General features: G+C 30.1%; 5 protein-coding genes across 6 annotated transcripts; 2 read left to right on the top strand and 3 right to left on the bottom strand.

The window, feature by feature from the left end:
* Nucleotides 1–11,240: 11,240 nt before the first annotated feature.
* Nucleotides 11,241–13,048, bottom strand: LOC126664754 (protein RGF1 INDUCIBLE TRANSCRIPTION FACTOR 1). Its single transcript, XM_050357296.2, has 4 exons — nucleotides 12,932–13,048; nucleotides 12,654–12,833; nucleotides 12,342–12,569; nucleotides 11,241–11,675 (listed from the first exon to the last, which is right to left on the bottom strand). Exons 1-4 carry the CDS (start codon nucleotides 12,932–12,934, stop codon nucleotides 11,445–11,447), a joined length of 642 nt encoding a protein of 213 aa, XP_050213253.1. The 5' UTR covers nucleotides 12,935–13,048; the 3' UTR covers nucleotides 11,241–11,444.
* Nucleotides 13,049–26,914: 13,866 nt separating this feature from the next.
* Nucleotides 26,915–35,476, top strand: LOC126685161 (serine carboxypeptidase-like 51). The gene is made up of 13 exons (XM_050379539.2): nucleotides 26,915–27,187; nucleotides 27,667–27,761; nucleotides 27,871–27,978; nucleotides 28,231–28,471; nucleotides 28,572–28,615; nucleotides 29,562–29,629; nucleotides 30,402–30,507; nucleotides 30,930–31,126; nucleotides 31,219–31,288; nucleotides 32,486–32,536; nucleotides 32,707–32,759; nucleotides 33,290–33,422; nucleotides 35,236–35,476. The coding sequence occupies exons 1-13, from the start codon at nucleotides 27,049–27,051 to the stop codon at nucleotides 35,326–35,328; spliced, it is 1,398 nt and encodes a 465-aa protein (XP_050235496.1). The 5' UTR covers nucleotides 26,915–27,048; the 3' UTR covers nucleotides 35,329–35,476.
* Nucleotides 35,477–37,048: 1,572 nt separating this feature from the next.
* Nucleotides 37,049–42,792, top strand: LOC126685177 (serine carboxypeptidase-like 51). Its single transcript, XM_050379540.2, has 13 exons — nucleotides 37,049–37,387; nucleotides 37,500–37,594; nucleotides 38,057–38,164; nucleotides 38,261–38,489; nucleotides 38,682–38,725; nucleotides 38,873–38,940; nucleotides 39,488–39,593; nucleotides 40,059–40,291; nucleotides 41,264–41,333; nucleotides 41,414–41,464; nucleotides 41,595–41,647; nucleotides 41,751–41,883; nucleotides 42,539–42,792. The coding sequence occupies exons 1-13, from the start codon at nucleotides 37,258–37,260 to the stop codon at nucleotides 42,614–42,616; spliced, it is 1,398 nt and encodes a 465-aa protein (XP_050235497.1). The 5' UTR covers nucleotides 37,049–37,257; the 3' UTR covers nucleotides 42,617–42,792.
* A 639-nt stretch (nucleotides 42,793–43,431) lies between these two features.
* On the bottom strand, nucleotides 43,432–45,547 carry LOC126685193 (protein transport protein SEC13 homolog B-like). Its single transcript, XM_050379541.2, has 2 exons — nucleotides 45,417–45,547; nucleotides 43,432–44,620 (listed from the first exon to the last, which is right to left on the bottom strand). Exon 2 carries the CDS (start codon nucleotides 44,583–44,585, stop codon nucleotides 43,680–43,682), a length of 906 nt encoding a protein of 301 aa, XP_050235498.1. The 5' UTR covers nucleotides 44,586–44,620; nucleotides 45,417–45,547; the 3' UTR covers nucleotides 43,432–43,679.
* Nucleotides 45,548–49,129: 3,582 nt separating this feature from the next.
* LOC126688282 (uncharacterized) lies at nucleotides 49,130–63,139 on the bottom strand. Of its 2 annotated transcripts, XM_050382923.2 has the most exons (25): nucleotides 62,696–63,139; nucleotides 62,225–62,392; nucleotides 61,277–61,351; nucleotides 60,746–60,824; nucleotides 59,937–60,001; nucleotides 59,656–59,745; nucleotides 59,367–59,456; nucleotides 59,126–59,212; nucleotides 58,796–58,879; nucleotides 57,769–57,888; nucleotides 57,457–57,485; nucleotides 57,232–57,364; nucleotides 56,215–56,775; nucleotides 55,387–55,916; nucleotides 55,231–55,294; nucleotides 55,007–55,109; nucleotides 54,745–54,914; nucleotides 53,600–53,725; nucleotides 52,747–52,817; nucleotides 52,243–52,305; nucleotides 51,527–51,599; nucleotides 50,455–50,574; nucleotides 50,284–50,361; nucleotides 49,573–49,623; nucleotides 49,130–49,477 (listed from the first exon to the last, which is right to left on the bottom strand). In XM_050382923.2, exons 1-25 carry the CDS (start codon nucleotides 62,930–62,932, stop codon nucleotides 49,376–49,378), a joined length of 3,369 nt encoding a protein of 1,122 aa, XP_050238880.1. In that variant the 5' UTR covers nucleotides 62,933–63,139; the 3' UTR covers nucleotides 49,130–49,375. The 2 variants fall into 2 exon arrangements, with proteins under 2 accessions (XP_050238880.1, XP_050238888.1); XM_050382931.2 differs by lacking the exons at nucleotides 61,277–61,351; nucleotides 62,225–62,392; nucleotides 62,696–63,139 and having other exon boundaries at nucleotides 59,937–59,996; nucleotides 60,746–60,826.
* Nucleotides 63,140–72,089: the final 8,950 nt, after the last annotated feature.

The following is a 72,089-nucleotide window of genomic DNA, read 5'->3' as shown; positions in this document are numbered from 1 at the left end:
GGGTACGATATCCGGACTTTACAGTCTATATTACGAGTTGACACTGTACGCTTGCAGTATTTTGCCAACAATATACTTTTTGTTTTACAATAAAAAATAGGTTTTTAATATATATTTGATACATTATTAATACATCTCTGATACAGTATGTAAAAAGTGAAAACTTATTACGTATTTTTTGGAAACTCTTTGGATGTTAAACGTGAACTTTTTTTGAAGTACGTATTCTTGTGTTTTATTTCCGTTTTTTGGATTTCTGTAATTTTCCATTTTTTTCTATTCCAGTCTAACAAATATTTATAACTGAAATTGAAAATTAAAATATTAGTTAAAACTGAAGATTTTTTAAGGTGGACCATAAATAAATAAAAAATGAGATATTTTTATATAATTAAACATATTAAATACTTTAAAATCCATTTTTTCCCTTTTCCCCTAAGTCATCTTTCTCCTCCTTTAGGAAACAATAGCAAAGAATTTTCATTGATGAATTTTTCAATTATACAAGATAAAATATGAAGTAAAAATTATTGAGAGAATTAGTGGAATTTACTTTGTATTGACTGTAATTTATACAACATTAATCTTTTTTTTATTCTATGAGAAGAAAAAAAACTTTGATTCTTTTTGTAGATTTAGTGTTCTTGGGCTTGAATAAATGTCTGCTTGAACCGGGTTCATAGTATGTGGGCCACGTTGGTGGGAGTTGAGAGCGGCCCACCTAATATCCAATTGCCCACTGATATATAATTTTTCATTTTTGAAAAAGCATCTTTAAATAAATATCTATAAAAAATTAAATTATTTTTAAAAATATAACGCCAAATTTTTTTTTAAAAAAAACAATTTGTACTTTTTATTTTTGTAAAAATATTTTTATTTAATATTAAAAATATGATTTCAATTAATCAACGATATACTAACAGGCTACTAACTATATTAAAAAATAAGATTAACCAACGGTATACTAACAGATTACTAACTATACACTAAAAATAATTTATATTTTAAATGTACAATTTTAGTTTACTAAAAAATTATTCACGATATACTACAAAATTAATTAACTATATGTTTATCAACGGTTTACTCAATATTCACTAATGGAGTACTAAAAATAAAATTAATAATTTTTTTAAAAGGCACAATCTGCAAAATACACGATTCAAGTTCACCAACAGTTTACTAACGATTTATTAACGATATACTGAACATAAAATTTATTACAAGTTAACCAACAGTTTGTCCAAGGTTAACCATTGGTTAACCAACACTCAAAACATTACAATACAACAAGAGTACCGCCTCCATATTCTCATAAGCATTTCTTCAAAAACTAAGATTGCATGTCTTCCATCTTCGACCGTTGCTCTTTCAAGACTCACGGCGGCTTGGAAATCTGCGGATCTGGCCCAATATTGAAATTTCAGACTTGCCATTACAATCGCCTCTCTGCAGCAGAGATCTGCACATGGATAGCCGCTGTCATCATCACCGCCGACGCCACCAACTATAACACTCCATCTCAACAAAAATAATAAAACGAACGATAAAAAAACGAACTAACCAAAGAAAAACAATAGCGAGAAATGATGAAGAAGGAAGCCGGCGGTGGGAAACGGTGAAAAATGTTAAAACAGGAAGCCGACGACGGCGAGAAACAATAAAAACATTGAATAGGAGAAAGACAGTGGCTGAAAAAATGGTTGTTGATGATAAGATACCCTAACTAAATATAGAGAAAAAATAATAGGAAGAGATTGTATTTATAAAAAGCAAAAAAATAAAAAATAAAAAAAAATAAAAGTAAGCACTATAAATATGAAAAATGAAATTTAGCATTGTATTTTTTAGAATATTTGGGGTGTTCCCCGTATATGGTCTAATTAACTCTTTGAAAATAGACTTTAATTATTTAAAAAGGTTTCAATTTTTTCATTATTTTTTAACAGTTCAAATTCTAAAATTGTCAAATTTGCCTGTGTTTTAATTTACAATGTAAATTTTAACTATTTTTTCAGTGAAGAAAATCCGAACACATTTTTATATTGTTTCATATTATTCTAATTTTTTTTATTATTAAAAATCTTAAATATAAAGTTCATACTTGAGCTTTTTTCACTCAAATTTAAAAAAATATTTACAATTAAATATGAAAATTATAAAATAAGCTAAAATTGACGACTTTAAAAATTTGATCATAAACTAAAAATATAAAAATAAAATAGTGTATTTTAAATCTTTACAATCATATCTTCTAGTATTAGATTATACCTATGAAAAATTTAAGCATAATTTTTACAGATATGGGAATAATTCTAAAATGTCCTCTCGAATCAAAAAAAAAATATATGGTTTTTATACTTCTGTTTCAAATAAATGTTTTCACATAAATTAATCAAGAATGTCCTTATTTATTTATAAATGAAATATTTTTAGACAAATAAGCATGGTTATATTATTTTTTTTATAATTAACTATTTTTCCATTTTGTCAAAAATGTCCTTATTTATCTGTTTGAATATTATAAATTAAAATTTTATTTACATTACTTGTCATATATTAGTTATATTATAGTTTCAATGATGAATATTTTAGACAAATAATTATAATATACATTAAACTAACTAATTTCCCTCATTCTTATCCATTTAAAATAATTCTATAAATTTATTGTGGAATTAATGTAATCTTTATTCTTGTATTTCAGAATATTAATTGTTTATGTGAATATTATTTATTTATCTTTTTAATTATTTATTATATACTTATGTTGGAACTAAAATTTAAATTTAAATTCTATAATTAACTCAGTTTTTAGTAAAAATAATTATTGTAATTTTTATGTGCTATTATTTAGTCAGTTATAATTAGGGATTATTTTCCAAATATCTGTTTTTGGCAAAATATTTATACCATTTTGACCCATCTTTTCCTCTTATCCAAGGCTACCTAATTCGCCAACTTATTTACCAAAATACCCACTATATAAAGAAGACTTATCTCATTTTAGGTTAAACTTTTACATAGCCACTTTTTTTTCTCTCTTTTCTCTCTTCTCTCTCAAAGTTCTCTCTTCTTTTCTTCTTCTTTTTCATTTGATTTTCAGTTTATCTCCTCCGATTACTTTTCCTTTCGTCTTTTTCGTTCGTCTTTCCGGTCGCGCTTCCGTTCGTCTACTTTCGATGGATTTCTCGTCGTTTCCGTTCGTTTTTCCGTTCGTCTTTTCCGTTCGCGCTAGTCCGTTCGTCTTTTCCGTTCGCGCTATAGATTCCTCGACTTATTTTTAGATTTGTGTAATTTTTTAGGTTTTTTGTAATGATTTAAATATTTTGTAAATAAATTATTGTAGATCTATAATTTTTTGTTTATAAAATTGTTCTATTATTCATATAACTATTTATTTTGTCTTCTCTTAATCCTAGATTTGTTTATAGCTACTGATTTTGTAAAGAAAAAATTATTTTATGGTGCATTTGTAGTACTTTTATAATATCTTTACGTTTTAGTGTATTTTTGGTGTATTATAGTGTATTTCTGCCGTTTTTTAGTATATTTATGGTGCATTTACAGTGTTTATGGTGTATTTGCAGTGTTTATGGTGTATTTGCAGTGTATCCTGGTATAAACCACACAAAACACTACAAAATGCCATAAATACACTACTTATACACTAATCTTACACTATATAAACACCATAAAAACACTATATATACACTACTATTAAACTATAAAAAATTACAGGAAAAAAATCTATAAAAATAAAAATTAACACTCTATATACACTATATAAAAAAACTGCCGGTCCGTTCGGTCAGTTTGGTCGGTTCGGTCGACCGAACCGAAAAAACCGAAAACCGAAAAAGGTATTTTGTGAAATTAAAAAAAAAGGTATTTTTCGTAAATAAAAAAAGTCAGAAAAGAAAAGTCAAAACTTGCAATGTAAAGTTGTAAATAAAATGCCTAAACATGTATTTTGAGAAATTACTACTTATAATTATTTGTAATTTAAATATAAAATATTAATTTTCATTTTCATTAAAAGTTATTAATACTATTGACAAGACATCAAAACTCTTATGAATGAGTATTAATTTAACATTTATATAAATAAATCGGTGAGATACTCTGTGATGGATTGCAGTATCAAAACGGATTTTTTTCCGATAACTGGTATTAAAGCAGATTTTTTTTGTGTTTTCTACAAAACATATAACATTAAAGAGCCGTTTGGTTAAAAATTGGGATTCGGAATCGGAATGGAAATCGGAATGAGAAGGAATAGAAATGAGAATGATTGTTTTCATTTGTTGTTTGGTTCAAAATTAGTGTAAGAATGAGAATGGATAAAGTTTAATAAAAAAAATTATTATTTATTAAAAATATTTTATTTTTTTAAAATACTTTTTATATAAAAAAATATTTTTTTAAAAAGAATAATTACAAAAATTTATTTTTAAAGAAAATATTAATAAAATTATTTCTTAAAAAATATTAATAAAATATGTTTTTATTATTTTAAGTATATTTTTATATATATATATATATATATATATATATATTATTTAGTATTAAAATATTTTGCTAAATCGTGATTTTCATTTCCAAAAGTCCATTCCCATGGAATAGGAAAATGGATTATTCCCTTAAAGGGATAATCACATTTTCATTTTCTAATATAATTTGACAAAATAAATACAAATAATAAGAATCATTCTCATTCATATTTTCATTCCTCCCTTTTTTTGACGAACCAAACAACCTTTAAATCTTTTAAAGTTATTATATATATATATATATATTTATTTATTTATTTTTGTGCGATCTCATGTGCGTTAAGATGTAAGAAATAATTTTGTTTATTGATGAATGAGATTATATATTAGAACCATAAACAGTGGCCAAATACGAAAAACCGATGCAAGATAACTTAGGTGAAAAAGCTTAAGACATAATAATAATAAAAAAAAAAAGTAAGGCTACGCTATTTTTTGAATATAAAAGATTAGGGTGAAAACACTTATAAAAGAAGACCTGTCTTGTGAATAGTGGACAATAAGATGGTTTAAACATCAATTTCTTCAACTTTAGCGCTTTTCAAATATTCCAAGTAATAAACATCCATATTGACAACTAAAGTTTCATGTATCTTTCCTCTTTTTAAAAAAAAAATTAAAATCATTGATGAAGATTAAATTACAACAAAAGAAAGTCATATAACAAAAGTCATATATATATGATCTTTCTAATTTTGAGATAATAAATAATAAACAACAATTCAAATACAAGCTATAAAAATCGAAAAAATAGAAAAAAATCTAAACTTGAGTCCCGAAACTTAAACACAACGATTCGTTGAGCGGATGTTAGATAATTCCTCTTTCCGATTTGCCCGTCGATCCGCTTGATCCGTTGAAGCCTATTATTTCCGATCTCCATCTTCATTTAGATCCTAAAGAGATAGATCCACAACCTCATCATTTTTTTTAGATCTACAAGAATTTGGATCTAAAACTCAAACAAACATTAAATGTTCTTGTAGATCTAAAAAATATAAACAAATGAGGATATAAAAGACATTATTTCTTCAAAGATGAACAAAATAAAGACCCAAACCAAAACTAAAATTTTAACAAGAATTTATTGAAAGCAATAGTAGATCTATTATAATAAGTATTATGGGCGGAGAGGAGATGATTTTCCGGCTAGCCGAAAAGATCATCTTCTCCCACCCTTAAACAAATGAAGAAGTTGAGAATTTTTTTTAGAGAGAAGGGAGAGAATTTTTTTTGAGAGATAAGTCTTTTTTGAGTGTGTTTTTTTCTCGTGCCCTACTTCACTGGGCCCAAGCATTCGTATCTTTCTTTTCGCCAAAGCTCGCTATTGAATAACGAAAAAGAATCTGCATGAACGAAATATATAATTCCATAACGGCTAAGAGTAGGGATGACAATGGAGCGGGATGGAAATGGAAAAGTTATCCCCATTCCCACCCTCGTGTCTATGGCCATCTCCATCCCCATTCCCATGTCTGTGGACAATCCTCATCCCTATTTAACTCATGGGGATAAATCACCGCCCCATCCCTATGAATTTTCCGTCCCTGTGGGAATCTTCATTCCCCGTATAATTTAATGTAAATTTATAAATAATATTGTAATTTTCATATAATATATTTTTAAAATATATAAAGATAATATTAACTTTTATGATATGATATATTTATACTTAAATGTATATTAATAAAAAAATTAAATAAAATTATAATTTAAACTATTAATAACATAATAAAAATTATAATATAACATAAAATACATATAAATATAATTCGGGTCCATATGGGGACGGGAATGGAGATCTCCATGGGATTGGAACTATACTCCCCGTCCTGTCCCCATCCCCTCGAATGGGGAATGATTTTTTTCTCATCCTAGTGCCCATGAGAGTAATTCATAGGGATTTCCCGCCCCATTAAGAGCGGGTCCTCATTGGGGATGGGAAATTCCCACCCCATTGCCATCCTTAGCCAAGAGAAATCACTAACAGAAAATCAAACCGTAACCGAGAACAATTATATTGATGAAGCTTTGATTACAAAACTTAAACTTGAAAATAAAGCCTACAACTATATTTATACACAAAACTGAATAACCGTTTCTACAGCTGTAACTGAGCTGTCGCTGAGCTGTATCTGAGCTGGCTGTTGTTGAGTTGGAGAAGAATTAACATACGAGGAAAAAGCTTGTTGCAGCAGCAATATTGAAACAGTTTGTTGAGCTGCTATACATTTTTCATATGCTGCATTGTGCTTTACATCTGCTTGGTGTATTATCTTTGTTACCCCCCTTCAAGCTGGACATATACCATTTATGTTCAGCTTGAGAATGATTCCATGGTGCTTCAACATTTTAGGCAGCAACCTTCCATTAGCATTTCCAAATGATATTGCAAGTATAATGCCTTGCAGTAGCTTAAGAACAGCAGTAGTAGAGGAACAATCTCAGTAGCAGAATATGCAGTAGTTTTTGCAGCAGTTTGAAGCAACATAAACAGCAGTTTGCATTGGCATGTTGCGGCAGCAAAAGAAGCAATAACAGTAGTTTTCACACCAACCACCACATGATTACTAGCTAAGCTCATTATCAATACAAATCTTTGAACAATAGATGCATACAGATGCAAGCTTAATAAAAGAGCAGTTTCAGCAATTTATTGGCAGCAGCGGTTTGCAGTTCACTATTTCTCAATAAATTTGCATCATAAGAAGCACATCAAGCTGCTTTTGTTCATAATATCCTCCAAAGCTTCTTTCCAATTTAAAGCCAACCCCATGGAGTAGACAAACCTGTTAATCCTCCAAATGAAGTGGTTTGAACCATTTTAACAACTCTGAGTAATTCAGCACCTGTGTACTTTTCAACAATCCGCATATAATGAATTCATTCGCCAAACCATTATTCAGGTTGATTCATTGGCACCTCCATTGAGGAATTTCAGCAAACATTTAGTGAGCAAAACTAAAACCTCATTAATGAAGATTGAAGAATCTGGACCAAAACTTATGGACTTTCTTCAACAAGTGTTCCAATAAAATCAATCTATAATCACTTGATCAAAAGAGGAAATGCCAATACTTGCATTCAACTTGCAGAATTAACTACATTCAACTGATTACCATATTTATCAATTAATGAACAAATTGATGTTATGAACTAAACAACCATTGGAACTGAAATTAATTTGAGATTGAATTACTCAAATGATAACAAACAGAGAAACAATTTACAGAGATATTTTGGAATTAGAAATTGATATTTGTGAGAAAAATGAAGATCAATGACCGATATTGTGAACAAAGGGATAAAAAAATTGAGAAAATCAAATCAGAGATTGATCGAAGAACATCAAGAATTAGAGAATATGAGAATTGATTTTAAACGGCGAGCTGAAATTGCTTAACAAATAAGAACCGAAACTGATACTGGATACTGAAATTGAAAATTGAAATCAACAGCTATGAATTGATAGAAATTGATAAGATAAACTGAGAATTTGAACATGAAATCGAAATTGAAATCGTTGATAGCAACGATTCAACAGAGAGCTTGAATCTTCAGCACCGATAGCGATGAACTGAAACGAAACTTGAAATTGAAACTCGAGACACTGATAGCAATGCTCGTAAACTGAAATTCAAACCGGATCGCTGGGACTGGACATCCAGATCGATACAACGGACAATATACTGAAATCGAAATCACGGAACTGGTGGGACTGGACATCCAGATCAGTTAACCGGAGAAGAAACGATAAAACTAAAACGCGGCGGCAACGCCTGATCCCGGGCTCGGACCCGCTCTGATACCATATCAGAATTCAAACTCAAAGAACAAATCAACTATATTAATGGATTGTAAAAATACAAATCAAAAACTAAAACTTAGAGCTACTGCTATATTTATAGACAACAGAAAATCAGTTTAGCAAATGTTGATTCACAAAGATAACCGTCTCATGCAACAAGTGTGTTGCTGAGCTGTAACCAGCTGTTACGGAGCTGTCACTGAGCTGGAATAGCTGGAGTTCCGGTGGAGCAGCGGTAGCGTTGATGAAGCAGTTAGCTGAGATGTAGGCAACAACTTATATATCCTCTGTTATCCCCCCTCAAGCTGGTGCATATGTATCTAATATGCCCAGCTTGAAGAAGAAACAACGGTAGCATTGATGGAGCAGTTAGCTGAGATGCAGGCAACAACTTATGAGCCGTGAGCAGCAATATACAAAGAACCGTTTAAATGCCATTAATTGGACTTGAGACTCCATAAGGACATGCTTCACTGAAGATGAATAATTGCACATGCCACGTCACCATTCAAATCAGCCAATGCAAGTTGCACGAATAATTGTTGCTACAAGTATCTTGCTCCAGCTCAATAGCTCTTCTCCTACAATAGCTTGATAAGGCAAGGCAGCAAGCTGTTGTCAATATTTGAGCACTTGCACTCAACAAAATAAGGGCAGCCAACCACATAATTTCTTTCATAATATGCAGCCCAATGAAGAGTTTCTTCCATATTTTCACTATCTTAATTTCCATCCCCGGTTTTATGTCAACAACCTGCCCCAAAGCTTGCAAGAAAAGTGCTCTCCAAAAGCCATAACAGGGACTCCATAAGAAATTGATTGAGTAATTTTATCAAATAGAATATGTGCGTAACTGAACAACGCATTTGATTCCACAAATGGAAGAATTTGAAACTAAAACTTTATGAATATTTCATAGAAACCGATTTAAGAATCGATTTGAGAGAAAAGAAGATTAAAGAATTAGAGAATTAAAGAGAATACGAATCAAAGAAAATTTGAATCGAATAGAAATTTAAGAATGTGATAATGACTAATTGAAAATGATAGAACTGAAATTGAAATCAATATCTAGAACTGACAAAATTGATCTAAAAAGAACCTGAAACTGAAGAAATTCGTCAATAGCTATGAACAAATACGAGACTCAAATAGAAATTGAACTTTGAAATTCACATATTGCAATGAACATAACCGATGAACCTCAAATTGAAGGTAGAACTAATCCAATCAAATCTCCAAATTATCATAAAATCATCTCCATAAACTAAACTGAATTTGAACCTGAAATTTTCAGTCGACGATAGCGAAGAACTGATACTGAAACCGATAGAAAATCACCGATAGCGATGAACGAGAAATTGGAGTCACCGATAGCGATGTTCAACAACAAACTGAATCTGAAATCGATCCGGACTGCTGGGACTGGACATCCAGTTCAGTACAACGGAGAAGAAACGATAAAACTGAAACGCGGCGGCAACGCCTGATCCCGGGCTCGGACCCGCTCCGATACCATAACAGAAAATCAAACCGTAACCGAGAACAATTATATTGATGAAGCTTTGATTACAAAACTTAAACTTGAAAATAAAGCCTACAACTATATTTATACACAAAACTGAATAACCGTTTCTACAGCTGTAACTGAGCTGTCGCTGAGCTGTATCTGAGCTGGCTGTTGTTGAGTTGGAGAAGAATTAACATACGAGGAAAAAGCTTGTTGCAGCAGCAATATTGAAACAGTTTGTTGAGCTGCTATACATTTTTCATATGCTGCATTGTGCTTTACATCTGCTTGGTGTATTATCTTTGTTAATTACAATGTAAGAAAATATGATTTGTGTTTTCCACTTTTAAAGCAAATAATGCATCACAATTTATCTTCATCAACGACTCGACGGTTGAAGAGGAAAGAATCCAAAGTTAATTCGTAGATACCTATTTATTCTCCCCTTCTTAAATTTCCGATGAACAAAATGATTTTTGATTGTTCGATTTGATCGATCTTATATTTATTTATTTTTATTTATTTTTTTGTTCCAATCGATGCCTAATCAATAACAAGCTTAAATCCTTTTTTATGTTCACTTCCATTAATTTTGAGGCCAATTTTTGCATTTGCATTTTAAAAGAAAATATTAGTTATGGCTAATATTTTATACTCCTAATACATTTTTACATGTTTCAGAAAACCAAATTAATTAAAAAATTCAGTCCAAAAAAGAAAAAGAAATTGAAAAGAGCTGAGCTGTTAGTTTCTTCATATACTTAGAACCGTTCATGTGTATATAGATAACATTTACACCTTTCCATGTCTCCAGATATTAATGCTGTTGTTAGTATTAATTTTGAATCTTCCAAACCCTGAAACTAATATTATAAAAATAAATACGATTATATAATAACCTACTTATGGGTATTAAAAATTTGGGATTATTAAACTTTTATATTGTTTTATCTGCATCAAAAACCTTTATTTTGTTTCAATTAGACAATGAACTTTAAAATTGTAAGCAACGTAAAAAAAATTCGATGATTTCATGTCAAACTGCGTCCATATGGTGCATTAAAATCTTTTCACTTCATGGAAAAATAATTTCTTTCCCTACACTCCCAAATAAAATAAAACAAAATTTAGTGACAATAAAAAATTTACTATTCATTATTTTTTTGATGAATTACTATTCATTATTAATATTAAAGAAGATATGATTTGCCAAGATCGATCTTTTTGTCACGTAAACTTTTTTTTAGATTACTTGTCATGTAGACTTAATTTGATATAAAATCATTAAAAGACTTTTCGTTGCTTATGATTTTAATGTCCAGTGACTAAATTGAAATAAATCAAAATTCCGTCTACCAAAATGAAATAACACAAAAAAATTAATACTCCTACTTCTGTGTATATATAATTTTGCTTAACATTTGATTGCTTTCTATTAATTATTTATCACATTAACCCCTCTGGTTCCCATGTGATGGCTTGTGAAGAATGAGCTGGATATACAATGTTTTAAAGGAAGCTTAATCATGATTTAGTATTTAATCAATTGACTAATTAATTAATAATTAATTTAAGACCCAAAAGGTGCCCTGTGAGGAATGCCTTTTCTTCTTCTTGAATTGGAATTATGATGAGATGGCGGATGTTGATTGGAAGTGGTTCTATACATTTCTTGTGGTCTCTCCACACGCAATTCTTCCTCTTCTGCTTCTTCCTTTGATGCCAATCTTCTTCCTTCTATTTCTTCATTCTTTGTGCTCAAGTTAAAGTTTGAAACCCTAATTTTCTTTATTCCTTCTACCTGAATTATATACCAAGATAACTTTAATTAGGTTCCACTATGTCCAAGCGAAAAAAAATTAAATAAAGCAAGATATCATGAATAATGTACATACCAAGTATAACATATATCAATTATGGTATTATTATTAGGTAACTTCATTTTCCGACAATGCGCAGAATCTAAACATGAAAAACGTACGTGTGTGTGTGTGTATCATATATCAATTATGGTATTATTGTTAGGTAATTTTATTTTCCGACAATGCGAATTTGAACATGATAAAACGTGAAAAAATGTACTTACGTATATGTATTTTCTTGTATGATAAGATATCACTTATGAAGTTGCGTGAATTAACCCATAACGCTAATATACATTTCTATATTGGCATAATTTGATATCTTTATTTCCATCTCAATAGTATATTTTTCTTGAATAAGCGTCTATATTGCACGTAAAACGGATTTTGACAAAATGAAATAGAAGTGTATAAAATTTATATAATTGATACAATATATAGCTGGCATTGTATTTGAAAAAGCTAATAATGTGAGATTATTCTAAGAACAAAAAACTTAATTCTTACGATCCAAGGTATTCATCGATGATACCGAGCGTATGTAGTGTAACTGTAAAGTATTGAGGAATAAATAATAAAAATGAAGTAGATGAAATGAAACTAACCTTACATCCAAGAGAACAGAAACGAAATGGATCTAAAAGACTTCTTCCACAAATTTCACATAAATGAGGAGAAACACCTTTGCTAGTACTAGTACTTTTAGGTTGAGGTCTTTCATTTAGAAATATAACTCTAGCACTATTTATAACGTAAGTTTGAACTCCGCTTATATCCGTCACATTTTGAATCTCACCAACCCTAACAACGTCGTGATACGACGACCTCCTTATCTGCACGTAAATAAACGATTAAAATTTTCGTAATCTCGATTCATATGTATCCATTTAATAAAAAAAAATATGTGTAGTGTATACTTGAAGAACGAGATGATCCTTATGTTTGGATGATCGACAGTAGAAGCAAAACGAACCGTTCTTGCAATCAAGGCAGAACATATTACATTCGCTACGAGCGGAATCGGAATGTCTAGGGCAAATGGTGAAGAATGATGTTGCTAGCAATGGTTCTAGCCATGGTGGTACCATCATTTGTTCCTATAATATATGTAGACACACTCAATAATATCATTTATCAATACCCAAATATATATCATATATAACATTATATTAAAAATATAAATAGTATTCATTACCATAATCAAGAAATTAAGAACAACAATGGTGGCTAGTGAGAGAAAATGGTGATGATGATGAGAAGAGAGAGAAGAGAAAAGGAATGAAACATAAAAAACATCAACATAGAAGAATTATGATAGGTAATAAGAAGACAAGAAGGCATATAAAAGAAATTTGATATTATATAAATAAAAAACATTATTGATTGTGTAACGGCTGAGATCAAGAGATGGTAGGTTAAAGTTGCTTGTTAATCGTTGGATTAATAAAAGGTAGGGTATAAAGCAAAATTGAAAGTTAGGGAGTGTTTGGAACTTACGCAAAAGGTTGGGGTTCTTGTTTTTATGTTTATTTTGTAACCTATAAAATGGTCGGCAATTTGAATGTTCGGTTAATTTATCAATATTCATCACCATTTTCTTTTTCTTATTAATGAATTTTTTACAATGCTTGTTAATTATATTATTCAAATTTATAGTAATCGATGGAAACCAAAATATTATGAACCGAGTCTGACGAGATGCCGAAAGAATCTGATTTGATAACGAGAATAAAGGAGATTCTAGAAGACCAATTTTCTCGAAGAGCAGGAAACACATTCCTATTAAAAATCACATTCCTAAATAGATTTACATGTCAGATGGGAATCCCTTTCCTATTTGAATTCTAATGCTAAATAGGAATCCTTTTTCTATTTAGATTTTATAAGGTATTCTTTCACTACCACAATATAAGAAGCTTGAAATTAGGGGTGGGCATAAAAACCGGTCAAACCAATTAACCGAACTAAAATTGTAAAATCGAACCGAAAATTGTGGTTAACCGATCCAAGAGTTTAGGTTTAGATTTTGATTTTAAATTTTTATGGTTAATGGTTTAGGTTTAGGTTTTGGAGTTTTAAAAACCGCGGTTTATCTGTTAACCAGTTTATAAATAATATATATATATATATATATATATATATATATATATACACACATACACATACATTTTTAATGATTCAAATAAGATACATTTTATAATTTACACACATAAAAATTCTAAACACAAAAATAAATTTAAAAAATATTTTATCTAGAAATATATTTTTATATAATATTTTGAATGAACATTAGTTTTCTTAATAAAATATTTACCTAATTGAATTAGTAATACATAAGATTTATATTTTAATAGTTAAATAGAATGGGAATTTAAAGTTTAATTATTAGACTATATTTAAAATTTAAAATTTTTATATTTTTTGTATCTAATTTTTTTAATGGTTACATGGTTAAAAACCGTAAAACCAAAAACCAAACCGTTTTAAATGGTTAACCGATTTCATGGTTAACCGTTTAAAATTTTAGGTTTAGGTTTCTAATTTTAAAAACCGTACCACTGTGGACCGGTTTACAAATTACCCTCATGGACCGATTAACCGGTCCATGCCCACCCCTACTAAAAACACACAATTTATAATAAATACAAATATTCTCCCTTAAGTCTAAACTGACTTAAACATCAGAGAGGTAATCGGACCATCTATATTATTTTGCAGGATTAACGCCGTCGAAATGCCGGAATCCATCAGTAATCAAGCCTAATTTTACTAAAATATGATTCCAAAACTTTACTCAATTTTACATTTATACTTTTGAGACGAGTTTACTGAAATATGATTTCGAGACTTTACAGTACATAAAAGTACTTTCCTATACATTATTAGCTCATCATGAAATTGTTGGGTGAGGTCAATATAGAGAATAATTCTCCTTTTTTGTCCGAAAATGATTAAGGATTAAAATAATTTAAGTGACGACCATTCATGTTATAAATATTTCATTGGGAAGAATATAAGAGTTCAATAGCAAATACCAATGTTTTTAAAACCGGACCGGAACGGGAACCGGCTTCGTCGGGGGTTCACGGTTCAACCGGTTCAACCGGGTTGGATCGGATTTTTTAATTTTAATAAATATAAATTTTTTAAATTAAAAATGTATAATATTATAAAAAAATATGATAAAATAGTTATGTAATACCATTTTTTAGAGTTTTTTTATAAAAAAGTAAAATATAATTATAAATAATTAATATTTAAGAGTATATAAAATAATTATTATATATGAGAAATAAAAATTAATTTTAGTAAAATTTATTGTGTGAAATATAATAATAAAAATTAATATTTAAAAATATGTTGAATAATTAATTTGTGTTAGAGAGAAAAAATGAGTGTTGTATATGAAAGAGAAAATGTGAGTTATTATGAAAGAGAAAAAAGTATGAAAAAGAGAGAATAAAGTATGTATGAGAGAGAAAAAACAAAATAAAGTGTGTATAAAGTAAAATATGTATAAGAAAGAGAAAAATAAACACATGAGATGTGGACATGTGTAAAATGGGACCACAAAAATATTCTTTGACAAAAAAGAGACTTGTTGGTCTAATTTTTCTGAAAACCGGGTTTGGCCGGTTTTGGTCAAAAACCGGATTTTCCCGGTTCAATCCGGTTTTTGACCGGTTTTTGAAAAAGTTGACTTTTATATCTAACCGGACCGGACAAAGGTCCGGTTCCCGGTTAACCCGGTCGGACCGGCCGGTCCGGTCCGGTTTTAAAAACATTGGCAAATACATATTCCTCCATCTTATATAATTTTTTATTGTTATAAGGAGAATGAAGATATTCAAATCTGAGACTTTTATATTTCTATCATTAGACACTTAGGAAGAACTACTAATTAAACATAAAAGGAAAAAAGCTCAAAAATGACCCTAATATTGCCACTCAAATTCTTATAGCCCCTTCATATTTTTTGAGTTTCAATTATAATCCTCGTGTTACTAAAACCTTAAATTTGCACCCCTCTCATGTTAATATTTCAAGTAACAATGTCGTAAAGAGGGCTGCAAATTTCAGGTTGTAATGATATGGAGGTATAATTGAGCCTCAAAAAATATAAAAAGGCTATAAAAGTCTGGATGGCAATATTAGGATCATTTTGTAGCCTTCTCTACATAAAATAAAGGGTTAATATCAAAAAAAAAATCACGAACTTTATATGATTTCTCATTTTAATCACGCAGTTTAAATTTTCTCATTTTCATGCACGAACTACCACTTTTTCTCAAATTCATGCACGGTGCTGAGGTGGCACTCAATCATTGGTGTAAAATGATCTCCACCTCAGCAAATTACACCAATGGAGTCGTGACACCTCAGCACCGTGTATGAATTTGAAAAAAAGTGGTAGTTCGTGCATGAAAATGAGAAAATTTAAACTACATGATTAAAATGAGAAAATATGTAAAGTTAGTGAATTTTTATGACATTAACCCCAAAATAAAAGGGAAAAAAGTGGAACGATTTATTGAAATACACAAGATTCTGGCATGATACTTGTAAAAATGTCAAATTATGCCAACATTACATTCATAATGAATAAGGTTTTCGATTTTAAATTTCTAATTATGAATCATATAATTCTTTTTTAAGAATTCATTTCCAAGAATAAATAAGATTAATTAATTTCTTTTATTTTTCGATTGAATATCATTTGATATGTTTAAATATAACAAAAAAAATGCCAAGGAAAATTCTTTGCATTCATTAAAAGTAATCCCTACTTAGGCTCGCGAAGAGTTTAATTTGTATTTAATTGAGTGTTTGGAAGCCTAAGGCTAATTATGGTTTTTCTATCACTAGTTTTGACAAATTTAATGATAAAAGCAACTTTAGCATTTCAAATATGATCAGTGAAGATCTAAGTCATTTATATACTTAAATAATTAAAAATAATTAATATTTGATTTTTAAATAATTCAAACTAATTGATATTTGATATAATAATTGAAAATTATAAGTAAAGATCTAAGTCATTTATATGCAACAAATTAATGAGTCGGTTTTTATCTTTAATAAATCTCTACACGTGAATATTTATTGAATGTGAATGCGGATAAATATAAATATGGGCGGAGTCAGGGCTCCCCAACTTTTTTTTTCTTTAAAAAGTGCTTCAACTTTTAACCAAAAGTATGGTTATTAATTTATATATTCTTTTTTTACGAGATTTTGTACAACCTATCACAAGCAAAACTAAGGCTATGTTTGTTTTGTGAAATAGAATAATATGAAATGATTAGCTTTTCCATAAAAATGGAATGATTATTCTTTATTTTTTCAGAAGAGTGTTTATTTCACAAAATCATGAAATAACAATTCCATAAATTAACTATTTCATGAAACAAAGTAAAGAATAATAATTTTATACGGAATAGCTATTCTATTCCGCATCTATTCCATAAAACCAAATATAGTGCTAATTGCCTGTCTTCTACCTCTATCTCTGTTGACGTTATTTTTTTATTTTAGTCATATTGCTTTTTTCCTCTTCAGTTACCAATTGCTTTTCTCCTTTCTCTGAATTAACTACAAAATCATTTTTGTTGCATATAAATATTATGCAGAAAATGTAATATATAATTATTTACTTAACTAATTAAACAATATTTTTCTCCAAAGTAGCCAAACCAGGAAAAAAACAATCAAAATGGAAACGAAAAAAGAATACAGGTAGATATAACAAATTTAACAACTCAAATATGGTAAGTGAAGTAATAGTATTAAAATAAGTATACATGCATTTGTTCCTAAGCCAGCTAACGATGACAAAATCTTTATGCCAGACAGCCAAGTCCAGGTAGAAAGAACAAAGAGCCTAATAGCTTTTAAAGAAACTATCTAAATTTAAATTAATTTGAGATCATTGTTTTAGAAAATATAAAAAAATTTAAAGGATAATTTAAGAAATTTAAATTAAAAATGACACGGTGTTCATTTTCAACTTCATAACCATCGGTATTAATTTTTGGACTTTTCTGAATATTTTACGTTTCCATTATTTGTTAATGAAGCAGTTTGAGTTTAAAAAGAAAAGTATGCAGTGCAGTAAAGCTTTGGAGGGAGTGTAAGCCTTACTAATGGGCCTATTCATAAGAAACTTATGAAGCCCATAATAAAATATTGAGCTCATAAGTTAGAAGGTGTGACCCATTCTTATGGGCCATCATTATTATATCAGACGAACTATATAACTTTGAGAAAAATTGATAACTACCCACTATTAGCATAAATAATCGAGAAAAATTGATAACTACCCACTATTAGCATAAATAATCCCAAAAATACGGGTCTAAATTTCCAAATTGATAATTACGATTCTTTTTTTATTTATTGCAAAAATATACTTTCTAAATTATAATAATATGCTAATCACAAAAATAAGGAAAAGAATCAGCTCATGATCCAAACATTCCTAAAATTGCTCTCAATTCTTAAAATTCAAAATCAAATTTAGAAATAATAAACAGAATTGCATCAGACAATAAAGAGAAAATCGAATTGATCAAAAATTCAGCACGGACGTGGAGGTCGAGATGGTGGAGGCCGCGGTGGTGAGTTTGGGTTCCATGATGAAGGTCGTTCTTGTTTTCAGTAATGTCCTATTCTCCATCTCGTCTTTGTATCATCTACGCCAGCAGTGATGTCATTTTACCAGCTGTGTCGCTCCTCAAAAATGAAATCGCCGCCGTTCTTCACACCATCAGCAATGGCACCACCAGTGAAGAAAAATTGACATGCTTTAATGTTCCTCTAGTTTTCTTATTTAATTTCTTTGTGATTTGAAGAAATTGTCTAATTTGATGGTTGTGGATGATGATGGTTGTCGGTAGTGGTCTGATTTTAATGTTGCACTCTAAGTGTTTGAATAAATGCTTATAAGTATCTATATTGTTTTGGGTGTTGGTTAACCAATGGTTAATCTTTGGTAAATAGTTGGTTAACTTGTAATAAATTTTATTTTGAATAAATCGTTGGTAATTTTTTGGTAAACTTGAAATATGTATTTTAAATAAACTGTACCTTTAAAAAAAATTATATACAGCAGGGACATAATAAAAAGATTTGTCGCGGTCTACCAAAATAGTAATAGATATGATATAATTCAATTTTTTGGTTTGAGTAGTATGCTATTGGTTGTTGCCTGGTATACCGTTATAACCATTGCTTAATTGTTTAGCGGTTGTTTTATTCAACCATTTTTTGACATATAAAAAATAATAAAACAAAAATTTAGCAAAACTTTATGTATTTTTAATTAAAAATACATGCGGGGTGTTTATAATTTTTTAACCAAATTGTTAATTGGGTACCCAGTTATGAACCAAACGATTACCATGTATTTACTAACTAACAACTTCACCAGTATGTAATAGGTTAAAAAAATCAAGTATAGTCTAATTCTGGTAAAAAAAGTGATATATATTGTTTGAATCACAATGCAATACAAATTATAAATTAGATTATATAACAATAAAAAATTGTGCAATAAAAAAATACAAAATATTAGATAACTAAATAGGAACCAACTGTGTATCAAATGTTATCCAAAATAGAAACTAAATATGTATCAAAAGCTGGAGTGTACCAACTAGTACCCAAATGTGTTCCACAAACTATCCAAGTGTGTTTGAAACACAATCAAAAATATCAAAAACATCTAAAGTAACAACTATATTACAATCTATTCAAAGTTTTTCTTCAATCTACCAGTCTTCAATTTTGGTTTTGGTTCAAACTCCTCGTCGCTGTCAATGTTTATATCAATCTTCATCTGTCCATAATTATTACAAGTTAACCAATGATTTACCCAATATTAACTATTGGTTAACCAACACCTAAAACATTATATACATAATCGTTTTATTCTCATAAGTATTTCTTCAAACACCAAGAGTGCAGGTTGTGCGTACTAAAAAATCGAACTAGCAGTTGCAAATCAATTTCGACCATAGTCACTGCAAATCAATTTCCATGTTAATTAACAAAATCAAAGAGCGAGAAAAAAATGAAAGGGATCGAGAAAGATTGAATCACCGGTAATCAACAGACATTATCATAAGCATTTTTATTCTCATAAACACACATTAACGTTCTATTCTCATAAGCATTTATATTCTCATAAGCATTTCTTCATCTTGTTATTGGTTAACCATTAGTTAACCATTGATTAACCAACAGAAAACCTGATCATAATAATTACAAATCAAAAATTTCCTTCATCACCAAATAATTTGAATTTGTGGCTCACTAATAGCTGCAGCGGTAAACAAAGCCACCACCACCACACCAGAAGCTCTTCCTCTTCCGCCTTTTTTTCTCCGTCGAACTCACTCCGTTCAATAACATAGCGCCGTCTCCGCCTCCATAGCAACAACACGCCAACTTCAACTCCATTGCAGAGCAGCGACTGATTGAAAAATAGAAGAGAGCAGCAATTGATTTTGGTCGATGGCGATGATGATGCATGCCGCCGCTGCTCCTCGATGATCCACGCCGCCGAGCAGCAACCGATTTTGGCCGATGGCGATGATGATCCACGCCGCCGCATCATCTATGATCCATGGAGAATTTTTCTCTTTTTGCTTCATAATCATCAACAACAACCGCTGCATCATCTACAACAACCGCCGCAATTTCCAATTCCGGTGACTCCATTACACCACCAACAACAAAAACAAACTGTGAATGAATTCAAATTCTGAAAACATATTGAAATATGAAATTTGAAAGAAAAGAAAACCATAATTTGAATGGAGAAAAGAAAGTCGAGAATCTCGTCAAATCTCTTAGCGATTACAATCGTATTTTTCTATTTTCAAAAGTATAAAAATTGAAATTAGAAAGGTTAGAAATAGAATAATTGAAGATGAAAAGACAAATATCAATTTCGAAACTTAAGGCCGTAATTCTCTTATTACTTTGTCCTAAGACCGTGTTTCCTCTAAATAAGTCTATAACTTTCTGATGAATTTAGATAAAACTATTAAGAATAAAAGGATATTTTGGTAAATAAATAATTTTTTTATGAACAAATCAATTAATTTTGACAATAACTAATCATTTGATGGAACTGTATCTTAAGCTTTGAATCTTTTGATATAATATCAGCTATTTTATCTATCCAAGATAGGGCTGGCAATTACGACACAAAATTAAGCGTGTTCGGATTGAATTTAAATGGATTTGGATTATAAATGGGTCAACTCGTTTATGACATGGTTAAATAGCGGATTAAACAGGTCAAATCCGCCTAACCCGTCTAAGACATGTTTAAATTTATTTATTAAAAATATTAATTAATTAAATTATTATACGCGACCAAATATATTCATATAAATACATATAATTTATTAATAGTTATTTATTGTATTAAAATTTATGATTATTTTGAAGGTTTGTTGTTTGATGATGCTTGTTTAATTAAAAAAATTGTTAAATGGGTTAAAGGGGCTATTAAGAAATGTGTTAAACATGTTAAATATGTGATCTATTATGACATGTTTTTCTAAACGAGTTAGACAGGTCTACATGTGTCAACCCATTTATTAAACGTGTCAGGTTGGGTTTGACATTTTGACACGATTAGTTAAACAGAATGTGTTTGGGTTAGAGAAATCTGTCTATTTTTAAATGGGTACACGACATGTTTATGACACGATAACACGAATTGACAGCCCTAATCCAAGATAAAGAGCGAATATGTTAGGCGGTGCAAAAGATAGTTCTAGCATGGTTATATAGCGATTTCATTTTAAATTGAGTCACTAAATTGTCATAAACTTAATCGAACAAGCGGATTCAGACTGCATGTCACTTTCAATTATCTAAATTAAATGTGCATACAGTTATTTGAGTTTAGATCAAGAATAAATGTTGAGTTTCGATTATCATAAAAAAATTAATACCTTCTGTGTTTTTTCGATTTAAGCATATTTTATAAATGTAGCTCCCCACATTTTGACTTTTTCAAACTTTTCATCTTAAAGCCCAATGTTGTTTAGGCCTTTTTTTGCAAAATACAATGTCGTTTTTGACCGTTTTAAATGACTAATTAGTGCATTCGAGCTGTGTAATGCCACAAATAAAATGTTTCAGTTTTTTATGCCAAAAAGAATAAAAAAAATTGGGATATGAGGTGCAAAATTTGGTAAAATATGCTTACATCGAAAAAGTCGCAAAAGGTGATGATTTTCCATAACGACAACTCTTGAATTTATTCATTAAATTATTGTCTGTTATCAATGAGAAACGTAATGCATTAAGACATGAAAGATAATATTTACTTTTCAAAGGAACTATCATAATGATTTATATATACTTTTTTTGTTGTTTTCTTTTTTGCCAAACTAGAGTACGATTCATAAAATCTCAATTTGTTAGTGGTTAGTTACGGAAACAAGATTCGAATCTATGGTCTCCTAATACACTTGGAGACGTCTTAATATCTAGGTTAGAGCCACACCGGCCTTTCTTGTTGTTAGACATTACGGTTTATAGAAGACTTATATAGATTAAGTCGGATAATATCAGTTTATTTTTTCTCAGTAGAGTGATATTCAAACCATTAGCATTCAAATGGTTGCCAAGACAAACTATTTAATGGGATGCTAAAAACCATCTTTTAAAATAGTCATATAAACAATAGAGTTGGAGGAGAGCTATTACCTCTTTTGGATGATTATAAACGTTAATTAAATTATAGCAAACAAAATGGACGTGTAAAAACTTTTATGAGTGCCTTCTAAAATAGGGTCAATTGAACCTTTAAATTTTTATGAAGAAACAAAATTAGCTATATTTTAATTTTGTCGAATTAATAATCTTTTATTTTAAAACTAATATTTTGAAAATGTAAAAATTAATGTAATTTTATGTAACGTAAAGTGTGAAAGTAGCTATTGTCTAAATTTGGATGCACAAGTGATCAATCCATTATGGTTTAGGAGCATAAATATATGTTTAACTTAAATTTTATATATATGAATTGATCAACAGAAATGTTTATATAAATTATACTATATCTATTGAATTATTTGTAATAAAGCTATTGAAATCAAAATTTATTATTAAATACTTATCATGATGTGATGATAAAATAATTAATAATTTTCATCAATTAAAATTGAAATACTTTTGATTATCATCTTGTCGCTAAAATTTAATTTTGTATTTGACTTTGCATTAAATATTTCAAGAAAAAACAGTAATTTATAGGACACTATATAATATAAATGTAGTAAGTGGCCATCAACATTAGGGATGGCAATGGGGCGGGGTGGGGACGGGGAAGCCATCCCCATCCCCATCCCCGCGTCTATGGGGAATCCCCATCCCCGTCCCCATTTAATTAATGGGGATAAAATCATCCCCGTCCCCATCCCCATGGATTCCCCATCCCCATGGGGATTCCCGTTCCCCGTACAATTAAATATAATTTATAAATAATTTTATTATTTTCATAAGATATTTGAAAAAAAAGATCATTATAGAAAATATTATTACCTTTTATAATATTATATATTTATAACTAAATAGAAACTAATAAAAAAAATTATATTAAATTATTTAAAATTATAAATAACATACTAAAACTTATAATATAATATAAATATACATAAATATAAATCGGATCCCCATGGGGGCGGGGATGGGGATCCCCATGGGGTGGGGACTATACTCCCCGTCCCCTCCCCATCTCCGTGGTTGGGGAATGATTTCCCCCCATCCCCGTACCCATGGGGTAATTGGTGGGGATTCCCCGCCCCATTAGGGGCGGGTCCCCACGGGGAACGGGGAATCCCCTCCCCATTGCCATCCCTAATCAACATCACACATTTTTGAATCATTTTCACATGTGATGCTTCTATATAAGTAAGCCTTTACTTATTTATACATTTCTTGTTTTACAATTTGAAGCACCAAACGTAAAATCAGAGGAATGAATTAGGTATCTAGCTGGATCCATAGCCCCATTTTTAACAATTTAATCCACAGACTTCTACACTTTCATTTATGTGATTTTTCATCTTTAATTGAATGTTGACATTTTTATTTATGATCTATTTAATGTCTAAAGCAGTGAATTTTGCAATAATTTAGCCTCTTTTTCTCCAGATAGGGGCTCTATATTTCATCTTCGATGCTATCGTTGGAGTGATGGGCGGGGTCAAAATTTAAAATTAATGTGTAAATAAATAAAGTATTATCTTATCTCTAAATTTAACACTTTAGCTCCCAACACATCTAATCTATAACTATAACCGATTACATCTTGTAACTTCTATTTTTATTTCACGTTTAATTTTCTTCTTCTAATATATAACATGCCAAGTGAAATAGTCATATTACACTGATGTGTAAACATTTAATATTAAGTCATTTTAATTTTTTTTGGAAACCAAAATATTTAATAATATTTTAACTTTCATCAATTGTTCCGTATTATGTCAAAGAAATTCTTAGTAATTTGTTATTGTTATAATCTCGAATAAATAATGGTGATAAATGTCGTATTATAACCAGAACCAACCGTTGATTTTGCATTACCACTATCATACTCTGCTGCATTTTACTATTATAAAAGTAGTAACAATGTTTTCATAGTATTTCTTGAAGGATATTAAACATGTTTGACATAAGAAAAAAAAACATCTCAATTAAACACGTTTGACAGAAGAAGAAAGTTGAAAAGAAATTGACATGTTAAAAGTACAATAGCTATATAATAATAGTGGTGAGATTTTAATTTTTGATTGAAAAGGAGAGAACAAATGAGATGACGGTAGACTAATATCATTTATTCATCATAAAACTTATATAAATTACATAACATAAAAATATATGTAAAATTGACTATAATAAAAATTCATAGATGTAGTAGGTTCAATTAATAGTTCATAAATCAAATATGTAAAAGTTATTTAAAGAGTTAAACCATAATATATGTCATCCAATTGTGGTTATAATTTTATTTTAGAATAAATTATTGTGAGACACTCCGCATATGTTATAATTTACAATTTGATATCTTCTGTGAGAAAATCAAATAATTTGGTACCTCATTTCAATTGTGCAAATAATTACAGCCTTCTGTTAGATTGTTGTACCGAATCGTTTGAAAGAGAAGTACCAAATCGTTAACAAAATTAAAAGTGAGGTATCAGATAGTTTAAAAATGAGAACCAAATCGTTAATAAAATTTTCTTTAATTATTAATGGAACTGAAAGTGTAAGTGAGATGTTAAATTGTTTAATTTTTAAATAAAAAATACAAAATGTAAATTATAATATATGAAAAAGATTTTAGAGTAATTTATTCTTTTATTATATGTTTTATGAAATAAATATGAAGACGTATATATTGATTTTCTACACTTAGTAACTACAAGTAATTAAAAAGGCAGCTTTTATGACAAATAGCGTAGGAAAATAGTTGGTGAAACTCAAGTCCCTTCCTACACGCAATCTCTCCTACCTCACTTGCCATACCATCTATAGATCATTCCCTCATGTTCATTTTAATATGAGGGTCATGTTAATTGATATATAACATTCATTATAAAATAAAGGGCTAATGGACTGGAAAAAACCCGACTTTTATTTTAGTTTTCAATTCTATCCCGACTTAATAATTTTTTCAATTATACCCTGTTTTATATTTTTAGTTTTCAATTGCACCCTGATATATTAAATTGAACTCTTTTCATTTGATTAATATTAAAATAGATCCTTCATTTTTATTAAAAAATCTAAAAGTCCTTTAATTTTATAAATTATACCAAAAAAATCATCTTCTCTATAAATAAAAAAAAAATTAAAATAAATTAAAAAAATAAAAAATATTTTTTAAAATTTCCGGAGGAGGAGCAGAACTGCTCCTCCTTTGAGGAACTTCTGCTCCTCAACGAAGGAGCAAATCTGCTCCTCGTTGAGGAACAGATACTCCTGGCCTGAGGAGCAGCAGCTCCTCAGGCCAAGAGCGGCCGGAGGAGAAGCAGCTGCTCCTTCTTCGGAAACTAAAAAACAAATAAAAAATTATTTTTATTTTTAGGATTTATTTAAATTTTATTTAAGTATAAGGATTTGTTTGAATTTAGCTAAATGGATAAAAGTATGAACTAATACTTAACTGTATTTATTTTATATATTTTAATCCTTATAATAATAAATTCATTTAATTTTTTTAATTCAGGGTGTATTTGAAAATTAAAAATGCAAAATAGGGTATAATTGAAAAAATTGTTAGGTCGGGGTGAATTGAAAATTAAAACAAAGGTCAGGGTTTTTTCAGTCTATTAGCCTAAAATAAATGGTGTAAATTAATTTAATTAAAATTAAAATTTTTCAATCTATACCATCATTTTATGATGAATGATGTAGATTTAATAAACATGACCCCTCATATTCATTTGAACATGAAAAATTCCAGTTCATAAAATATATATTTTGTCAGATAAAGGTTGATTTTGCTCTTCAAATCTGGTATAAAATAACAAATAAAGTAAAATTTGTGATTCTGAAAAAGAAAAAAAAACACTCTCAGATTTGACATTTTAATTAGTTTTATCTCTTTAAATGATGTGGCAAAAATTTGAAGAAGTCTTTTATTTTTAAAAACTAACTAAAAATCATAATCAAATTAAAACTAATTTGAATTCTTAATTAACTTAACTAAATCTAAATAAATTTTAAACACATATAATTAATGCTGAACATGGAGAACATTTCCGAATTTTTTCCAAATAAAAAAAAATATCAATTTAATATATGAAGGTAGAATTGAAACACAACAATGCAAAATAGAGTAAAATTGACCAATTTTTAACGTAAAGATAGGAGTAAAAAGGAGCTAAAAAGTAAGACATTAGACCAAAAATATTTATACCACTTTGCTAATTATAAATTATTATTTTCCTTTCTCTCATCTTCCTCCGTAGATATTATTGGTTGTGAATGTAATTTACAAGCTTTCAACAACTTGCCTTGACAGAAACATATTAATTTTTCAACATATGTTATTATAATATTTGCTTATTTGTACTATGTATAAAGCCATAATTTTATACCTTTCCAATAATTGTTTTTAGAAGTTTTCATATTATTGGTTATTTGCTGTTACAAATAGAAACAAAGAAATTCTTCTTTGAACCATCCTTTGTATGTATCTATATTTTATATATAAGATTTACATAAAGTATTATATTATATAATATAGTTTTCTTAAGTTAATCTTGTCTTTAATTTTGAATGGCAAAGTTGTGTGTTCTTGCTGTGTCTGTTGTGTTCTTGGTTTCTCTGTTTATTCATGGAAAAATAGCCATAGCTTCAAGAATTCAAGATTCATCATCAGAAGGAGAAGATTGGGGCTATGTTGAAGTTAGACCCAGTAAGTAATTCTTTTATTTTTATTCAAAAGTAAAATGTTTTCAGTTTCAGTTTCTTTATATTTGTATTGTTTTGGTTTGACTTTAAAATTCGAGTTTTGAAGGGTTATTTATATGATAAATTCACGAATTCTACGCGTTTTTGTAATTTAATCATGTTTTATAAAAGTTGAGTACACTATCTTCTTTTGGTGAATTGATGGAAAATCCGATGAATATTAATGATGTGGAAGCCGGAGTTGGCACGTCATTCACTCATCAAAACGCATTATTTCAAAAATTTGACTTCTACATGAGCAATTATATATCAGATTTCCAATTGGTTTACCGATCTGCCAGAAACGTAGTTTACATGTTTACTAAGTTCTTAAAAACATAATTAAATTATATAAAAACGTTTATATATAGTTAATGAAATTATAAAGTAAATAATCTATTTATTTTCATAGTGATGAAAATTTGTGGATATTGTGTTAAACAGAAGCACATATGTTTTGGTGGCTATATAGAAGTCCTTACAGAGTTGAAAATCCCTCTAAGCCATGGCCAATCATTCTTTGGTTGCAGGGTGGACCTGTAAGTGTTATTTTTTTAATCAATTTAGTTCTAAGTTTTCAGTTAATTATTTATCATCAAGCTGAAGATTACTTAATTGTGGGTATTTTTGGATAAAAATAAAATACAGGGAGCATCAGGTGTTGGTATAGGGAATTTTGAGGAGGTTGGTCCATTGGATGTTAATCTAAAGCCAAGAAATTCAACATGGCTAAGAATGGCAGATCTCTTGTTTGTGGTAATTAATTAATTCATTTATGCAATTTTAAGAGTTAATTACCATCACGAGATCTTGAGTTTAAGTTGGAATTATTATTATTTTCATAAATTTGAAAAATTATACTTTTCGTTCCATTTAATAAGTTCTAATTATTATCCCATTTTAAAAGTCTATTTTTTCGTCCCATTTAAAAAGTTCGAATCAAAATTTGTCAGATTTTGCCTCTTAATCATAACAATTAATTTTTATTTTTATATATATTTGATTCAGGATAATCCAGTTGGTACAGGATACAGTTATGTAGAAGATCAAAATTTATTTGTGAAAACTGATGAAGAGGCAGCAACTGATTTAACTATATTATTGGAAGAAATATTTAACAAAAATTCAAGATTACAAAAAAGTCCTTTACATATAGTAGCAGAGTCTTATGGAGGTAAATTTGCAGTCACTCTTGGATTATCAGCTCTTAAAGCTATTGAATCTAGAAAGTTGAAGATGAAACTTGGAGGTAATTATTATCTATTGTAATTATTTTCTAATTTCTTATCAATAATAATATTATAATATACTATATGCTAAATTAATTATAATTGTTATCTTCTGTTTAGGAGTTGCATTGGGTGATAGCTGGATCTCTCCTGAGGATTTTGTGGTATGTATAAATGTAAAACTAAATTGGGCATAAAGCATTTTTGAGTCCCTATAATTGTTCAGTTTTGGCATCAAATCCCTGCACTATTGTCAATATTGATTCCATACACTTTTAATTTTATTGACATTGGGCCTTTCCGTCACAAAAATTGTTAATGGTATCAATTCATACCGAAAAACCCAGTTAAAAAATTAAAGTTAATAAGGTTAAAGTAAAAAGAAAACAAAAATTCATTTTAATCACACTAACGAAGCGTGAAGTATATACACTTTATTTCTGTGACGAAAGGACCTAATGTTTGTAAAACTTAAAATATAGGGATTTGATATTGACAATGAAAATATATAAAAAAACAATACCTAAAAGTGAACAAGTGCATAGATTCAAATTTTTATTTGCCAAAAAATAGTAGACTGCGGCCATGGTATTTATATATAAAGAAAAATATTTGTAGTGTCTAAATTTTTCTAAATCTATCATTCAGTGCCTCAACTATTAAAATATTTCAAACGAGTAATTTAATCTTTTTTTATTACATGATTACTAACAATATTAAAATTAAATTTTTTTAAATTTATTGATATGATTAGCTAATTTGATGTTTCTCTTTTTAACACACTGGTGATCTAAAAATGATTCAAAATCTTAAAATGTTTTTTAAAAATAAAAATATTAATTTTATAAATAAAATTCAAGCACTAAAATAGCAATTTTTTTAAAGTTGAGACATCATAAATATTTTTTTAATATAAAAGTAACTAAATTTCAGCACATTACAAATGATGAAAGAAGCAGTATCATTATTTACTAAAAAGGTAAAATTTAATTGGACCTATTCAAGAATAATGTGATACATAAACTCCGTCTAAAATTTATCTATTTTCAGTTAATTATAAATGATATTCTATCTAAATTTTATTTTTCTGAATTTATCATATATATTCAGCTTTCATGGGGTCCTCTTCTCAAAGATGTATCAAGACTAGACAACAAGGGGCTACTAAAAGCAAATAGGTTACTACTACTCGCAACCTTGAAGATATTTTCTGTATCACTAAATTTATTTTCTCAAAAAAAAAAAAATTAAACAATTAAATTAAAGCTCATTAATCAGGAGTTTGCGTTCAATTCCAACCTAAGCATTTCAAATTTTTTATTTTTACAAAATCAAACTGAACTACTAAATTCGTTAAAGATGTATATAAATTTAAAGCGAGCCGAACTGGTCGGTTCAGTTGATTTTTCAATTCAGTTTGATTGTTCAATTCAGTTTCTACCAAAATATTACTAATTTTTTTTTTAATTTAAAATCAAACTAATTGAAAAATTTAATTTTTTTAAGCACAATATATTTGTGTACCTACAATTATACCACATTTGCCAAATATATCACAATTTTAAATTTTTGGCAGTTTGATCCACATATTTTCAAGTACTGGAAAATATATTCATACTTATTTTTTGGCTAATATGATGCAATGGTATACATGTTAAGTATATATGACACTTTTTATAAACGTAGACGTATAATATTGTACCATGTCATTTCTAAAGAAGTTGTGAATATATTTGATAAAGGTAGAAACAATTATATGGATCAAACTCATAAAATTTTAAAATTATAGTATATTTAGATATAGTTATAGGTAAATAAATATACTTTACTTTTTTAAATAATAACCAAATAAATCAAACTTATCAATTTGATTGAGTTTAATTAGTTTTAGTTTGGTTTGATTACACATCCTAGACATGAGTTAATCAATTTGTGGAAAAATGCAAACAGTTTAGCACAGAAGATTAAGCAGCAAATTAGTGGTGGCCAATATGTTGAGGCAACAAGTTCATGGGCTAATCTTGAAGGGGAAATTAGCACTTCCAGCAACTCTGTGGTAATTAATTAAAACCTGTTTTTCTCATTAATAAATAAGGCTCAATGATATAAAATATTAAATATTTAACGCCTTTAGATTTATCAATTTTGCCTAGTTTAAATGATTTTATTTTAATTATAGTTAAGGCTTATCAATTGAATAATTATATACAATTTTACTCACGTGATAGTTGTTGAATTAGGAAAAAAGCATTAGAAAATAATTATTCAACAGCTATCACGTGAATAAATTCCAATTGAGGTAATTCAATTGAACTAATTTGACAATAATAGAAAATTGCCTACTTAAATCGGTCTATAATGACAAATTAAAAAGATTTAGTTAATAGTATAAACGTTTGGTTTTTTTTTTTGTATCATTACGCTATAGAATAAATAATAAAAAACTTTTGTAATAAATTAAATATTTTTTGCTGTCAGGATTTTTATAATTTTCTATTGGATAGTGGAATGGACCCGGTAGCTCTATCAGCATCAGAATTATCACAAGTGACAGCGTTAAAGAGATACATGAGATACTTAAAATCTTCATCTCCTGCTGCCAATGATGGTGATATTGATACCTTCATGAATGGTGTCATTAAAACTAAGCTTAAAATTATCCCTACTAATGTCTCGTATGATTTCTTCTACTTCAACTAATTCATTAATTATTTTTTAATTATAACATATTTCATCATTAATAAAATAATTATATGTTTAATTACAGGTGGGGAGGACAATCAAATTCGGTTTTCAATTCTCTTGAAGGAGATTTCATGAAACCGAGAATTAGTGAGGTATTCTATTCTAAGAACTAGATTTAATTTAATCAATTGAGATCAAATGGATTCGTTTTTAAAAAATAGATTAAATAGATCCAAACAGATATTGAATAAGTAGAAAATTTGGATCTATTTGAATTGAAATTATAAATTTATGATTCTATTTAATCTTAATTAATGAAATTGGACTTACTTGATCCTAATCACATAAGTTTGTGAATCAAAATGACCATCTCCCTTATTTAAAGTTGAAAATATTTTGGTTAAGCCAACTAACTACTTTATAACTTATATGGACAAAATACGTATTTAGATCCCTATATTTGTCCACTTCCTGACATTGATCGCTATATTTTTAATTTTGTAAACATAAATCTATAAAAATAAAATGTGCATATTTCACCGTGGCAATGTCCAAAATAAGTTTTTTTTACTTTAATTATATTAAAATTTAGTGATTACATTTTTATTTTTGTTGGTATTATGTTCCAAAATAGATTTTTTTATTTGAATTGACACTATTAATATATTTTATAAGGAGAGATCTAATATCTATAAATTAAAAGTGTAAGAATTCATTATTAACAAATAAAAGTAGAAAATCCAAAGTCAAAAATATGACAAATGCATGGACCATTAATGCATTATGCCTTGTATATTAATAGGTTGTCTTGTAAAGAAAAAGATATGTAATGATTGTTGTTTATTGAGTGGATTAAAGGAATATAAAACAGATATTATCATCCTTTTTGTCAATAGACAAATAGGGTGTTGTATACCAAATTATAGGGTTTTCAATGAGGTGGTACTATGCTAGTGGAATTAAAATTGATACATTTAATTATAATTGTTCCTTTATTTTACAAATGGAAGATATTATTTGAAATCTCAACCAAAATTCATATTTTTATAGCTTCTGATGTATCTTAATTTAGCAAGCAAGTATCAAATATTATTACTAATGTTTGGAGATATTTTTTCAATTATTTTGTGAAATTTTGATAAAAAGAAATACTAAGAGCTTGATAAAACCTTTATTTAATTATAGTAGATGACAATGAAAGGTCTTTATCTATTTCTTATTTAAACCTATTTTTAAAAATATTATATAATTTTTCTTTTTGGCTGAAAGGTTTAAATCTTCTTCACATAAAATTAGATAAATTTCAATCTCATTTGCTATCTCATATGTTTATATCATTTTTATAATAGGTTGATGAGCTTCTAGCTAAAGGTGTCAATGTGACTGTATACAATGGACAAGTAAGATTATTCTTGATTTTATTTCTATTCTTTAAGCAACCTATTGAATAATTAATCCTTAAGCAATGGCTTTGGTCCACTCATAATTGCACATGATGAATAATTATATAATTTTATTTTCAATTTATAGCAAGTATTACTTAATCTCCTTTCTTTTTTTTTATTGTTAGCTTGATGTCATCTGTTCAACCAAAGGAACTGAAGCTTGGGTTGAAAAACTCAAGTAAGAGTTTATGAACTTCATTTACATTATAAATAATTATTTAGCAACATTCAGAAATTAATTATTGGTCAACAAAAAACGGAACTAGATCACAAAATTAAATCAAACCAATAAATTCGACTTAGTAATTATTTTTATTACTTTTATTTTTATTTTCCGATTGATATGGTTAGATTAAATTAGATTTTGCATATATAAAATTCGGTTTCACTTGATTTTTAATATAATTTTAAGTAAAATAACTGAACCAAACTGGATCAATCAACCAAATTGAATAAACTCAATTTGGTTTGATTTGGCAATTTTATTCCTTAACAATTTGGTTCAAGTTGGCTTTGAAAAAAAGTAAAATTTTATTTCGATTCAAATCAAATGGACACCTCTAATTATAATTGTTTAACTGAAAAATTAAGCATTGCAATCATGAAAATTATTTAATTGAAGTATTATCTGAATAAAACCTAGTTAATTAAAATTGTATCAAGATATATAATATTTTTAAAATTAATTAATGTTTTGATCATGTTTAGGTGGGTCGGGCTTCCAAATTTCTTGAACATGGAGAGAACACCTCTGTACTGTGGTGATGATAGCCTGACCAGAGGATTCACAAAGTCATACAAAAACCTACATTTTTATTGGATTCTTAAAGCTGGCCATTTTGTAAGTCAAAATCAAAAATTTAATTATACTTCACATCATCATCAAAAAGTTGCAATTTTTCATCTTCAATCACAGTTTTGCTGTCAATTTCACCATTATTACCATGATTACATAATTATTATATTATATCATTTTTTTAGGATAATATTAATATCATATAGTATAATGATTATTCATATAAAGCACATTACGTGCCTTTTTATAATATGAAGATTGAGAGAATAAAATTAAAAATAAGATGCAATGTATTCATCAAAAAAAGATAAGATGCAATGATGTAATGTTGTGTAATTTTTTGGTATTATACTACCAATTGGTAGAATTAGAGTAATTTTTTTTACTATATGGATAGTATTAGTCCAAGTGATAAAATAAACTTGTAGTGGCCTAGAATTAGAACTAGTTGTTTGGTTTCCACAGATTACACTGTCCTCTTAAAATAGAGATAATTACTATAATCTCCCAAATTTAAGTTTCAAACTTCCAATTACTATTTTTTCCTTTAGTTTGGAAAACTCACTAATTCCCCCTTAAATTTTACGTTTTATATAACTAAAATTTCCTTGCGAAAAGAGTTATAGTTTAAAAAAAAAAACTGAAATAGTAGGAAAAAAATATATTTTAATTTAAAAAAAAACAAATATAGTTCATACCTAAATTTATGTAGGTAATACTAATTAATCTTATAAAATATTCTCTTTTACATTTCTAGCCATTGAAAACCTAGAATAAATAAGCTTAAATTTAGGAGCGGGATTAATCAAGTAGAGTTGGCGGCTGTCCTTCTTACCGTCAATTGTCGTCGTTATTTTATCATGACTATCTTTTAAACCTTTTTATAATTATTTTATTTTTTAATGTTAAGTTATCAATTGATTTTTTTTTCACTAGTTTCCATTTTTTTATTTTCTAGCTAATTTCATATTATTTAAAAGTATAATAAAATAATTAAAAATTAGTACATTTTATGCTATGTATTGAATATGAAAATAAAATAGATACCTAATAATTCCCCCACTAGGATAATAGAATTTGTTTTGTCCGAAAACAAGCTGCATGTGACACTACCATGCACTCAACACATGAAAATATACATCACCTTTAAAATTATTAAAATATTTTACTAATTATTCACAAGAAGAAACAGGAAATATTAAAATGAATAGTAAAGATATATGTAGAAGAAAATTAATTAGTGGTATGAGCAAGTCAAATTTGTAGCTCATGGCATGACAATTCATTCATGAATAGGGTCCTTCATCCCCAGTTGGGAGGTAAAGTAGTCAAGATATTGAATTGTAGTATGAAAATATTAAATATTTCCCACTTGTTATGATAGGTTTATTATTCATATAGTTCGATTGACGTTGCATATAGCCATTAGTGGTACAAGTAGTTGCCATCCGTGTTTTAAAAATCAAATCGATGCTCGTCGGTTTTCAGTTTAATAAATTTAATCTGGTTAAATAAAATTATATTAAAAAGTTATTTGGGTTCTTTTTTTAAGATGTAGCCAGTTCAGTCCGGCCGTTCCAATTTCATCCTTTAATTATTGGTTTCAATATTATAATCGTGAAATTCTTTTATAGTGTGCAATCGATAAATAGAATGATTGTGTTTTTGATTTATTTTATATTTATATAAACTATGAGTTAAACTGTTAAATTAGTTTACATTTAATCAATATAAACCCTTTGTTTTAAATTTCAATTTATTAGGGTTCAATTTACTGTAACCCCCTAAACATTATAGTTTATTTTTTAATTTTCACTTAGTATTATTTTAATTATATTATTATTTTTGGGGGTTGCAGGTACCAGTAGACCAACCCTGCATAACATTGAATATGGTGGGGGCTATGACACAGTCACCGGCAGCAACAACAGTATCAACTTCTTCCTCATAAGAGTAAAAAGTTAAAAATTAGAGGACATAAATTGTTTGCAAAATTGTAAGCAAAACATGAAAAGAGTTGATGGGAAATATTTTTACTATTAACCAAAGCTGATTCAGATGGAGAATTACACAAGCAAAAGGATACAGTTTTAAAAATACCCCTATATTTTGACTTTGTTTTGGTTATATTCCGAATTTAGACCACGTGTCAGGACCTTTTTAGAGTGAAAAATCTCCGATTTTAAAAAATAGATACAATTGAAACTTAAAATTAAAAAAAAAAGTAAAATTAACAATTTTAAGAATGTGGACGTTATTAATTTATTGCGATAAGTTATTACACAACAAAAAAAAAATACATTGTTCTGTTGTTTTTATTTTTTTTGCTTAATTTATTATGGATCATTCTTTCCCTTTAAAATGAGCAATTACTAAATAGAAGGAAAGTTTTTGTTTTGACTAGGTCCGGACTAATTCACAAGAACTTCAAATCGTTTGAGCTCACTCACATAAGAGTAGAGATGTTCATTCTATCGGGTTAAATTAAAATTTTATTTTATTTTTTAAAGACATTTATACTCAGAACTGAACTTAATCAAAAAATTAAATTTTTTAATGTTGTCAAATCTAACCAAATTATATTTATCAATTAAGTTCAATTTTTATACACTCTTATAGTCTTATTTAGTAATGGTCCATCATAAATTCGGACTAGCCAAAAAAGATTATCTTAGATAGAAAATATGGCATTATTGTGAAAATCCTTTTGGAAATGTAACATGCATTGACCCATAAAGGTGCTTTCTCCTTTTATTTTCATGGTGTCCCATAAACCTTAAAATATCTCCACACGGCCTAAGCTTATATACTTTCCTTTTCAATTTTTTATTTTCATCTAAATTTAAGAAAAATAATTCTTTAGAGCGGGTTCATGAATAATATAGACCCAATCAATTATATGTAAAAAAATTTATATATTTTGTATTATAATATTTTATTTTTAATATTTTATTGGTTGAATTTATACATCATTCACAAATTTATTTTCGGAAAGAAATTCGGTGAATTAAAATATGTCATTGAGACACTGCCAAGAGTTTAAAAAAAATGATAATCAAAAATTCAAAACTCGAGCCCTATATATCCAATTTTCTTTTATTTTCAAACGCAAGTGAGTTGTTTAAACGCTCTCCTGATTTAAGAGGCCGCGCGTTCAAACAGTACTTATATATTCAGACATTTAAAATTAGAGGTTAGAGATTCATCCGTAAGGGACCTATAATATTCGAGCAAATATTTAAAAGCCAACCAAACATGTCCTTGAACATTAGAAAAGACCCACCACGTGCAATCTAAATTTTTTGTATATTTGATATGATATATTTGTATATAAAATTCACAATGTAGATCGGGTATATATTTTATTTATAGATCTAAATCGATCAGCTGCTAATTTTGTTTTGTTTTTAACTCCGCTGCTAATTTTATTTATTTACACTAATTTCTTTGGGTTCATCAATAAAATATAAATAGGTTTTACGTAAGAAATTTCCATTTTTATATTTCCATTTGACTTATATATTTTATTTTATTTTTAATTTCCTTTTGTGGTCAATAGATATCAAGATTTTTCTTCAACTAGTTAACAAACCCGAGAAAAATAGCCTTCATTTTTGGGTGTCTGTTACATTATTCACAACAACCTTACGCAAAACTTATAATTATTTCCTTCTTCTCTTTTATTATCTTTCTTTTTTCATTTTATTTTTAAGTACTTCTCCAGATTTTGATTCTTTTTGTGCAAAAGTATAATAATTCCCCTATATTTATCTGACTCTTCTTTTGTTAAATTCTGTCAGAGAAAAAAACTCAGAAAACAAAATTTTTAGTACTTTAGTTTGCATAACTACTGTATTAAAATAAATTTTAATTCTTTTTAATGGAAAAATTTCATCTTCTTCATCTTTCTGTTCTGTTGCTGTTCTTGCCTGTACTTAATGGAGAATTAATTACAGAAACAAAGGTAAAAGATGGATTAGAAGAATGGGGTTATGCTCAAGTTAGACCCAGTGAGTACAATTTATTAATTCTTTATTTTTTTTATTAAAGCTTTAATGATTTTTCTGCAAATGTATTAATAAATCTTGAATTTGTATTGCGTTTTTAAAAATTAAATTTCAGAAGCACACATGTTTTGGTGGCTATACAGAAGTCCTCACAGAGTTGATAATCCTTCTAAACCATGGCCTACCATTCTTTGGCTTCAAGGAGGACCTGTAAGTAATTTTAGCTACTTAGAACGGAAACAGAAACGTCTAAATAGAAAACGCTATATTTTATAAGAATATGTTGGAAATATAGAATTTTTGGAGTTTCAGAAGCGTTTTCGAAAATGAAAATACAATGCTCGAAAAGTTTGATTCAAGAAATTTCGTGCAAGATGAGCTATTATACGGAGCGAATTTGGCCAGATTTTGGTTTTTCTTTTCTAGTTACTATATGTCACGGAAACATAAACGTTTAAATGGATAATGGAGAAAAAAAACAGCGAAAATGGCTTATTTTATAAGAATATACTACAAATATAGAGTTTTCAGTGTTTCGAAAGTATTTTTGAAAGTGGAAATAAAACGTAAGATTCGACAAGTTTCCGTGTTATATAGATGAGTTATTATCTAAAATGAATTTGGTTTTTTTTTTTAATTATTTGTAAGGAATTGTTTGATTTTGCAATGCAGGGTGGATCAGGAGTTAAAATAGGGAATTTTGAAGAAATTGGACCATTGGATAGTGATTTAAAGCCAAGAAATTCAACATGGCTTCATGTAGCTGATCTTTTATTTGTGGTAATGAACTAAGATAATTATTTATTACTTACTATTATCTAATTAATTTATAGCATTTATAATTGGATTAATATATTTTTTTGGATATTTTTTTAGGATAATCCAGTTGGAACAGGATACAGTTTTGTAGAAGATATAAATGTATTGGTGAAAACAGATGTAGAAGCAGCAACAGATTTGAGTGTATTGTTGGAGAAGATATTTAATGGAAATAAAAGTCCATTGTACATTGTAGCAGAGTCTTATGGTGGAAAATTTGCAGTCACTCTTGCCTTATCAATTGTTAAAGCTATTGAAGCAGGAAAATTGAAGCTTAATTTTGGAGGTAATTCATTTCTTATACACTATTTATCGTTTCGGATACAAAATTTTATTTTTAATAATGAAAACTTTAAAATAAAATTGTATTGTTGTGTCCTATTCAAATGTCTCGTTTTCCGTATCTGTGTCCGTGCTAAATAAATTTTTTAAGACCATATTTTTTTTAACAGTTAATAATGAGTTTCTGGATATTTAGGAGTGGCATTGGGTGATAGTTGGATCTCCCCTGAAGAATTTGTGGCAAGTATTTTTCATTTACATTTGCATAATTAATTTCTTGTATATATGTATTGTTTATGTATATTTTAGGGTTTGATAAAAAAAATGTAAATTTTAGGGTCTTTTCTTCTAAAGTAATAATTGAACATCTTAATTAATCTTGTTTAGGCTTCATGGGGCCCTCTTCTAAAAGATTTATCAAGGCTTGATACTAATGGTTTAAAGATTGCAAACAGGTATCTACAATACATTTCTTCAACTTCTTGATAAAAGAAAATTAAGAGTAATTAAGATTAAAGAAAATTACTACTCCCTCCGTCTCAATAGAATTGTCCATTTTGAAAAAAAAAATTGTCCCAAAACTCTTGTCCATTTTCAAAAAATAACTAACGTTTATATTCAATTTTTCCATATTACCCCTATTTAAAATCTACTAATAAGTAAATTAAAAGTAAATTGCAAGTGAACTTTATATTAAATAGGGATATGACAAAAAAATAAGAAAAATTTTATAAAATCTATAAACAATAATTGCTTTTCTTAAACTGTGTGATAAAGGGAAAATGGACAACTCTATTGGGACGGAAGAGTATTATTTTTAATTTATTTTTAAAAATTTATTGTTTTTCTTTTGACTTTTAGTTATTAGATAACCAAAATCAGAAAAGAACAATGAGTTTTCTAACAATTAGGGAAAAAATACAATAATTTTTATTTAATCTATATTTGAACATTAATTATCTTTTTGTTGGTAAGAAATTAAATATCCAATTCAATTAACAGAATAACAGAGAAGATTAAGCAGCAAATTAAAACCGGTCTTTTTGTCAATGCAACAACTTCATGGAGTGACCTTGAAGATGCAATTTCCTTTAGAAGCAACAATGTGGTAATTTTTTTTATTCATTTGCGATTTTCTTTTGAGTTATTTACATATTAATTCACAAATTTTATATGTTTTTGTTATTTAATCACAATTAATAAAATAGGAAAATTTATACACTAACTACCATTTTTTAGCAAATCGATAATAACGATTGAAAATCCTAAGAATATTGATGATTTGAAGGGCGGAGTTGGCCACGTTATTTACATATAAGTAACTATATACCGAGTTTGCAACCGTTGTATCGATTTGTCAAAAAAAAAATAGTTGATATATATATATATATATATATATATATATATATATATATATATTTACCATTTATTTCACAAACATAATTAAATTGCAAAAACGTATATAGTTCGTGGATATATTTATATAAATAACCCTTTTTTTACGTAATTTTAATTTTTCACTTCATTAATTATTATCCGAAATTCCTAAAAAAAAAAACTTATTGGGTTGCAGGATTTCTATAATTTTCTTTTGGATTCAGGAGAATCTTCATCATCATCATCATCTTTGACAGATTCAAAAACAACAACATCAGGAAATTTAAAGGGAATTACTGCATTAAAAAGATACTCTACATATCTAAATTCTTTGAGCTCTATTCCTGGTTCTGATAGTAATGCTGAAAAGGATAATTTAATGGATGTCATACTTAGAAAGAAGCTCAAGATTATCCCCGACAATTTCTTGTAATTTTCTTCTCTCTCTAGGTGATATTTAGGGTTAATAATTACAAAAAAAAATTAGGGTATTTTATAGTTTTAAGGCCAAATGACTAAAATAGGCCAAATCTTTTATGAAAATTTCACAAAAATCCAAACCTTTCAATTTTATCCAATTTGTCTTGAAACACATGATTTCGTTTTAATTATGTCCAACTACTGAATTTTGCTTATGTGGCGCTGATGTGTGGCAATATGCCACAGCAGCGAGATGTAGGCGCCATATGAGTAAAATCACGTAGTTGGACATTATTGAAACGAAATTATGCGTTTCAGGACAAATTGGATGAAATTGAAAGTTTTAGACTTTTGTGAAATTTTCTTCAAAAGTTTAGCCTAGTTTTAACACGAATCTTTAACTTTAGCAATTTAAAACACATTGTAATTCGTAATACCGGATAATGTTTTAATAAAAAATATTGATATGTACATTGTTCTCTGCGTCCACATCAACATTTTTTAACAAAACATTATTCGGTGTTTTGACTTGAAAAAAATTGATAGTTTATGTTTTAAATTTTCAATATTAAAAGTTCGTGTTTACAAAGCACGCTAAAATTCGTGATTTTTTTGCAATTAGTCCTAATATTAATAATTAATATACAACTTATTAATTAAAAGGATAATTACTACTAATCCCTGAATTAGGTAAAAGAATATTATCTCCCCTATATTTGTATATATCAATGTTTTCCCTTTGAAATTTTAATTTATGCAACTAAAATTTCCTTGTCAAGGGATTTCGATTATCTAATACCTAAATGACAGGGGAAACAATATTTTTTTGAAATATAGCAAAACAACAGCAATTATAACCTAACTTTAGGGGTTGATAGAAATTATTTCTAATTAATATAAGATCGTTAGTAAAGTGAAACTCGTATGATAATCAACTATCTATATCGATCAATCACACATGATTTTGTTGTTGTTTTGCAGATTTGGAGAGCAGTCAGATAAAGTTTTTGATGCAATGCTTGGCGATTTTATGAAACCAAGGATTACTGAGGTAATTCGATATTTAATTAGGTGATAATTACTTGAAACTTGCAATGTAAAACATTTTATTGACATATTAATATATTTCAGGTTGATGAACTTCTTGCTAAAGGGGTGAATGTAACTGTATATAACGGACAGGTTTTAATTGACACCTTAATTTATAATCTATTTATATTATGATTTAATAAAAAAATGCTATTATTATTCAATATCTTATATGTATATATTGTTGTTGTGTTTTTTTTGACAAAATATTGTTGTTGTGTAGCTTGATCTTATATGTTCAACAAAGGGAACAGAAGCATGGGTTCAAAAACTCAAGTAAGAGTATATGATATTTATACATAATGCATTAATTTTTTTTTTTTAATTTTGTTGATTATTAGTATTTATTACATATTTATTGTGGTCAATTATTATTTAGGTGGAAAGGGCTACCGAATTTCCTGAGCCAGGACAGAACTCCCTTGTATTGTGGTGAAAGTAAAAGTACAAAAGGGTTCACCAAGTCATATCAGAATCTGCATTTCTATTGGATTCTTAAGGCTGGCCATTTTGTAAGTTCCGATAAGAAAAAAAAGTTAAATCTTATAACTATTTTAATTATTTTAAAAGTCTTTATATATAAAATTTAAATACTTTTTCAAAAATTCTCACTAGTAAATGAATCAAAAAATAGTAAATGAATCACATTCAGCCATATAATGTTTATAATTAACCAATTTAATGATTTAATTTTTTTAAAACTTTTTTGTTTCAGCAAATTTGAATTGAAATGTTATTAATCAGTCAGTTTGATTATGTTATTAAAAACATAGAGTATAAGAAGCTCCATCATTGATATTTAATAACATTATAGAAGTTATACTCTTTATATTGTACATCAAAAAATTTATTTAAGATGAGTCTGTTTAATTCAGCTATTGTTGCTATTGTCGTAAATTTTCTGATTTATCAAATGAAATATAACAATTCTTTCAACAAAGAGCCATCACGATCTCTAAACTTACTAAATGTGGATTAATTGATCATGACTTACAAATTAAAAAAACGCTCATAATTCTTATTTCAACAGTTTAACGAGGTTGTTCCAATTTGTTCAGACCTCCCCAACTTTTAAATCAAGCTTGAGGAGACTTAACATTATTGTCAAAATGTAGTGTAGATATGTATTGAGAGGAGAAATTAAGATGAATATTGCATGGATTGCAGGTACCAGTAGATCAGCCATGCATTTCATTAGAGATGGTGGCTACAATAATACAATCGCCAGCAGTATTCAAAAGCTAGATTTAGGAAAACAGTTAATAAAGGCAGAGGAAGAGAAGTTTGAAATTTTGTATTACTATGATGTTACACTTCTTTTCTTTTGAAAATTGTCTTAGCCAATTCACAATATGTAAATTTCTTGTCTACAACACACTTTTTATATGTTCTTCTCATTAAAAAATTATTTTTAGATAAAATATTATCTTTACAATATATCTTAAATTGTTTTAGAGAAACACTTGTCTAAAACATGATCCAAAGGACTATTTATCACACAGAGACAGGCTGGTGGATGAATTTGATTATAATTCAGTAAATAAAAACTAATTATTTTATAATAAATTAAAAAACCAGACAAAGGCACTTCAAAATAAAATAAAGAACTTGTAACTTGAAGGAAGTCGAACCGTAAAATGCACTCTAGTTGGAGGGACTTCGGAATGTTCGGGTTTTAGAGCTATTTCCTTCAACGTTCTCAAACGTAGACTGCCCTTATTAAATGGGAGGAAGTGGAAACCTAACGAGTCTTCTCTTCTCTCTCAATTCGTATTTTTACGGGCATAATTTAAAATTACTATTCAAAACTTAATAATAGTTATAACTTCATTGAAACACCAATTTTTAAAACTCAAAAAATTCATATAAAGTATTTTTGAAAAATATTTTTCCAACCACTAATCCGAAATTTCATAGATGCATACTCTCATAAATTCATTTCATAAGTTAAGGATAATCAATCTCACATGTATGGTATATGAAGACCTGATCTAAACTCGTGAGAGAATAAAAATAATCCTCTAAAGATTATAGTACATTTGCTAAGAAGAGGAATGCAGTTAATAATCAAGATCGTGAACTATATTCATCGCAAAACAAATAAGATATACAAACAAAAGAATCTAAAAATATTGCATTTTTTAGGAAGTCCTATGAATTCACATACTTAAGTGGATTTTCAGTTGCAAACTACATGACCTCTAAAATCCAAACAAACCCTCCAAATATGGATAACATGAGACAAAAAAACAAATTCTTATAATATAATGAAGTATATAAGGGGGAAAAATATTAAGGACTTACAGATCTACGGATCGACGGTTGTCACCAGTTGCCATTCCCCATCTACAGCTTCTTTCCATAACGTCACATTGTTAGTCCCCTCAGCAACAGCCAATATGTTTCCGGTGAGAGACCAAGAGACTCTCCAAACTGGAGACTTAAAATCATGTAACACCTTACCGTCCCACTGATCCCCATCCTTTACGACGGTCCATATAATAACTTTCCCGTCCTGAGATGCACTTGCGATAGTCGATTTTGGGAGACCCAAGTTCGGGGCCCACGCAACGTCCCTTACCCAATCAGTGTGCATTTGAAGAGCCGGAAAGCAATCCATCTTCCAGCTTCCGTTATAGAGCTTCCACACTTTTACGGTATTGTCACAACCGCCTGAGCAGAGCTTCTGAACAGGGTCGAGTAAACCAGAACCGACAAGAGCACCGGGGGCAGTCGATGGAGCCCAAGAGACTGAAGTTACCCCAACCGGGTGAGCTTGACCAATCTTGGCTACATCCCAACTGCCATCAGCTTGTGCAGTGTAAACGGAAATATCTCCGTCGGAAGAACCACAAGCTAAACAAAGACCAACTTCATGAGGCGCCCAAGCAATAGAATTAACAGATGATTTATGGTTATCAAAAACATGAGCCTGAGTCCATTCATTCTGATTACTCTCCTTCCAAATTATAATACGACCATCGTAAGAACAAGAAGCAAGCAAAGACCCAAACTTCGGGTGAGCCCAAGCTAATTGCCAAACAGGTCCGAGATGACCGGTTAGTTTAGCAAGTTGATGAGAGGTATTGTTACCAACTCCACTAATTCTAATCGAGTGGTCTGATGAGGCTGTTGCAATGCGCTTACCATAGTAATCCATCACCGCATCATGAATTGTATCCTCGTGACCAGTCTCAATCTTTTGGGAAGGCATTTTCTCAATTTATCAAAAGAAACTATTCCTTTCGCCTACCAATCAATAAACTAAAAATTTATTTCTTGTCCATCAACCATGATGATAAAGCTAAAGCTTCTCACAATTAAAAAGCAGGCGAAATTTGACATAATAAGCATCAATTGACAATTTGGATACAAGTATTCATAAGCTTCTTGGTCAATCAACAAAAATAAATTTAACTAGCACAACAGAACAACAAGGGACATCACGAAAACAACATGCAACAGCTGATTATTACAATGCAAAATCTGTAGAGAGCGAGCACAAGAACCCGCAACAAAAGAGATGTAACATCATTTACTAACTATTTTTTATTATATGATCGTTATTAACACTACAGTTCATAATGTCCGCTACGAGAAATTCCAAATCCAAATGACCTGCTAGAAGCAGGGAGAACATCCAAAAAAAAAAGAATATTATGGTGCAACTAATCAACATACTAACCATGAAACTAATTAAATGACAATTAGCATGTAATTGGAAGGCAAGAATTCCATCAAAAAGGGTGAAGTTAAAATATACTTACAGATTAGATTAGATTAGATTAGATTAGATTAGATTACACATACAGTGTAGCTATACTGCAAATTGCAAAATCTCTGGAGTTAGGGTCCCAACGGCTAAAACACTGTTACCACTCATTTAACTAATTTCTTAGCTAAAAAAACAAAATTAGATCTGAATTTTTTTAACCAAAACCAAGTGTCATATTAAATTTCGAACCTAGTCGTCCATTTTAATTAGCCAAATCAAAGAACAAATCAAACCCAAAAATCAATAGAACAACAAAGATATGATTCTCACCAAATCAAACCACTGGCAACAAAGACGGCGACAGCGGGAAGCAGAGACGGCAGCGACGGAGGCGGGCGGAGTGAATTGAAGAGAAAATTGTTTTTGTTTGTGTTTTGAGTTTATGTTTTGTTGAAAATATGTTATGATTTCTTTTCTTTTGCCCAAGAAAAATTACTGGTTAAGTTTCATTAACAGTCCCCGAACATTTTTCTCTTTTCACAACCATCCCTACACTTTAATTAGTATCTCAACCGTCTCCAAACTTCTATTTAATAGTCTAACTGTCCTTGCCGTCTGTTTTTTATTAACACTAATAATATTGATATAGTGATTAGTCAAATATAAATTACCAAATATATTAGTTTATCTTATAATGTTGTAAACTTACAGTTTAGCAATTAATTTTAAAATAATATTTTTAATAAAGCATTTTTATTATTTACTATTGAGTTACATTAAATTTTATTAATTAAATATTATCAAATTGTAAAATACAATTATGCACACACACATTTATAGTAAAATGTAATACACACACGGTCACAAATACATTTATTATAATACTCATGAGCTTCCAACTTAAATAAAACACTCATTTATTTAATTTTTTAAAAAATGTTATTAAAAGATGATTCTAATTACTTTCCCAACTAATCTCACTAAGCAAACCCAATTGATTATGATCCTAAGCAACAGTGGAAGATCCGCTAGAAGAAGATGTGGAAAAAGGGAGTAAGAGGAATGGACAATCTCACTAAAGAAAATTAAGCAACAGTGGAAGATTTTCATGCCGTTATCATCCGACCATATAATGGTAACTGTTTTCTTCAATATATTTTGAAGATTAAGCTTTTATAAATTTTTGAAATCTCAGCAATTATATGAATTATAAATAATGAATTCAAAACTATATAAGTTTTCATTTTTTAAAAATCACCAATTTGTATCCTACATACAAAATAGAAATCGAAATTTCAATTTGTTACGGTCATAAAAAATATTAGACTGTTGAACTAAATTTGTGTTAATTAGTTTTTCTTTCTCTGATTTCTATTTATTTTTTGAATCTTCTAATTTCAATTTTTTTTCCAAATAGTGGTGTATCCAGTTTCTTCATGCATTTTATTATCATACGAGCAAGCATTAACAATTCATAACATAACTAATTTTAAGAAAAACTTCAAGTGGCCATCCATTTAAAATAAGCATTTTTAATATTGTTCTATGATGGAATTGTGTGTTGGTTTGGAAGATCACAAATATCAATTTCGATATTGAATGCTTCTGCTATAAAATAAGGCATGCTTCCGTTTTTACTGTTTTTTCGCCATGAATGACTTTGGTTAATTTAGTCTTTCATGGAATTGGTATTTATACAAATATTAACAATTGACAGAAGAAGATTATGTGGTTTGTTTCAAAATTGGTATTTCTTCAACAATTAGAATAAATAATGGTATTTTTGTCAATTTTCAGAACTCTTGAAAGCCAATATAAAAGTCATATCTCCGAACTCCTTCAAATGTATCGTTAATTGGCAATGCCGGATTAGCTATAATCTGTTTAATTTTAGTACTGTTACCCCTGCATTTCTTGTTTGATCAATTCCATCATTTTATATACTGTTTTTTAGAAACCGCTTTTTCTCTTCATTTTTTTCTGTTTTTATCTTTTACTTACTTTTTGCTAAATTAGTAAATGCTTTTATTTCATCATTTTTTAATTCCTATCTTCAATTTTTTTCTCTCATGCTTCTGGTTCTGAATTTTATCTTCCATTTTTTAAAAAAAAGTAACATTTTAATTGACTTATATATTATTTTTTTTGTTTTTAAAAAATTTGAAAATTATCAAATTGTCCATATATTTTTTAAAAATATTTGTATACTTATATATTATTTTTTACTCTATTTAGATTTCATTAATTATACATAAAATTTGTCATATCAATTTGTGAAGTTAAAGTACTCATTGTGAGGTTAAAGTACTCCTTGTGAGGTTTCATACTCCTTGTGAGGATATTGTACTCCGTGTGAGGTTAAAGTACGTTGATGAAGACCTCTACTGCAATGTTCAAGATAAGTTCTGATGCAATTATAATATAGTAACACTTATTGATATGATTTGAATGAAAATTTTGAGTTTTATCACTTATTGTAGTTTTTAGTGTCTTTCAGGAATAATATCACCCGAAGTTGCGAAGACACTGAAATAAGTCGAGAAAGATATTCTATCAATAATAGAAGTCATAATTTTATACCGTTCGCTTACTTTGCATATGTTAAGCGAATGTGTACTTGGATGGCCCATGAAGTGGCTAAAAAGTCCTTAAAGCCTCCTTTTTAGGAGTTATTATTGTAATATTTGTTATCTAGTTCTCACAAACATTATGTACTTCTATTTACCGAAATTAATACAATTGTTGCTTTGCCGAAAAAAAAAATTACTTTCCCAACTTGGATAAAATACTCATAATAAATGAGCATTCTAATGAGTTCTAACTAATTTACTCCTGGAATATTATAAAAGATTTTATCAAATTTGAATCTTTTTTGATATTCTTTCTATTAATATTTAAAATTAAATTATTATATATATAAATATTAACTTGATTACGCGCAAATGCGCGAGCTTACAATTAGTTTGGTTATTATTTTGGTTTTCCGTTCAGTGTAGTTCGATACGATTCGATTCGATTCTTATATCTATACACCTATCTACGATTTAAAACCGTATCAATTAAACTTTTGGTTTGATCAAATTTGGAAAAAAAGTTAACGGTCTAAGAATATTTTTAATTTAATTTTCAGCTCGAGTTTGAAAGTTTTAATTTTAAATATTTCTTTATGGTCATGTTTGGGGAAATTTTTATAAATAATATAGCTCGAGTTTGAACATTTTATTTTTAAATATTTTTAATTTAATTTTTAGCTCTACCTTGTTATGGAAATGCTTTATTCTTATTTTTAAACGTTTGTGGTTTGAATTTTTTATAAAATAATAATTAATTTTTTATAAAATAATTATTAATTTTTTGAAAAAACATCCACAGATTTTCTTAAACACCAATTTTCAAAGTAGTTTCCCCAATGATCTTTTGGCCACTACGCCAAGGGTGGCATAAAATCCAAAAGATTTTAGGTTCCAACTTTGGAGAAGACAGCCTTAAAATTTAAATAAGTTATTTAAAAATAGAAACGTTTGATAATGAAAACTACAAACTACATTGTCTGCAATTTCGTTCCATTGAAAATGACGAGACTAGTAACAATAGCTAAATTGCAACTAATGTAAATATTATAAACTGTAATTTGCTCATTATTTCCTTGCAATTCTTCCATCTTTAAAAAGAAAAGAAATTCTTTATCAAAAAAAAAATCAAATGAGTTTTAGAAAAAAATGAAAAACTCTCCAATAATGCCGAAATTTCTTAACTAACCCGAATCTTCATCGTCCTGTGTATTGAATTTTTTCTACAACTCGAGTAAATCTTATACTAATGTTGTGTATAAAAAATCAGTTCAAGGATAATAGACCCTTTCCAAGAAATTCTGCAAACAAAAATCCATTCTCTTTTCCAATCAAGATCGCGAATTACTCATTGCAAAATAATTAAGATACATAGACAAATGAACCTCAAAATTTTGCAATTTTATACTCTCGTTATTCCAATTACAGAAAATTGCACTCTGATCACATAATTGTAGCCATAGCTGTAGGTAGTTCTCAGAAGTGAAAATTTTCCTATAAACTCATTATTATTTCACATAAGCTGTGATCCAAAATTACATTTGATTTTCCCACATAGGGAAATCCGTATATATTACAAAATATACAACCCTAATTAGTCAACTCTAATCCAATTTACATCACTCATGCAGCGAACCAATAATATTGGGGGAAAAATAAATAAGAGCAGGACTTATATACCTGAAACCGAAAAATGGCTATACGAATCTGCATACCGTCTCATTCTATCTTTTCTAATACTTCCAATCTATTTTTCCTCTTCCAACCTTTCATTGTTGCAACAAGGTTGACCAATCCAATGACTTGATTTTTGGTGTATTCCTGCAAGGAAACGATTATTCAACATTAATAAGACGAGCTGACCAATCGGGTTATTGGATACATAATATTTCAATAGGGAGGAGCGGATATCTTACTGGATGAGCACGGGCCCAATGCACATACTCGGTTTCCGGAAGGTAGTAAGCCTGTGCCGGTTTGAGAAATAATGAGAATTTTCAACCAATCACAAATAAAAGAAAATTGTCTCCTATTTTCATCAGATTCAATACTTCAAGTAATAAGTCCAAACAAATAATTGAACGAAATATCAGAGTTAATAAGATGTTAGAATCTTTGGCAAAAAAAAAAGAAATTAGAATCACATCAATCAACCTAAACCGAAAATCTAATTCCTGCTTTAATAATCAAGAAGAGAATAATTCTTACTCCTAGAAGATCAAGGGATAATTTCTAGAGTTATTTACATGTAAATTTACTCGTTTTTGCAATTCAATCATGTTCAATAACAATTGGTAAATATATACATCAACTACCGTTTTTTGGTAAATCGATACACCGATTGAAAATCCGATGAAAAATGATGGAGCAGAAGCCAAATTTTAAAATGGTGCGTTTTGATGTGAATGACGTGGCCAACTCCGGCTTATGCGTCATCATTTATCACCGGATTTTCAATCGAAATATCAATTTTCCAAGAAACAGTAGTTGGTTGTATCTGCTGACTATTAATTATTTTCTTTAGATTCCGAAGTGGAAAAAGAAAACAAAAAAAATTAAATATAACATTAGTCTCACCATTTACATGTCTTAAAAACAATTTCATCTTAATTAAAGCCCACTCTTACCTTGATGAAAGTTTCAACTATTTGTAACTTTGGCTTCACGTTTACAGGGACAAAATGTTGAAGGCCATTGATCAAAACCTGAAAGCAAAATACAAGCTGCAAGATAAGTAAGGGAATAAGGAATCACAAAACAGGAAAACTCGGTTCACCATGGAAAAGAAAAAGGAAAACCTGAAGATCCAATGACATGAGAGCTCGGCCTTCATCCGTACACCTTTTCACCCGTGATAGACCTTCAACGAGAGTTTCAACCACAATCTCTAAGCCATACTCTAAGAGAAGGTCTTGAATCTAAGAAGTAGGAACAAAATAACATAGCCCAAACAAGTTAATTCATTACAATATAGCCATATTGATAAGTCGAGGCAAAATGATTTTTACATCCATAATTTTCACCATTTTATTAACATATCCTAGAAAAAAATTGGACAATCAGATCCGTAAATTTTGCAAATTGGAATATTGGAATGTATCTAGTCTGACGTGGAGTGCTTACGTGAAGCTACTCTTTCCTAGCTTGGATATAATTGTTCCAATTTGCAAAACTAATGAACCACATCGTCCAATTTTTTTTAGGAATATATTTGACAAATTGGTTAAAGTTATGGGTTTAAAAAAATCATTTTGTTACAAGTCCAAAAGACTTTCTTCCTTGTGTCCAACTTGAACACTAACTATTAACATCGAGCACAGCTCAAGTCCCATACTTTTTCCCCAAAAAGGAAAAAAAATTCTATTTGCATTCTTATTTGAACAATCCAGATGATTATGCGTGTTTTATTGTGCCATGAAAAGGATCGGGAATTTGAAGTACAGGAACCATTAAATGCATGAATCAAAATATTTGTCTACATTATAGTGAAGCTTATTTAGCAAAACATCATGTAAAATTTAGGTATACTTTCCAGGAACCTGACATCAGCTTCCCATAAAGCAGAATGGTAGAACAGCATAAGCATGCTAATGGGTCGTCAAATGACCCAAAGACATTTGTCATAGAGATCGAAATTATTCAAATTCAGCCACCAAAAGCCAGGAGTCGCATGTTTTATTTATCAACCTATTTAGAAATGCATGCATATATCTGAACTTTCACGCAGTCACATAATTAAGAAAAGTGCAAAATCTGTGGATGACAATACAATGAAAATGACAGCGCAATAATGTACTGTGAGCTTCTAGTGCAAATCCAGCATTCAAAGTTTTCAAGGAGAAAGCCTGACAGCGCAGTACTAATCAATACCTCCTTCTGAATTCCTCCATGGGCAAGCCTCGTTTTGTAGTGCTTAAATTCTCCCAACAACAAATCAATGTATCTGCAAAAATATGTCGGAGCTTGTTAAATGGAAGGACTAGAAGATCTTCCATAGCAAACTAATTTGCTAACTTGCTTTGCAACTAGAAAGAACTAGGGAAGTAAATTAGAGAAACACAATCCACCAATATCAATGTTGATTGACATGGAAAGACCATGAACACACTAACGTAAGTATATACCAGCATTAAATAGATGTGGTACAAATTGGGTTTTAAGCCAAGAAAAAGCATAAGAAAGGTAACAAGTACCAACAAAGGGATCATCAGATAATGGTCATGAACAATCATTTAACAAGATCTTGGCCCAAAGTTTAGTGTAACCACAAATGAAAACAAACATAAAAAATCAAATTGTGCCTGACAATTTGAGGCACCGAAGTATTGCTCAAAATGGAGTAATGGACACCTTAAAAAACTTATCATGGCAAGAGATACATGTACTAAAAGATAAAAGCATGACAGCCTATAAAGCATAGTTCATCCAGCAGCTTGATTTTGTTGCTTTTAAAGAACAAATGTAAAACAATAAAGTTTTTGATATGTGAAATCATCTGATGGTGAACATTTCAATCTCATCAAGGTCAATTTTAATGTAAAACAGCAAGTGTAAGACAATAAAAAAATTGAAGTACTGAAACAAACCCATTATGCTCCATCCCAAGCTCTTTCACTTCCCATTTAGCATTAGCAATCCGGTCAACATACCTGCAAAGTATGCTTCCTTATTAATGACAGGTAAAAACTCAAAATGATCTCGATAACAATAAGAATAGCCCAGGAAATATGTAATACAATTTCACTTCATCCAAAAAATCATCAAACAGGATGCAAAAAGTTGTCTTAGAAAAACCATATGATAGAGGACTTGACTTGCATTGTCAGGTCATGCTCAGTCTCTTAATAGTTAATGAAAAGCGTGTTTGACAATGCAGGTGCTAATTTTACATGCTATTGAATGAAAATATCACTTGGAAAAAGTCATTTGGAGGCCTTAAGCAGAACTGCAAAACAAATTAACCACCTACCACCAGAATTATTAACAGAAAAACTTGAAGAAGATAAAATATAGTAACAAGAGTTTTGAGAAGCGCACAAACTGAAAAAATAGAGCTAAAACAGACCAAAATTAAAATTTTATGGTCTTACCCATTAATGTGTAAGAGTAACTTTGCGGTTGTCCTATGTATGTGCTCTTTAAGATCTGGCACAGAATCCACCTGCGGAACATAACTTAAATATTAACCACACCACTACCATGATTAAGGAGTTATATGAAAACATTGTTCAGATAAGAAAACAACGACGTGCAGAAATACAGATAAAATCCAAACATCCAATCAAAAGCCTAACTGGGAAAGAGAAGGATTATGTTCATAATATGCTGTGGGACTCTTTCTTAGACACAAGACTAATTACAAGAACAAGAGTTTAGATAACTTTGCACCCTACATTCTAATGCATTACTTAGTTGATACTTGAAAACTGAAGGAATCCAGGAATAAAGTCTATTTAGAGAAATTTAATTGCAGATTCTCTTTTCCTACATTAGTCTTCACACCATATATTGGGATCTCGAAGCATAGTGGCACAACCGTTGAGGTGAAATTGGGCCCAGAATTTTGTTGGACTTTTTCCCCTACCTCATTTAGGAGGAAAATGTAGTCACATTTCTGAGAGGTCATAATTTTTTAACATGATCATGAAGTACTTCAGTAGTAATACTTAACTATTTTTGGGCCTGTAAAGGGTTTTGTTTTTTATAATCTTCTGTGACATTACATAAAGTTAGAGCACCTATCCAAGGAATCACATACTAATTTGCTCATCTGACCTGTGAAGTATGTTGAATTCTTATCCCTAGGAGGTCTTCCTCCACTAGCAGGTTTTTTCATAAAACTCCAGAATAATTACACAATAGACTGTCCACGCCAATCTTTCAAAAGGTCCCAGCTACTACTACTGACTCTTAATAGCAAACGAGGCAGTTATAAAAATGTACCAGGTGTGCATAGAAGTCCTCCACTATAGCAGGATTATTTTGGAGAAGCATTGACTGAAGGTGGGCTTTGGATCTGTGCATTAGTTGAGCAACGAGAGATATATTATCCGCAGCTGTGCATCTTTCCTGCAACATAATCGTCATATCAGTTATAGCAGTTAACAGGAAGCAGAATAGTGTATTCTGATTCAAGCTACCAAGACTACAAGAAGTAACCAATAGTCAATATCAAGAAGCTGATATGTGTTTGTTACACCATAAGTTACTTATATTCTATCAGTCTATCAAATCTGAAGCATCAAAGCGTCATATTTATGTCCAAGTGCTCTGAACTGAGTGACGACGTGCAAGAATCACAGTAATTCCATAATTGACTCATGAACATTACAAAAATGATATGTGTGAACTCACACATATCCCACTACTTGATCACTTTGACTACTAACCCCCAACCCTCTTGTTTTCTCTCAGGTACACGCCAGATATAGCATATCCAGTTCTCATTCATCACAAGAACTGATACAAATTATGTTCAGAAATTAAAAAGTTCTAAACAAGAAGAGTGGACAAAAACTTCTAAGAAGATAACACGAAAAGTTTTGTGCATTGTAAAAAACTCGATTGTTTTTTTTGGCTTAACAAAAACTGCATTTTGTGAAATGGAAACCCCTTTACACTGAAGGTTACTTCTAAAGGGTTTTTCTTTAAGTTATCATTTCATGGATCCCACCAGCAGCAACTGGCAACTCCATGTCTATCTGCTATAGATAGACATGATCATATCTAAAATGGGAAAATAATAGATTTAAAATCAGCCTTGCAAGAAATGATTTTGGCAGAACAATTCATGGTCTTTGTTTATCATCAGTATAATGAATGAAAAGCGGATATAAAATATCTTGCATGCTAAAAACACGAAAGTACCAACAGTTGCACCATACTAGGACAAATGGGAGGGGTGGATGGAAGTGGCTGTGCTACTTGCTTAAAAAGCAAAACCTTGATTAAAACATGTGGACCAAAGATTACTTAATCCTGGACCTCCTGCAACTCTTGCACGGGACACAATGCAAACAGAAATTACATAACCGCCTTAGTGGCATAATCAGAAAAAATATTTGATAATTAAAATTTTCCACAGATACCTTGAGACCGAAAGATGTAGCTGGTAGATGACTCTGAGGACTAGTTGGTGTTAAATCTGAATGCATATATGTAGTCAAAGACGAGGCTGAAGAGAAAAGTGATGTTGACTGGGATTTTATCCACTGGTCACAATCCTGTGATATTCTGGACAAGGCCGTCTTCAGCCGGTCTGAAGAACGTTGTAAACATTATGAGTCCATAGTGCAATAACATTAAAGCTACTTCATAAAACCAATGATTAGGATGCTATCAAACACTTACAATTGATAGAATCAGATAATAATTTGCCGTTTGAGTTAGGGTTTTGCTGACCAAATGTTTCAAACACATGGTAGAAATAAAGCTCAAACAACTGGCATATCCCCTGCAATAGTATACTGGATCAGGGAAAATAATTTAGAGAAAAAATGAAAGTATTGCCAAGACATAGATTCTGACCAAACAAAAAAGCCCATAAAAAATATACTCAACGAATATAACCATACCTTGAAAAATTCAACATTTACTATTTCCAGTTTCTGCATAAGCCTTGCATATTTATCCATCGATCTAACATGCATAAGTAAAGGTAAATACAATTTCAGAAACAGAAAAGAACGAAAAGTCATATCATAATGATTAGTAAAAGATGAACATTTCACCTCAGAAGACAAACAGATGATCCTGTTTGTGCAGTAATCTCATCATTTTTCCAACGTGCAGAATTAATTCTTGAATTATTTGGCTTTGAAATTCGACTTGGAAGTTGACTATCTTCATCAATGAAGTCAGCGAGTAAATCTTCATTTTCCTCTTCCGAAACAGGGCTTCCATTCATATGAATGACATCCCTACTTTTATGAGACACCATGTCACCATCATTTGTGTGTCCATCATATTCACCAGAAATAAATATACTATGTGGAGAAGAACAATGGGCTTCTTTAGAAGTGACCTTCAGTGAAAATGGGTTTCCGTTTTGGAGCCAACTTGTAAAACCACTCTTCTTGGAAATAGCATCAACTGAGTTTGATGATTTATCATTTTGAAGCAGTCTGACATTTTTAGAGTTACCATCAGACGGAACAATCAAGGGTGCTCCATCACCAACAAGCCCCGCAAAACTAATTACTTGCACTGTATCAGGTGGTAAATTCAGCCAAATTTCCTTTTCCAAAACCATTTTAAGCGCCTGAAAAAGAAAACAAGCAGTCGTTATTGTTCTTCCATATCCTTGAACCACTCAAGTATGTATTATAACTGAGATATAGAAAGATAACTTTTTTTTTTCAAGCAACTATTAATGCAGAGTACATATTACTCAGCAAATTCAATTGTTTAGAGTACATTATGCAAAACATTGGGGGCGAAGAGAGAGAGGGTGGGAAGATAGGAAAATTTCCAACTAGGGAATATTTAAAAGAAAGAATCTCATCATAAGAAATAGTGTAAAGAAAACTAAAAAATGTGTTACCCTGGTAATAACTTACATAAACATTTTGCCGATGAAATGCTGCAAAATAATTCTCACAAACAACCTTCAACTTCTGCCTGAACTCAACTGCTTCAACTCCACAAAAGGCTTCACCAGCCAGGATAAATACATTCAGATCTTCGTAGTTTTTTAAAAATTGATGAATGCTCGTTGAACCAACTACAGATGATGACAGCAAGACTGATACTCGACTCGTCGTAAGATGCCAAAGATTCTTCCGTCCTCTCTGAAGAGTTTGTGAAACAAAAGCTGTAGCATCTTTCCGCAGCTGATACCAAGGGGATCCACTGCTTGATGCTCCAGTACCATCATTCCTAGCCTCATCAACTTGATAATGAGAATCCGAATGGTTGGAATTTGAAGCTCCTATATGGTCCGCTGTAGACACAATAGCGATAGCTTCTTCAGAAAGCACTCTGTCCATAGATTGAGACAGAGAGCCATTAATTCCTTGAAGATCAGAAGAAATTCTTGCGACTGAATCATTTTGCTGGGTCTCTCCAGAACTTGGCAGATTGTCTCTTAGCTTCATAGTTGATCTTTGGTGTGCCCAATCCTGCCAAAGATGGAAAATGTTAATGCATATTTTTAAGAGAATATCTAGAAAAGAACATCTCAACCTGTGATAGACAGGTATATGTATATTATTTTCTTACTGAAAAGATAATTAACACGAGAATCATCTGTTTTTTTGCTAATGTTTTAGTTTTCAGTTTACTTTCTACTTCTACTGTCCAACCCATTAGCCAAATAGGTTCTGGATTAATTTGAGAACTCTTAAATAGATTGCTCAGATTTGATTGATGTATGAAATCTAGATTGTTAATGACATCATACTCTAATTAAATTACTTTAATAAAAAAAAACAATATTCTTATAAAATATGTCTAGTCAAAATGCAAACTAAAGTATTGAGTACATGTCAGAGGTGGCACCTTGGGGTACTAATGATAAGAGTCAGCAAAATATGGCATAATAACATGCACAAACTGATGTTGGACTACAAGTGTACCTTATTCTCCAGTTGCAAAATCATGATTTCATGATAGGAACACATCAACCTGAACAAGACAGCTAGTGTTCTCAACAAACACTGCCTGAACTTAGATTCAGGGATCTGAAGACACAGATCACTGTAGGTAAGTCTGAAATGAATAGAAACATGTTTTGAGCACATCAAAAGGTAGAGAGAATGTCATATATCCAGCACAGGGAAGTTAAAATAAGAAGAAACTACCTGCTATTCGGCATTTGTAATCCCTGGTCCTGCAGAAGTTAATTAGCCATCAAAAAGAATGTTCTTCATTAAGATTATAAAAAATACCACAGAATTTTAAGTTAAGTAAGGAAAAAAAAATTGTAGGAAAATGGCTTATGAACAAGATGCAACTTCAAGTTAAATCTGAGGTTACTTGAAGTTATATGTGCAGAAGAATATTTTGATGATGGCCTAAATGCCAGATCAGAAAGAAAGGAAGATATTTTGAATTAAAACTACTGATTCACCTAGTCAAATCTAATCTGATTTTACATTGTTATAAAATTTTACCTCTTGCACAATATTCTTCAGCACAGAGTGAGTTTCTGATAGAACTTCCTGCATGAAAAAACTTTGTATCTTTTCAGCCAGACCGGAGATGTCTCCAATTAATGCGTACGCGTCAACCACCTGTCAAGAATAATAACAACATATCATCATTATAGTTGAATTTGCAACTGAAATAAGTGATACTTTTGAATCTGTTTAATCAATTTGCAAGAGATGATGATATGTAATATTTAACATCGATAAAGTAACAGAGTATCCCAAGAAAAGATGAAACAGCATGAGCCTTAATATCAAAAAGAGAATCAGAAGTTTATCAAACTTCACATCCAACTCAAAATTCTGAAGCAAATGAGTGTTTTTAACAATGCAAAAGTAAATCATTAGTGTAAAAAAGAGGAAAAGAAAAAGAAAAATGAAGAGAGAACAGAAATTATGAAGAAGAAGCCAAACGATCTTCTCACTGGTGTAATTAACGATGCGCAGCCATAACTGGAAGAAAGAACATTCTCTAGAACCGTCTACTAACGATGTATATTGCTTATTTATGCAAGGTGTATGATGCAGATGTCATTGATTTTCTGGGATGATACAATTTTTTCTTGATTTTCTGGGATGATACAATTTTTTCTTGATTTTCTAGGCTAAAAGGGCACATACCACCCTATCATATTCCCGGAAACCCTATCCCAACAGCGGCAGAATTTCATCCCAGGGCTTTGCTTAAGTGCAAAGAGACTTTTAGAAATGATCAATTGTACCACCAGATTCACCTAATTAATGTTAGTAAAAAGTCCTCATCGAAAATGAGAGATGCTCATCCGTTAAGGCCAGTCTACCAAAACATTCATTTCAGCTACAAAGTAAGCTTAATGAAGACCAAGAAGAAACATAGAGCATACAGTTAACGATATCAACTTAAACATGCTTAAAAAATATTAATTTTCAAAAGAAAAAAAATTCTGCTAAAATTTGGAAACTGAAAAACAAAATAATCATCAAGTTCACGAGAAGATACAAATGTACTGACAGTTATGTAATTCTCCTCCTTAAACTCCTGGCATACTCCTAACAACAGTGAATCAAGTTTTTGTAGGGTTCTTCCCAACCAAACCTGTAAAAAAAATCACAAGAATTAAAAGAAAAGAACAAAAATAATTCCAATTGCAAATTTAATGTAACCATGAACAAAGGATAAGAAACAAATGCACAAAATTAATATCATCCAATACTGAAAAATAAGAGGACTACATGAATGCAGAAAAACAAATCTACTGGCAAAAGCATCACTACAATCAAAACATAGAAGCAAAAGTGATCATGTGATTAGAATAGTAATGCATATAAGTAGATTATCTACCTCTACTCCACGACCCATCTCTTGAATGGCTGAAAGCTCCGAAAAGCTATCTAATAACTGCAAATACTCGGATAGGACTTGAAATGCCTGAAAAGAAAATGAGAATTAATGGATATCTTCAAGAAGGAAACTGAGACTGTTACAATTGCTTATAAAGGGAGAAGGAAATCAGACAATTTAAAGGTCAAGCATGGTAAGAGACACCCTTAAATAAATAAAATAGGGGCGGAAATTAGCCCACCTTGCAATATTTTCCTTCTTCAACCAAGGAATCAAGTTCTGTTTGCATCTTCCATGCATGATGAAGATCAGATAATACTGGAAGCATATCCTGCAATTGGATACAACGACTAAAACCTATCAAACTGAATCTGTTTATCGATATGATGGGGAATAAATACTAAACGCTCAATACTTTTAAATGGTTACAGTAATCAACAAAAGGTATCAGCCAGTTTTCCCCAAATATTTTCCAAAAGAAAGGCAAAGTTTTATACTTGTGTCCACGCACGTCAAGAAAAAGAACATACCAAGAGAGCTTGTTTCTTTTTAGAATGAGAATTTACTATGAGGTCCCTCGAAACTTCATTCTTTGATGAAGTTAAATGCCTTCTTCCGTTCTGCAAACCACAGTGACAACTATAGTGGAAACCAGATCCAGCAAAGCAAGTAACAATCACGATGAAGATGACATTTACAAGGGCTTTATCAAACATAATTGAAAAGCAAACATTAAAAAAAAATATAATAAGATGGATTTCTTACAACAGACTCTTTAATCATTCAGTGAAGAGTCCGTGCAAATGCTTACCATGCAGATGACATTCGCAATCTTCAAGTCTTTCTCTAATTCCCTGACCAAATTCATCCCCTTCACTGGCCAATAGCAAGTATAAACATCTCATTCAAAAGTAAGGCTACATAATATGCTGAACTAATGGCATATTGGAAGACGTTGCAGTCAAAAGTATGAACATGTCATATCAATTTAGGAAATGAAACCCCACTTCTTGCCAACATAAGACGCACAGAGAGAGGGAAAAAAAAGGGAGAGATAGACTTCCTATTTGCACATGGATATTCTAAAATATCACATATTCATTGTTAAAAGAGCCAAAAGTAAAATAAAAACACTACTTTAATACAGAGTAAGTATCGAGCAATGCCTTAAATACCTCCAGGTAGTGAAAAAGTCATTCTATCTGATGTGTACAATTGCATAAGGCTTTCCCTACTTAGCTAACATCACTACTTGGAAAATTAAGAAATAATAGGGAAAAAGGATAATTATAAAAATTAAGACAAAATTAAAATGTGAAGTAGCAGCATATCAACTAACAGATTCATGTACAAACTGTAAATGGGTTAAATGAGCAGCAGGAAACGGAGAAAACGCAAATCTGGTTCATATAACCATGGGTCATTGCATAAATAATTCACAAGTCTATACAATGGATGGTAAATGCACTATCAACAATGACGTTTGTTCAACAGAATGTTCTTCATAATCATGGATGATAAATCATGCACGTAATAACTCACACAAATAAAAAGAAAAAAAAAATAGTTGATTATATCACAAAATTTCATAATAGCCAAAACAGATTTAATGAAGCCTACCCATCACTTCATGATGCTCCATAACTTGTTGGGATAAACGTTCCGATACTTTATCCAATTGAGCCAACCTAAGAGCAGCCTACAAAGAATCCAGATCAAATGAAGTCAGCCGCTTAGATTAATTTTTCAGGGAGAGGAATGCTTAATCGTGCTTCACCCGCCATGTCAAGAGCATGTCTATTCCTTTTCAAAAAAAAAACTTATCTTATTGTCAAAAACATAAAAAAGAGAATTTAAAGAGAGTATATGCCTTTATGGTTTATGGTAAATATATAAAAACGTATTCTAAAGATACAACTACAGAAAGAAAAAAATGAAAAGAAGCATGGGATAGTAACAGTATTTCATGTCATTTCCCCACAATAACCCGTTTATGCACCCTTACACGGCACATGATCAATATATAAGAGGAATTTTATAGTGTTAACATGCAGCAGATCTCCATGAAGAATTCAAATAACCCAACCTTGGCATCAAAATAATGAGTGCCAAAAGATGTAAAACAATGAATTGTCTTCAGTAGTAAAATACCTGTTTCTCAAAATGCTCCAGTTCATTTTCTTCAGATGGAATGTGCTCTAAGATGTGTCTAATTGGATCAAAATCCTGCATAAAGAACATATGTCTGTGTTTTAGTAAATCAAACACAAAAGAAAACTGCAGTGAAACAAGTAAAGAAGATCTGCATATGTGTGTATGAACATATACAAGTTATTATGGAAAACTTCTTGAGCTAAAATTGTTAAACTTATAAAATTGTACATTAAAATTGACAATCTAACATAAACAGTAGTATGCTTTATATTCAAGACACAGCTAGATCCATTTTTCAAGGCTGTTAATAAATTAGTAACAATGGTGGAGTATGTTATCATACTGCATACCCGTTCAGATTGTTTTACATTAATCCTACATCCTGAAGACATTGTTTTGTAGGCAGAAAACAACAAACCCAAACTACATACAGAAGTCATTGTTGTCTATATAGGCCAAAACCATCATTCCCTAATGTGATAGTACTATATAGTTGAGACTTAAGATTACAGGTAAGTTTTTATTCGAATACCATAATGTAGTGGGCATCTCTAATTCTTACGTATAATTTTCCTGAAATGGTTTCATTTCATATCCATATCAACGGGTAATTTAAGTTTATGAGCGCCAATGATTTCAATTTTGCCAAAACTCATTAAGTTTTTTCTTTCTCAGGTTAACACATAAAAGTGCATAAATAATAACATAATGAATGATCACCCTCTTTTAAGACTCGGATAGTTATGCAATGTTTGTTTGTGCATTACATGGAGATGCAGGACAACATAAAAAATTAACAGTGATGTCTTCCCTATAGTTCTTGCCATTAATATGTCAACGAGATGTTTCAACTTTTAAAAGGTTAAAAAAATGCAAGAAACAAAAAAAAAACAGAATAAAAAATTCAAATGGGTAAAAATATTCAAAAAATAAAAATATTAAAACCTCCTTATAGAAGTCCTGCTCTAGCTCCTCCACAACTTGACCTTGTGATCTACTTCCATATATCGATTGTAATTCTTCCGAACTTGACGGTAAACTGAATCGTTGATGAGGCGGCAATCCAGCAATAACACGCGCAACAGCAGCAGCTGCTGCTGCTCGAGCTGGAACCTAAATACACAATTTAAAATAAAACTTTTGATACACTAGTAACTAAATAAACTACTAAAATGATGCACAACGCATCAGCATTTTATTAATCTTTTCTTTCGCAGCATATCATAATATGTGCATTATACAATCTAAAATGAGCATAATTCAAGCTAAAATAACCTATTTTCATTGCAATTATCCTAGTACATACATAAAAAAAGCTAAAATTAAGATTTAAGAATCATTAATCATCTAAATAGCTGAAATTAAACCACATTCAATGAAAAGCAACTAAAATACAGCAGTAATTTTGTTATTTACCTCGGGACGATCAGAAATAGAAGGCAAAAGACCGAGGGATTTAGCAGAGCGAACGGAGCTTAAAATCTTTTCACCAACCCTGGACAAATCCATTCCGCCTCCTTGGAATAATAAAAAAGGCACCAAGAAGAAAACCCTAGAACTTTCAAATCCGCTACTGCCTACTTCACTTAAATCGCCATTCAGTAGAAACGGATTGCCAAAAACGCCGCCGAATGGGAACAGATTTGGCTGCATTTCAACTTGTAATCACGAGATCACCACGCTCATCCACCATTTTTACAATGCCTTAATTTTGTGTTTTGATAGAAACGGCAGCGTTTTAAATCTGTTTTCTGAGATCTGATCGTTTGTTAGTTTATGAGATCGGGGAAGTAAAAAGAAAACTGTTTTCTTTTGCTGGTGTTGGAGATGTGTTCTGGTGGAATTTTTTACTTGGAGCTGTCACTAACTTGACTTAAAAAAAAAAACAACATAAAAAAAATGACCTAATCACCAAAAACACCCTCTATCTTTTAGCCTTTTGTCGATTATACTCCTATCATGCAATTTTGTCCAATGCACTTAAATTCACACCTTTAGTCTCCAATTCCATCCTTAAAACTAAATTGGCCGTTTTTCACCTAAAAATACTTGGAGCTGTCACTCACTTGACTTAAAAAATAAAAACAACATAAAAAAATTAGGATTATTTTGCACATTAAATCTCAATGTCTTAGGTTTGGGATTTAATTTTATTTTTTAAAATGTTGCATCTAGTAATCTTGAAATTTTAAATTACTTTTTGTTTATGATGTCGTTTTATATAACATTGCACCGTTTTTTTACACATTTTTAGCTTTATTTTTTATGAAATCGACTATAGGTTACACAATATAAAAGCACGCAAAATTAAAATGTACGATACGATGTTTTAAATAACGGAATTGAACCATCACAAACATGAAACGTTGGGATTCAATATACAAATAAATAAAAAATAGTTAATACTAAATTTAAAAAATTAATGCATAACTAGTAAGCAACAGTTCAATTTGATATTTACACTTGTGATTCGAGGTCCGATAACTCACTCTTATTTATTTTCAATCAACTAGGAATAATATTTTCTGCTCTAAGTCAATTAAGGACAATATTTTCTCTCTCTTTAGGTCAATTTATGATAAAGTTGGTCCATTTTGATCCCTAAATCTGTACATATTGTATATTTATGTTCTCAATCAATAGACAATTTTTTCCTGAATCGATCAAAATGATTAAAAAGTAAGTAATTGGACTTAAGTTGCAAGTCTAAAGACTGCGTCAACCTTAACTCTCTAATAATTTAGGGTTAGTTACAAATACACTTATTATTGTCCATCACTTTACATTTATAATCTTCAAACAAAATTATATCACTTTTACGATTTTATAATTTTGGCTTAATTACTTAAAAACCACTTACCTTGAATTTTTTTTTCGTTTATACCATGACCTAGAAAAAAATTCATTTATATCCTGACGTATGTATTTATGTTTCACCTCTACCCCGAGGCACTAAATTAACCTCTTTTCATTAAGAAAAAAGTTTAAAATAGTTCTTCATTTTTAACCTAAGCTAATTAGAGTTTAATTAGAAATGAATTTTTCTCTAAATGAAGGACTATTTTAAACTTTTTTTTAAATGAAAAGAGGTTAATTTAGTGCCTCGGGGTAGAGGTGAAACATAAACACATACGTCAGGGTATAAATGAATTTTTTTCTAGGTCAGGGTATAAACGAAAAAAAAGTTAAAAGTTGGTAGTTTTTAAGTAATTAAGCCTACAATTTTTTACTTTGCATTTATACTTTATTGTTATGTTACATCGTAAACATTGATGGCCCATTTTATACTATGTGTCTCTAATTTTAGTTCAAATAAGTGTACATTAAATTAGTTAATTTATTTTAATAAACTGTTTGACTTTTTTTAATTATTTTAAAATAAATTTTATATTATACAAACTATGTTTTTGATTCTTAAATAATAATTAAAAAAATATTTTTTTGAAGTTATCTTAATTTAATTAAAATAATGGATGCAATTCTTCTTAATTTTTTCCTTCCCAATTATTAAAAACAAATAAAATATATTTTTATGTATATTACTAACTTTCTTTAAAATATTAAAAATATTTAAGTATAATTAAAAAAATAGGCATAATGCCTGAAAAAAACCCCCGACCTTTTAGCCCTTTTTCAATTCTACCCTGACGTTGAAAATTGGTCAATTTTACCCTATTTTGCATTTTTGTGTTTCAATTGTACCCTGAAATATTAAATTGACGTTTTTTTGTTTGAAAAAAATTAAAAAACGTTCTCCATGTCTAGCATATATTAATTGTATATGTTGAAAATTTATTTAGATTTAGTTAAATTAATTAAGAATTTAAATTAGTTTTAATTTGATTATGGTTTTTAGTTAATTTTTAAAAATAAAAGACTTACTTGTACTTTTTTGAATGGAAATAAATTTAATTTTATCTTTAAACTTAGTTAAATAAATGATTTCATCATTTAAATAAAAAAATTGCGAAAAATTAAAAAATTAGGGTACAATTTAAACGAGAAAATGCGAAATAGGATAAAATTGACCAGTTTTCAACGTCAGGGTAGAATTTAAAAGGGACTAAAAGGTCGGGGTTTTTTGAGGTATTAGGCCAAAAAAATATGCATTTTAAAATTCATTTAGAAATTTTTATCTTAACAAAATTTAAAACTAATACGACAAATTATACTTAATTTTAAAATAAAATATATTAAATTTTATGAAACATTGTTATTTTTATATAATTAGGGTAAGCGCTTATTAAAATAATTGAACACACGACCTTAACAGAATACTGTCCAACAGTAAAACTATTGAACTATAGCTCATTGGTATAAATAATTACTACTATAAGATGTCAACGAAACAATTCATGTTTAATTGAAGATGCACAAATATTGCAATCACTAAACCAACAACATTATAACCTTATTATGGGAGATGAGCTCGCTTCTATTTTGAAAATTTTGTTTGTGAGATTTGGACCCCTTTTTGTGATTAGAAACAATTATGGACTCAAATTTTCCTCATAAGAAAGTTTGACCTTATTTTTCATTTTTTTTAAAACCATTGAAATGCTTTTATAAATATTGAAAACAAAAACAGCAACTGGGTGAATGCTTACAGTTGATGGGTCCTACTAATGCTAGGACTCAGTTGCTTCATATTTTCTTATTGTTTCACTATTGTTGGCAGTTAATAAAGAAAAATATTCCTTAATTAACTCAGAATCAAAAGAAACAAACTGAAAATGAATGCAGAAATAAAAAAAAGACTTACTGTTTGATTGAACCTCAATCTAAAAGTAAGGGAAAACGAAAGCCTTTTAGATTGAACACCAACCTAAAAGGTGAAAGAGATTTTTATGGGTAGATTGCTTTGTGTATTCATGTTTTACTGGTTTAAACAAACTTATCTAAGCTAAAATGGATATGAGTTTCAAACAACATAATATTTTTCTAGGAGAATTCATTAACTCCATGAATCCTTCTTTATGAGTTGGCTGGAATATTTTTTAACATCAGAAATATTTCAGCCAGCTTACAACCACAATCATAAAATACAGCAAAAGAGAAGAATGCAATAAATGCTTGATAAAGAAATAAATACTAGTATAAAAGATGGGTTTTGGATATTACCTTAGATATTGAATTATGTTTTCTTTGTTTCTGCTTTGAGAATTTTTCCTGCACAAACCCCCTATTTGACAATGTGGTCTTCTATGAGGTTGTTTAAAACTATGATTATATTGGGTATGGTTTGGAAGATTTTTGATATTTTTTACACTTAAAATCTTACTTTCTGCATAGTTTTTTTTCTTTCCTTTCTATGATGTCCATTATACAGACAAGCCCCTCCCTTTTTATAAGGGCTGCCAGTGGCATATTTGTAAATATGCTAATTTTGGTTATTTTGCTAAGTTATGATTTAATGGTAATTTGTTCATACTTAGCTTAAATAAGTTGGTTTAATTATGCTGAATATGTTTATGCTACATGATATTCACCGTTTGCAAATACTGTAGCAAATAGTGCCACAAAAGACAAAATGTGGCAAACGGTTTGATTTGGTCCTTCAATTTCATCCAAAATTCAAATTGGGTCCCTGAATAGAATAAATTGGCAATTTGGCCCTTGCACACAAAAAGTACAAAATGTTCCCTTGGCAAATTCTGGATTGGCTTTTAATTTTTTGAAACAGTCCTGTTTAGTCCTTAAAGATTGCAAAGATGGCGGAATAGTCCCTAAAGTTCTCAGAATTGACAAAATGGTCCATCAATTCATTTAATTGTACTATCTGATTGTATTATGTACAATAGTCTCTTTTATTGGTTTTGGATTTAAGCTTTTATTAAAATGTGTGTACTGGGTCATTTTAATTTTTGGACTTAATCTAAAATGGACAATAGATACACTTGAGTTATGAAGATAAAGTATTCTGAGCCCCATAAGTTTGAAGCCCATTTTTTAAAATCCAAATCCAATATATGCATTTTAATAGACTTAAATTCTTAGCCGCTCGAAAATGATGAAATGGACCATGCCTTCGATTAATCTTCCGGGCCCAAACCTGATTCAAGAAATGTCCGTTTATTATTTCCATGTATCTCAACAATTCTCATATTAATATAAAATCTAAAATTTGGTTAATTTATTTTTCATTTGTTCATTATTTTCTTTTATCGTATTATTAACGTATATAAAATTGTTGAAAGAAAACGTCAATAATTTACATTAAAAATTGGATATCAACACCCCCGAAAGCATCATTTTCAGAATCTACAATGCAAGAGGAAAGTTTTTTTTTGTATCTTGAGTTGCTGTTGTTAGATGCGTTCCTCCATAAGCTGCCTTTAGGAACGTACCGTCGACTACAATTACCGGTTTGCAAAAACTCCAACCCTTAATTGAAGCATTCAACAATACAAAAACATAGAGGAATCTGTTTTCTATTCTTTCCAATTCAGCTACGGAACCTAGATTTGTTGCTTTCAGCGCATGTAGATAAGAAGGCAGTAATTGGTATGAATCAGCCGGATTACCTCTCGTAAGCTGTAATCCCTTTTCTTTTGATCGCCATGCTTTTTGGTATGTCAGTTCGACTCCATACTCTTTATTCATGTCTCTAATAATATCGGCCGGCGTATAAACAATTTTGAAGTTTGTATACTTATCTTTTATGAAGTTTCTAATTAAATCTGACGTGACTTGTCTTTTATCAGCCATTATTTATCCCACTCTGTAACTATGTACCTTGTTGAATTTTTGCACAATAAAGACATTTAATTTTTTTATTTATCGACGCTCTCAATTTCCATTCACAGTCAGGTTCATTGCACATTGCTATATACTTAATCTTGCACGGGTTGTAAGATCTAAATTGAAAATGATTCTTGATTGCGTAAATGCTTAATATAGTTTTTAATGTGCATTTGTTTAGTATTTCTTCCCTTCTTCAATTTCTATTGTCTTTTGTCACGACCCAAAATTTATTGAGCCGCAACCGGCGCTAGGGAACGGGAGTGGTAGCTCCGGAACCCGTAGCAAGCCTAAAATCACAATTTATTTTTCGCAAATATAATATAAACAAATAACAACAAACAACGGAAGCAAATATATACATATATATAACATAAAACCGAATATGTACACTAACTGTTTCAAAACCTCGCGGGCTCTAGTTACCGTACCCTGTACGAACTGGCCTCGCGGTACTATATACATCAGTTAGTGTTTCAAACATCCCACTGGCATCTGGGGCCGTGGATCACATACAACGTACGTAGCCTATCAAAAAGCATATAGACAAATACAGCAGTTGATATATACAATCAAAATAAACTGCTGACTAGGCTACTATTCTGTTGACACAGGACCACTACTGCAGCACTCACAGAAGTCATAAACTAACATATACAGCTGACTTCTGCACTCCAAAATTGGCCTCTAACTAGGTCCACAAGCTAAGCACCTGGAAAACATCAAAGGTGAGGGGTCAGTATTTGGGGAAATACTGAGTGAGTTGACATTTACTAACAGTATTAATATAGAAATATAGCATCGCATCTCAAGAAAATGTTAATATAAAATATATAACCATGTATTTGATCCGTACGAAACTAATATCCTAGCATGCGACACATCTCTCGAATAATCATATATCATTCAACCCAATCGTAAATATCAATTGCGAGTCCAACTCGCTGGTGGCCCAGCCACTAGATACGGGGACTTCCAGGCTACACCGTAGCCGAGTTCACTCTGCGTATCTAAATCATAACCCAATCGTAAATTTCATATTCATCATTAGCTTCCAGCTGTTTCAAGTCGTTTCTCAATGCAAACATACTAGACTGACTCGATACTGGTGATCACACAGCCTATTGACACCCAATAGGTAGCTAGTTTCTTCGGATCGCATACTAGTTCTTATATACAGAAATTAAATAAACGTATAACATTCAATCAATTATATATAATGCGATGCGTGTAAACAGTATATATATATAAAATAGTTTTAATACATGAAAGTAAAAGTACAACTCACAGTGACCGCAATCCAAGAAATGATATGATCGATCTGATAATACGCTCTCGCTAGTCCGCCTCTATTGACTCCACTACTTGCTGACACGTCTGATAAATCGTTAATAGTTAGACGTGATTCTTGCATTCTTATACGTATAATACTTTTAGATTTTATGATTCAGTTTCATTTTATACTTGTTTACGTATTCAATATCTCTAGTCGTATAAACGACTTAGCGAATACTATTTCTTATAATTGAAAATCGCTTAACGTCCTTGACGTTTTCCATTATTATAATTTATCTAAAACGTCGAGCTAATCTCTAGATTAATGACTCTCAAAGTCCGAAACCCGTCCTTTAGAGTCAAATTACTCAAAACGTCGAATGCCTAGGTCAATTACAGTTTGCATACGTGTGGAGGCGAGTTGGGGTGCACGGGTGTGCGTTTTGGTGGGTGCACGATCGTGCAACTGAGTACACGTTCGTGCACCTCAGGGGTACACGTTCGTGTACTCATTGTACACGTTCGTGTACCATGAGAAGTACACGTTCGTGTACTTCAGTACACGATCGTGTACCTCGCTAGGTGCACGTTCGTGTACGTCAGTACACGTTCGTGCACCCGTGGTACACGGTCGTGTACCACGTGCACAGCCCCGGAAATCAGATTTTCCGGGGTTTCGCCACAATCCCGACGTGCTAAACATACCCACGCTCAATACCCATATCCCGGTTTCTGCAGAAACGCTATAATAACCTCAAAAACGTCAAAATTTTAACCTAAACTCAATCCCAATCAAAACAGCCCGCTATATCTAAATTTTCAACCAAATTTCTTGAAATTTACCTTGATATGAAGCTTAGAACGAGTAGAGCTTTCGATTACGAAGAGATCGATGCGAAAATCGCTTGAATCGGACGTCGAACGAAGAAACCGTAAAGAAACGAAGTTGATCGATATAAAATGAAGCTTCTGGATCCTCACTCTCTGATGCCTTCCTTCATTCAAATGATAATCCTTATATTAGATGGCTAAAAGTCCGTTTTGGTCCTTTCTTTCTTTCCTTGTTACAATTTATCTTTCAAACTTTTCTTTCCTACGATTTAGTCCATAGCTAAATCAATAAACTCTTTTATTACGACTTATACGTATTATTTATATCCTATAAATAATACAAAGCCCGATATTAACACTTTCCCGTCAAAATCCAATATTTCTATTTTCGACGTAAAGTGGCTAAATTACAACTTTGGTCCCTATACCTATTTTAGACTTTTCTTGACATTTTCCCTATTAATTCCAACTCTAACTTTAGAATTGAAATATAACCTTAATTTTCTCATAGTTAATTTCTCAAAACCGACCTACTTGAAACTTATTTATCGGAAAACTTTCCAATATCGCCACTTCCGCGACTCAAAACTGGACACGTGGTCCAATTAGCTAATTAATTATTTTGGGGTATTACATTCTTCCCCCCTTATAAAAATTCGTCCTCGAATTTTCATAAAACTTATTGGGACCTTACAATTATTCTTATACCTTCCTTGTTATTCACTACTATACGCCAGTCATGTCCTTTCTCTTACTCAGCTCTTAGCTCTCCACGTATAGCTGTGACTTCGTACTCATCATTAATCGATTATCTATCTTGCTCATAGTAATCTCCTGTTGTAGCATAACTGAAAATATTCTTACTGTTACCTTTGTCTTATTGGTCATCTTTCTAAAATAGTGTGGCTCAAGGCGTATCACCGATATCGTAATCCTGACGTCTTGTACAACTGGTTGTGATCTTTCTTTTGTCCTTATTAGCGTCGATTAACCCTCACTCGGTATTCTTCATGTCTACTGTTTCATTTTCAGTCGTCCTCGGGTCGCTACTTGTCTCTCTTACACGTTAATAGTGACAACGTGCCGGCCATATCCTTAATGATGTATTTACCTCTTTCTACTAGTATCCGACACTTCGTTCTTTACCAATCAATCTTTTCTCAACTTGTATCTTGTCTATCATATTTATTATTTCTCAACGTAGTTGAGATTGATACTTCCTTTGCTTCCTTTAACTTTTCCTTGCTTTGCTTAAGCTATTGTGAATTTTATGTTGTTCTATTGATCGTGATCCTTCGTACATTCCCCATTGCTAAATGTACTTCTCTTTGTGTTGACTTTAACCGTGTAGCTTATACGATCGTCTTCGTTGACTGATACTATTCGTATCCTCACTCTCTTATCCCTTTCACCTTCTCTTTGGTTACTCTTATTGATTTATCAATCAGAACTGTCTCTTCTTTACTTCATGATTTCTTATTTATAATAACCCCATAAGAATTTCACCTGTTTCTTTTAAGTCTATCTGTTTCGAGAATCCTTCTCGTTGGCTAACCTTCATCTAACTTCTTTCTTATTCTATCTCTTGTCTTCTTTGAAGGGTTTTACGATTGATTCTAGTATTTGTACTCCATTTACTTTACAATTCCCAAAGTCAAGGAATAATTCCAACTCACCGTCGTCTTATACATTTTATGCTTCCTTAGCACTTATACCTTGATTTTAATTGTCTTCAAATATCTTGGTCTCTTTGTACTAGTATCGACTCTTGTCTTGTCTTTTACTTGTTATATTCGTTACGTTTTTCCCTTGTTTATAGCAGTTCTATTGCTGCCGTTTTATTCTGACAATCCTTTCGACGTATTTCTAGAACTTTCACTTCTCTAATCACCTTACTAAATTTTGAGGTATTTGCATTTTACCTTTACATTTTTCTTCATATCATCCACCATCCTTACAGTTA

Source organism: Mercurialis annua, linkage group LG1-X, assembly GCF_937616625.2.
Source record: "Mercurialis annua linkage group LG1-X, ddMerAnnu1.2, whole genome shotgun sequence".
In the NCBI taxonomy this organism is placed as follows: Eukaryota; Viridiplantae; Streptophyta; class Magnoliopsida; order Malpighiales; family Euphorbiaceae; genus Mercurialis; species Mercurialis annua.
The sequence above is the reverse complement of the archived record's forward strand: the minus strand, read 5'-3'. Positions and strand labels throughout refer to the sequence as shown.

Excerpts from the sequence above, each read along its gene's own strand:
- LOC126685161 (XM_050379539.2), top strand. The coding sequence starts at position 27,049 with ATGGCAAAGTTGTGTGTTCTTGCTGTGTCTGTTGTGTTCTTGGTTTCT. Across the intron at positions 27,188-27,666 it reads CTATGTTGAAGTTAGACCCA|AAGCACATATGTTTTGGTGG; the intron begins GTAAGTAATTCT and ends TGTGTTAAACAG. Across the intron at positions 32,760-33,289 it reads GCTTGGGTTGAAAAACTCAA|GTGGGTCGGGCTTCCAAATT; the intron begins GTAAGAGTTTAT and ends GATCATGTTTAG.
- LOC126685193 (XM_050379541.2), bottom strand. The coding sequence starts at position 44,585 with ATGCCTTCCCAAAAGATTGAGACTGGTCACGAGGATACAATTCATGAT.
- LOC126664754 (XM_050357296.2), bottom strand. Across the intron at positions 12,570-12,653 it reads AGGATCATCTCGTTCTTCAA|ATAAGGAGGTCGTCGTATCA; the intron begins GTATACACTACA and ends ATTTACGTGCAG. Across the intron at positions 11,676-12,341 it reads TCTGTTCTCTTGGATGTAAG|GTAGAAGGAATAAAGAAAAT; the intron begins GTTAGTTTCATT and ends TATATAATTCAG.
- LOC126688282 (XM_050382923.2), bottom strand. The coding sequence starts at position 62,932 with ATGCAGCCAAATCTGTTCCCATTCGGCGGCGTTTTTGGCAATCCGTTT. Across the intron at positions 61,352-62,224 it reads AGCAGGACTTCTATAAGGAG|GATTTTGATCCAATTAGACA; the intron begins GTTTTAATATTT and ends TTCTTTATGCAG. Across the intron at positions 49,478-49,572 it reads ATTGGGCCCGTGCTCATCCA|GAATACACCAAAAATCAAGT; the intron begins GTAAGATATCCG and ends GTTTCCTTGCAG.
- LOC126685177 (XM_050379540.2), top strand. The coding sequence starts at position 37,258 with ATGGAAAAATTTCATCTTCTTCATCTTTCTGTTCTGTTGCTGTTCTTG. Across the intron at positions 40,292-41,263 it reads ATTATCCCCGACAATTTCTT|ATTTGGAGAGCAGTCAGATA; the intron begins GTAATTTTCTTC and ends GTTGTTTTGCAG. Across the intron at positions 41,648-41,750 it reads GCATGGGTTCAAAAACTCAA|GTGGAAAGGGCTACCGAATT; the intron begins GTAAGAGTATAT and ends ATTATTATTTAG.